At 38.1% G+C, this 72,089-nt stretch overlaps 1 pseudogene; it reads left to right on the forward strand.

Moving 5' to 3' along the window:
• The first annotated feature begins 5,381 nt into the window (after positions 1-5,381).
• On the forward strand, positions 5,382-57,939 carry LOC128059167 (metalloendopeptidase OMA1, mitochondrial-like; annotated as a pseudogene).
• The last annotated feature ends 14,150 nt before the right edge of the window (positions 57,940-72,089 follow it).

Below are 72,089 nucleotides of genomic sequence, written 5' to 3' on the forward strand. Positions count from 1 at the left end.
AGCCTTGGGGTAGGGTCCTGGTTCCTCCTCAGGGGATATGTTGTTGTTCGAGAAGTAACTAAGTCATGTCCGACTCTTTGCTACCCCATGGACTGCAGCACGCTCGGCTTCCCTGTCCTTCACCATCTCCTGGAGTTGGCTCAAATTCATGTCCATAGAGTCAGTGATGCCTTCCAACCACATCATCCTCTGTCATCCCCTTGTCTCCTGTCTTCACTCTTTCCCAGCATCAGGGTCTTTTCCAACGAGTTGGTTCTTTGCATCAGGTGGCCAAAGTATACATAACAATCTTCTCTGAGCAGTTTTGCACATACTGAAGCCTCCATCAGATAGGAGATGTTAACTGAATGTTTCCTATAAGCATGTAGACACTAGTCATGTTGGAACCAGAAGGTTGATGACACTGACTCCCACTTAACCTCACCACCAACCAATCAGAAGAATGTCCACAAGCTGATCATGCCCTCCTTGAACCATTACTATAAAACTCCTAACCCCTCCAGGTTGGAACACATAATTTTGAGGGCTTTAGCCCACTGTGGCCCCTTTTGCCTGGCAAATTGGATAAAGTTATTCCTTTCTACTTCATCCAAAACTCTTGTCTCCAAGATTTAATTCAATGTCAGGGAACAGAGGCTGGATTCAGCTTCAGAACCCAATCAAACACTACAAGCCAAAGAAGGAGTGATTGATTTCCCAATTGCACGCTTTGTCAGATGGGAAAGGAAGAATTTGAATAAGTAGTGTTCTCTTTATTGGAGATATTTCCTGTTTTTGTGGAGTTAAGCTAAAAATCCATAACCAAAAGATAACTAGAAAATCCCCAACCCCAAATATTTGAAAATCAAAGAATATATAGACAGATGTTGAGTGAACTCATCAAATATAACTTATGATATTTTATGATCTCATTTATAAAAAGTTCAATTGGCAAAAATGAAATATAGTATTAGAATTCAGTATAGCAGTTATATGTGTGTGATAGATATTAGGGAGACAGTGAGAAGGAGGGAGCATGGGCTATTGGTCGTGGTATGTTTCTTATTCTAGGAATGTACACAGTGTGAAAATTCAACATTTATTTCTTACACGCTTTTTTATACCTGTGTTGAATTCTAATATACAATCTTATAAAAAAAATAATAGCAATGTGAAAAGGGATGGGTCACTGCACAATTGTAATGGAAGCTGGTTTTGAAAACTACTCAAGTAAACCGTTATCTTTCTTTCTGAGGCTCCCTGTTGGATGAGCCCAACCAGAAGTCAAGGGACAAGGGCATTCTTTGATGTAATCTATGAAAGTCAGATTCCTGGAACAGAGATCAGAGTGGGAAGAGGTAGAAAGTAGATTTGCAAGGGCAAAGAGAAGAGATCCAACACATCTGTTAAATCAATTATCACCCTTCTACCTTGATTCTTTAATAAGGAAGTAAATATTTCCCACCTGATATTAGCCTATCCCTCCAAATAATTTTATTTATAGGAGAAAAAAATAAAAGTCCTTAATCAACCCTCAATAACTTAACCCATTTTCACTTTGCCTATATCCTTTACATTTTAATGAATCATTACATAAAATAAAATCCCATTCTTTGTTATCTATTCTGTTCCATTTTTTTTTTAAACCACTGAATAAGTGTTCTGGTAGCCCATTCGCTTAGCATTTAACATTGTTTAGTTGCTAAGTCATGTCTGACTCTTTGCAACTCCATGGACCCCAGCCTGCCAGGCTTCCCTGCCCTTCCTCTATGTCCTGGAGTTTGCTCAAACTCATGTCCATCGAGTTGGTGATGCCATCCAACAGTCTCATCCTTTGTCGTCCCCTTCTCCTCCCACTTTGATCTTTCCCAGCATCAGGGTCTTTACAAATGAGTCAGTTCTTTGCGTCAGGTGGCCAAAGTATTGGAGTTTCAGCTTCAGCATCAGTCCTTCCAATGAATATTCGGGACTGGTTTCCTTTAGGATTGACTGGTTGGATCTCCTTGCAGGACTCTCAAGAGTATTCTCCAGCACCACAATTTGAAAGGGTGAAATACATTAATTGCATTGGTATAATATTAAATTCTAGTCCATTTTTTAGTATTTAATATTATACCAATGCAGTTAATACATTTGATTTTATAAATAATCTTCTTTCTAAAATCTTTATAATTATTTAGGCCTTGTGGAAGGCATTTTAATAGTCCCCCAAAGATGTCTATGTGATAATCTTGGACCTGTGAATGTTACCTTACATGGTAAAAGAGATTTTGCAGATGTGATTATGTTAAGGATCTTTGGATGAAGGGATTGTTCTGGATTAGCTTAGTGAAACAAATGCAATCACATGGGCCCTCATAAAAGGAGGCTCCAGTCAGAGAAGAAGATGACATGCCAGTGAAATCTTAGGTCAGAATGATGTCATTGTTGGCAGCAGGCCATGGATCAAGGCAAGCAGGCAGACCCTAGAGGCAGGCAAAGGCAAAGAATGGATTCTTTACTAGAGCCTCCAAAAGGAATGCAGTCCTGTTGGCTTTAATTCCATACAGACATAATTTTGGGCTTCTGACCTCAAAAAGTGGAAGATAAATTTGTGTTGTTAAAGCCACTAAATTTGTTAGAATTCATCACAATAGCAATAAGAAACTAATATAGCTTTCCTTCGTTTTCTTCTTCTAGTTTTTTGTTTGTTAGCTTTATGGTGAACTTAGAATCAGATACCAAGGTAACCATAAAACTATCCCTGTTCTCAAGGCTGGGCAGCATCTCTGCTGCCTTATTCTTCTGGCTCACTTTGTGGCCTGCTCACCTTTGTGCTTGATAGTATAACTCTAGTCTTCATTTGGTTCATTGAGCATTTCACTTATGTGTCATCTAAGGGTTTTCACACACAGTATCCTCTTAACCTGAAGCTTTTCTTTCAACTTTCCATTTGGCTGCTGCTTCAGTGCTTTAAAACTCAACTATTTCTCAGGGATTTTCTCCCTCTCCTTCAAGGTCAGGTGCCCCACTGTATCCTATTTCACGTATATTTTTAATTTTATGATTTTGCATAATTAAGATCATTGTATCTGTATACATTTGCTGAGAATTTTGGCATTCCTTAACAAAATGAATTTTAATTTTTATCGGTAAAATCATAAGTGCTTGTATCATGGGCCTGTTGAAAGAAATAATTGAAGGAATATATTTAGAATATACATTTTATATATATTAATTCTCCAAACATAATCAGGCCATGCTGCATCTGCTCAGTCAATCTCTGAATGACTTGATCCTTTTCTTCCTTTAATTTTAAATGTGATCACTTTAGAGAAGAGATGTCTTGGCTGGAAAAAGGAACTGAGAAAAATATATCCAAGACTAGAAAGAAATAGCAGCCACTGGACCTACCACCCTGGCCCTTTGTGGGGCAAGTGAGTAGCAAGATGAAGAGATATCAGAGCACCATTTCCTGGCAACCATTTTCCTGGTGCCATTTCCTGGCACCATTTCCCCAGCCAGGGGAACAAAAAAGACTTAGTGAGCAAAATGTTTGTACAGAGTAACCAGGCAAATGGGAAATCTACCAAAATGTTCCTTTGCACCAGAAGCAACAAGAAAAAACTACAAGATTTCAGACATTAGTAAGCTTAAGGCTACCAGACCAAGGCCGATAGTGGTGTTATAGTGGTGTCCTCACAGTAACCCAAGATCAGTGGCATAACGCTAGAGTTATACTTGGGAAGAACTGATGCCATTTTCTTCCAGCAGAATGGGACTTAGAAACAAATAGTAAGCTCTAAAAATGGTTCTATTTCTTAGATACTTCTAGACTTAACAATAATGCTTACTGAAGCTATTATGTTGTCTTTCCTCTCATTAGAAGTTTTATGATAGCTGGGACAAAAGTGTGTGTGTGATTGGTCGTATCTGACTCTCTGTGACCCCATGGACTGTAGCTCCTCTGTCCATGGAAGTTTCCAGGCAAGAGTGCTGGAGTGGGTTGCCTTTTCCTACTCCAGAGGTTCTTCCTGACCCACGAGTGGAATCAGAGTCTTTTATCTCCTGCCCTGGCAGGCAGATTCTTTACCACTAGAGCCACCTGGGAAGATCCTGGGACAAGAGTTAGCCTGATACAATCTTCATAGATTAATTTTCAATAAAAATTTTTAGATGAATGACTAGAGAACCTAAGTTCTTATCTCATTGTAAGCATTTGTATGTTAATTCACCTTATACTTTCTATGTATAAAAATGAATTTTAGAATTATTTTTGTCTTATACTTGAAAATTTGTTTTATATATTTGTGTGGAGGAGATGAAAAAAAGAAAAGTAAAAGATTTAGTAAAAAGTAAATTCAAGCATGTTTTAATTGTAATGCTTTCTTCCTTGGAAGTGAATCAGAAATTAGGTACACCAATGTATTGTCAAGGCCAACTTATATTGAAAGTAATATTGTAAGTTTTGTCTGAGCTCATTGACAATGAAAATATGGCTGGAAAAAACAGCTGGACAGAATTAAGTTTGTTTTCTTCCACAGCAGTAAATGAGGTCAGGGTCTGGAGTAAGATACTATGCCTGGTTGTATTTAGTCAACCTGGTGAAATGCCTCCAACCGTATCCCAAAACACCAGGAGTTTGAAGGGCTTTAACAGCCCCTCCTCCACTAATAAAACTGCTTGCCTAATAAGAAGGACATATACTGACTGACCATTTGAAAATGTGGGGGTCTTCCAGAAACAGAGTTAAAACAATAAATGCATATTGAAACAATAACATGAAAGACTTTAAAAATGTTGGTTCAGTACTCTCCTTTGATAGAGGAGGAATCTGAGGCACAGAGAGTGATTCTAACATGAGAACTAAAGGTAGAAGACAGTTGACCTTCAGCATCCATGGGTCTCATGTCCAGATTTAACCACTCCACATAGTAACCAGTTTTCATATAAGAAACCTGAACATCTGTGAATTTTGGTATCCAGAGGAGTCCTGGAACTAATCCTCTATGGATACTGAAGGTCAACTGACTATATCTTCTAAATTGCAACCCAAAGTTTTCTCCAGAATACTGCTTCTTCACTTCATTACAAGTAAAAACTATGGGGAAGATTATCTGTATCTTTTATTAGGATTGCAGACATTTCTGTGCATCTATTATTTGGTGGAAAATTTTGTGGTTAGGAGCAAGCCTGGACTGAGAGCCACATTACATGGCTGAACAGAAACCTGAAAATATCTTTAATTGTACCATTTTTAGGGTAAATAATTCATTCAAGTGTGATTAAAAATCAGAGCAAATGATTGCATCTTGATGTACATCTGGCTACAAAAGGAAATGTTTCTCTATATGGGATTAGAAAGAAAACCTTCTTTCACTCTCTCTTTTTAAAAAAAAATAAAATATTTCTCCACAGAGGAGATGAAGAAACGCACAGAGCCTGTGATTGCTATGATTTCAGAAGAAAGGAAAACCCTGAAGTTCCTGACCTTTCAGGAAGTAGACCGGATGTGAGGGAAACTTGGTGGAAAGAAGCTGATATTTAAACCCATATGAAGTAATTCTTAATTCAGACTCTAGGGGTATTAGAAATAATTTTCAATTAGTTATGGTAATATCTCACAGAGAAGGTTCAGACAAGAATGTGGGAAAGAGAAGGTCAGAAAAAGTTTTGAGAAGGATTAAACTGAAAGGAAAATTTGAAGACTGAGTTAAGTAGGCTTCAGTGATTATAAATATTACCTGCACAACAGAGGAACATGTTTTTATAAACCAGACACAACCTTCCAAACAGGCTATTTAGAAAAATTATAATGGACATAAAAATATAAAACATAAGGGGAAAACTTGATAAATTTAACCACATTAAAATTAAAAGTGCAAACTCTTAATTATCAAAAGATACCACAAAGAGAGTGATAAAGCCATATCCAGGAAGAGGATATGTTAATACACAGAGTTGACAAAAAGCTCCTGTCCAGAATACACAATGAATTCCTATTAATGAGAAAGAAAGAAATGAAAATAAAATGAGAAAAGACACAAATGGACAGTCCTTAGAAGTAGAAACACAAATGACCATAAATATATAGAGTACTGTTTAACTGTACTATCAGAGAAATAAAAATTTAAGCCACTAAGCCAGTATTTCACATAAACCAATTTTGGTGGCTCAGATGGTAAAGAATCTGCCTGCTGGAGACCCAGGTTTGATCCTTGAGTTGGAAAGATCCTCTGGAGAAGGAAATGGCGCCCATTCCAGTATTCTTGTCTGGGAAATCTCATGGATAGAGGAGCCTGGCAGGCTACAGTCCACAGGGTTGCATAGAGTTGGACATGACTGAGCAACGAACACTCACTTTTTTTCCCACAGTTTGGTAAAACTATGTATGCAACTGGATTATAGAAAATATTGATGAGGATTTGAACAATGGAGGACTATTACCCATTGCTAGTGGGGCATAAATTGATAGAACTATTTTGGGAGAAAAGTGGAATTACCTAGTAAATTTGAACAGTGGGCTCTTCCCTGGTGGCTCAGATGGTAAAGCGTCTGCCTACAATGTGGGAGACCTGGGTTCGATCCCTGGGTTGGGAAGATCTCCTGGAGAAGGAAATGGCAACCCACTCCAGTACTCTTGCCTGGAAAATCCTATGAACAGAGAAGCCTGGTAGGCTACTGTCTATAGGGTCACAAAGAGTCGGACACGACTGAGTGACTTCATTCATTCAATGCCATGCTCCACAGCATCTCTTCTCTTTGGGACATTTCCTGGGTAAACTTGCATCTGTGCTCTGGATCACATGAGCCAGACACCAGAATATTCACAGTAACAACACCAGTATTAGTAAAATACTGGGGAAAACCCTAAATGTTCAGCTCAGCTAAATGAGTAAATAAACTGAGGCATTTATGAAATAAAATACTATAATCACCAGGAAACAAAAGTTCATCCATATTAATGACTCCCAAACTTACGATGGCTAAAATAAGAGTATGTATGTGTGTATGTGTGTCGGTCGCTTAGTCACGTCCAACTCTTTGTGAACCCATGGACTGTAGCCCGCCAGGTTCCTCTTTCCATGGAATTCTCCAAGCAAGATTACTGAAGTGGGTTGTCATTTCCTTCTCCAGGATCATTTTCCTTCTCTTCTCTACCCAGGGATCGAACCCAGGTCTCCTACATTGCAGGTGGATTTTTTACCATCTGAGCCACCTGGGAAGCCTAAAATAAGAGTATATGATCATCATACTTATATAAAGGGTCAAAACCAACCAAAACTAAGCAATTTATTAATTACAGACACATAAGTAGGTGGTAAAACTACAGAAAAAAAGCCAGGAAATGGTAGAGATAAAATTCATGATTAAGGTTACCCCTTGTAGGGAGGAAAAGAAATGAGTAAAGATAGCTTAACGATGACAAAACTTTTGGTTTGGTATTAGCTGCACTGGTGTTTATTTTATTATTATTATTTAACCATTTAAATGAGTCCCATATGTTTTTTAATTTTTGATATGTTTCAATATAAAAATTCTCCCCAAATCAGTAAGCTGCAGAAGAGAAAAGCCAACACAAGTTATAGATTGGGAAGATAAGACATATATATATCCTGTTGGATGATGCAAACATCTCTCTGCTAACTCAATCCTGCTGTCTCTCAAGGAAGAGCTATCTCTCAAAGGAGTTGCTATCTCTCATGAAAATTCCTTTTTTGGCCCAACCATTCCATCATCCCACTCAGCCCCACTCCATGCATTCCAGGTTAAAGACCTTAGTGTTTCATGAAAAACTATAGCAAACAATCAGACTCCCCCCTCTTCTGTTTCCAACCAGCTCACCATGATCAGTTTCACTGGTGAGAAATATATGTATCATTCAGTCTACCACCCAGATACAATTCTGGCTAATGCAGATAAGAGATAAGGGGATCAAAATTAATTTTGCCTACTCTGGTCATCAGAATTTTGAAAGTACTTGTTAGGAAGATAGGTTTGAATCTGGATCCAGTACTAATTTGCTACCTAACATCTAGTAGTTTTAGAGAAGGAAATGGTGACCCACTCCAATATTCTTTCCTGGGAAATCTCATGGACAGAGAAGCCTGGCAGGCTACAGCCCATGCAGTCTCAAAAGAGTTATTCGCGACTTAGTAACTAAACAGCAGTGACATTTGGTAGTTTAATTTACTTTTGTGAGCTAGAATCCTCATTTGTAAATGAAGATTCCTAATCCCAAACTCTTAGCGCTATGATGAGAATGCATACAAAACCACAGAGCGTGTTATCTGTGCTGTGTGCTGCTGTGCTTAGTCGCTCAGTCATGTCAGACCCTTTGTGACCCCATGGACTGTAGCCCACCAGGCTCCTCTGTCCATGGGAACTCTCCAGGCAAGAATACTACAGTGGGTTGCCATGCTTTCCTCCAGGGAATCTTCCCAACCCAGGGATTGAACCCAGGTCTTCCACATTACACGCAGATTCTTTACCATCTGAGCCACTAGGCAAGCCCATGTTATCTGGATAAAACTTAAATGACAGCTTTAAAAGAAACTGTCAGATTTCAACTAGCCTGTATATATACAGTATGTTTCATGTGGAGTTTTTTTTCTTAAACTTTAGATTAACTGAACTTTGCACTATGAATGGAGATTTTTATAGAGTCTGCCATAGGGTTAATCTGTGTGTGTGTGTTCACAAAATATAAATGATATGTAGTAGTAACAATTTCAAATTGCTCAGCACTAAGAACTGTAACCCCTTTATCTTCTACTTTGCCCATTCTGCACCATTTCTTCCTGCCTCAGTTATTTTTGCATTGCCAGAGCTGTTTTTCTGTATTAGAGCACACATCAGGGGATTGCAGAGACTACTTAATCCCTTAGTTTGCAACCACTTGAAGTTCAGTCCTCATTCTCTGTCTTTAACTACTCTGGGGCCTTTGTTTAAAATTCACTAAATTTAAGAAGTTTCGTTCTGTCTTCAATACATTCAGCGGCATGTCTGTTGCCAATTACTTATCACCAGGGAATTGCTTTGACTTGTGTCTGCTGCACTGTTCTGCTCTCTTGGTTTCTGCATTACATCTTCATCTCTTAACAATGACCTCTCTGTTCTACTTTTGAGCGGGATGGCCAATTGACATTTATATCCATTCCTTCTGGCAGAAAGAAAATCTAAGAGCTAGTCCTGTTACAGAGAGTCCTGAACTCAATTCGTATGTCCTTTAAAAACTGAGGATTTTCCTCTCTAAATATTTTATAGTGATAGTGGAAGAAAAAAAAATACAATTCAAAATGACCTAAGGATTATTTTTTTTCCCAAGTAATGAGAAAAGATATAATTTGGTAAAACCCTATAATCAGGTCATCAATGTATCTCCTCTGCCTGGCACAATATTTGGTATGTGGTCTGTTGTAAGACAGCTGTTTAATAATATTTATTAATTTGAACAAATTAATACATTTGCATGAATTAATAAGGGCTTCCCTGGTGGCTCAGTGGTAAGCAATCCACCTGCAATACAGGAGTCACAGGAAACACTTCAATCCCTGGATCAGGAAGATCCCCTGGAGGAGGAAATGGCAACCCCTCTCCAGCATTCTTGCTTGGAAACTCCCCATGGACAGAAGAGCCTGGTGGGCTACAGTCTGTAGAGTTGCAAACAGTTGGACACAACTGAAGCGACTTAGCACTCACTCATGCATGAATTAATAAAGTGAATGACAAAGGAAATATTTTATTCTCAACCTTGACATGACCCTGAAAACCCTGATTAATGAGAAAATGTGTGAGTCCCTAGGAATTCTTGTCAAGATAATCTTTTCAAAACACTTTTTATTTGAGAATAGCTTTATATTTGCAGGAAAGTTGAAAAAATAGGACAGAGGTTACATAAAGCCTACACCTTGTTTTCCCCGATCATATGTGAGTGCCATCCACTTGCCACAACTAATGAACCAATATTTATACATTATGACTAGCTAAAGTTAACACTAATTTGGACTTTCTTTGTTTTGAGTTAATAGGTTCCAAGATCCTACCAAATGACTTTTCCTTCGAAGTGATACTGATGATTTGACTCCTATTTCATTGGCAAAAACAAGCTCTGCCACCGTATCTTGCTCTGGGAAGACAGGGAACTGCGATTTTATAAAGCCTGTGAAAGTCTAAAGAAAGAAAAATATATTGGTCAACAAGATTAAGTGATCACTATAAATAACAGTAATTCACATATGTACTACATTTTAACAGTTCAGAAAGTTGATCCAGGATGTTTATCCATGTTCATTTTAGGGTTAGAGATAAGGTAGTAGAGGCTTTGGGAACAGGAGAATCCAAGGTTAAATAGCTTGTCTCCAGTACCCTTGCCTGGAAAATCCCATGGATGGAGGAGCCTGGTGGGCTGCAGTCCATGGAGTCACTAAGAGTCGGACATGACTGAGTGACTTCACTTTCACTTTTCACTTTCATACATTGGAGAAGGAAATGGCAACCCACTCCAGGGTTCTTGCCTGGAGAATCCCAGGGACGGGGGAGCCCAGTGGGCTGCCGTCTATGGGGTCGCACAGAGTCAGACATGACTGAAGCGACTTAGCAGCAACAGCAGCAGCAGAGTTGCTCAGCTAACAGCCAGCCAAAATTCCAACCCCAAACTTCTAACAATGATCTGATAGAAATACTCTTCCCTGTAAACCAAAAATGTCTCCTGATTTTGTTTGCAGATTTTGATTCTTATTCACCTAGCCAGGAGAAATCCAATGCCCTATAGTAGAGATCATTGAACGTTTCCATGCAGAGAAGATGGTATATTGTTGAGATTGTGCTGGCTACATGATCTCTGTCAGGACTACTCAATTTTGCTATTGTACATCAAAAGCAGCAAAGTTCATTTGAAAGTGTTAATCACTCAGCTGTGTGACTCTTTGCGATCAATCCCCTGGACTGTTGCCCACCAGGCTCCTTTGTCCATGGAATTCTCCAGGCAAGAATATTGGAGTGAGTAGCCATTCTCTTCTCTATGGGGTCTTCCCCATCCAGGTCCAGAATCCTGGTATGGAGCCCAGGTCTCCTGCATTCAGGCAGATTCTCCACTGTCTGAGCCACCAGGAAACCCTTAAAGTTAGAGATAAAATAGCAGCAACTTTGGACAGAAGAAAATATGAACAAATGAATGTGTTCCAATCAAACTTTACAGAAGCAGAGGGCAAGCTGGACTTGGGGGGCAGGCCATAATTTGCTAATGGCTGTCCTAAAAACTGGAGAAATTTACATAGCCATCTGTGATAGAGTGATATATAAAGTCTATGATATCTACAACTCAAGACTTGTTGATTTGTTCATCCCATTATTCTTCAAGACTCTTTCTTTATGAGTTTTTTTCCTTTTAAATTATGGTTTGCATCCTAAAGAATGGTTTCTGTTCTTTGTTAATCTTCTGTTAACACCATTTTATATCTCATGGTAACTTATGATTATCTCTGGTCTAACAGGGTTGCTTACTTGTCTCTTAAAGAGAGTATATGCAGATCAAAATATTTTGAGACCACACTTAGGGATACAAGGAGTTGAAATAAGATAGATATAGGATCAGGGTCAATTAAAACTACAAAGAATTAGCAATGCACATGCTGAAGTTTCAAAAAAAAATGAATCATAAATCTTAAGACCTTTCCATGCAGATCTGTGCTACTTTTACCCAAAGACACTCTAAGTTTTTACTGCTCTACCCTCTACTGAAATATGTAATGGGACACTTCGAAGAAGTTTCCAACCTTTCCTTTTGTTATTTTCTGTGATTTTAAAAAATGTATAGATAAAAATTCTGTGTGGTCTTTATCATATACATCATATTAACAAATGATGGGAGAAGTAAAAAAAAAAATACTATAGGGGATTTTTGAAAGGCTTTCAGGCTGTATTTATATAAATTACTTTCTCCTTTTATGTAATCACAATAAAGGAGTTGGATTGAAACTTTAGAATATTTTTAACTATGGAAATACATTTATATACCGTTTGTGAATAACAGCATGCTTATATGTAAATAATACATATGTTTATATATTTCTATGCATATGAGCACATGCATATCTATAGATAAAGTTAGAAGTTTAAAAGAAACTCAGGTTGGTGGGATGTAAAAGCTAAGATTTCCAAGTGTTCCCCATATGTGTAGGGTATACTTAACACAACTAAATATTTTATAATGATTAATGAGCAGGAGAGTATTCTCTTCTTAAAGCATTCCCTGGGCTTGCTAAGGGCTGTACTTCAGCTCCTCTTATATTCTGATACTTGTTCAAATGACTGAATAGAACCCCTTTGGGACTTGGTCTCAAATCCAGCTATAACAATTTGATAGATTAAAACTGACCTCAAGTTCTTTGTAGCATCTTGCAAGAAGCAGTCTCTTTTCCCAGCCCTTGACTTTGGTTTGGCCTTGTGATACACTTTGACCAGTGGAAGTGATTTTGCACAGCTTCTGAGGTGAGCATCAAGAGGCCTTATGGCTTTTGCACTTGTCTTCTTGGAACACTGAGACTGTGTGGAGAGAAGGGTCAGACATCAGTTATTCCCAATCACCAGACATACGAATGAAGCATTCTTGAAATGTTCAGCTCCTGGTAATCAACCAACTGAATGAAGGCGCATATGTCAGCCCAGGTGACCCCAGCAGAGGAATCATGCAAAAGATCCATCCCACTGAATGGTGAGACATGATTAATTTCTTTTGTTTTAAGCCATATATGTTGTAAAACAAAATATGATAATTTGAGAAAACCCCTAAACACAATCAGTTTCTGAATTAAGAATATACGAAAGGGTGAGTTTGTTTGTATATTTGTATGTGTTGAGTAAAAATAATAGTGGGACACGATTAATATTTATTTAGCACCTCATGTGTGAAAGGCATTGTGAGATATCCTTATTTAAACCACTACATTTTATGTGTCTATTCTGATTTTGGTATCAGGGTTAACCAAAGAATGAATTAATTTCCCTCTTCCACTTTGGCACATAAACATTTAATTTTCTGAATCAGCAGAGAAGATAACCCCATGGAAATAATTAAAAGAAAATATATACCTTCATAAAATGTTCAGTTTAGTTCAGTCACTCAGTCTTGTCCGACTCTTTGCAACCCATGAACCACAGCACGCCAGGCCTCCCTGTCCATCACCAACTCCCGGAGTTCACTCAAACTCATGTTCATCGAGTCAGTGATGCCATCCAGTCATCTCATCCTCTGTTGTCCACTTCTCCTCCTGCCCCCAATCCCTCCCAGCATCAGAGTCTTTTCCAATGAGTCAACTCTTCGTATGAGGCGGCCAAAGTATTGGAGTTTCAGCTTTAGCGTCAGTCCAGTGAACACCCAGGACTGATCTCCTTTAGGATGGACTGGTTGGATCTCCTTGTAGTCATAGGGACTCTCAAGAGTCTTCTCCACACCACAGTTCAAAAGCATCAATTCTTCGGCACTCAGCTTTCTTCACAGTCCAGCTCTCACATCCATACATGACCACTGGAAAAACCATAGCCTTGACTAGACGGACCTTTGTTGGCAAAGCAATGTCTCTGCTTTTGAATATGCTATCTAGGTTGATCACAACTTTTCTTCCAAGGAGTAAGTATCTTTTAATTTCATGGCTGCAGTCACCATCTGCAGTGATTTTGGAGCCCAAGTCTGACACTGTTTCCACTGTTTCCCCATCTATTTCCCATGAAGTGATGGGACCAGATGCCATGATCTTTGTTTTCTGAATGTTGAGCTTTAAGCCAACTTTTTCATTCTCCTCTTTCACTTTCATCAAGAGGCTTTTTAGTTCCTCTTCACTTTCTGCCATAAGTGTGGTGTCATCTGCATATCTGAGGTTATTGATACTTCTGCTGGCAATCTTGATTCCAGCTTGTGCTTCTTCCAGTCCAGCGTTTCTCGTGATGTACTCTGCATATAAGTTAAATAAGCAGGGTGACAATATACAGCCTTGACGTACTACTTTTCCTATTTGGAACCAGTCTGTTGTTCCATGTCCAGTTCTAACTGTTGCTTCCTGACCTGCATACAGGTTTCTCAAGAGGCAGGTCAGATGGTCTGGTATTCCCATCTTTTTCAGAATCTTCTTGTTAACTTAAAAACTATTCCCAGACATAATAGGCAAAATCAAATGACAGAAAAATTAAGGGGAAATATTTGCAACTTATATCTCAAAAATCTAAGGTTTGTAAGCTTAAAAAATTTTTTTCTAAAACAATAGGTGAAAAAAAAATAAAAAAATAAAACAATAGGTGAAGTTCAAACACCCAATAAGTGGAAAAATATAACTACTAAAATTACAAATACTCATATCTAAAGGATGTGTGTTCAAGAAAAAATGAAATCTTGAAGCCAAAATTGACATCATATATTTATTAACAAGGACTATTTTGTTAATTTATCCATTCTCTCAAATGACACTGTGTAATGCTAATACCAGGAAGCTGTATGCAGGTCAAGAAGCAACAGAATCAGACAGGGAAAAATGGACTGGTTCAAAACTGGGAATGGAGTACATCAAGGCTACATATTGTCACCCTGCTTATTTAACTTAATGCAGAGTACATCACGCAAAATGCTGGGCTGGATGAGGCACACCCTGGAATCCAGATTGCCAGGAGAAATATCAATAACCTCAGATATGCAGATGACACCACCCTTATAGCAGAAAGCAAAGAAGAACTAAAGAGCCTCTTGATGAAAGTGAAAGAAGAGAGTGAAAAACCTGGCTTAAAATTCAACATTCAAAAAAGTAAGATCATGGCACTCAGTCCCATCACTTCACGGCAAATTGATGGAGAAACAATGGAGGTAGTGACAGACTTTATTTTCTTGGGCTCCAAAATCACTGCAGGTGGTGGCTGCAGCCATGAAATTAAAAATTGCTTGCTCCTTAGATAAAAACCTATGACAAACCTGGACAGCATGTTAGAAAGCAGAGACATTATTTTGCTGACCAAGGTCTGTCTAGTCAAATCTATGGTTTTCCCAGTAGTCATGTATGGATGTGACAGTTGGACTATAAAGAAGACTGAGCACCAAAGAATTGATGCTTTTGAACTGTGGTGTTGGAGAAGATTCTTGAGAGTCCCTTGGACTACAAGGAGATCACATCAGTCAGTCCTAAAGGAAATCAACCCTGAATATTCAATTGGAAGGACTGATGCTGAAGCTGATGCTCTGATACTTGGGCCACCTGATGTGAAGAGCCAGCTCATTTGCAAAGACCCTGATGCTAGGAAAGATTGAAGGCAGGAGGAGAAGGGGATGACAAAGGATGAGATGGTTGGATGGCATCACTGACTTGATGGACATAAGTTTGAGCAAGCTCTGGGAGCTGGTAATGAACAGGGAAGCCTGGCGTGCTGCAGTCCATGGGTTTGCAGGGTCGAACATGACTGAGCAACTGTAATGAGGAACTTTAAAATGAGCAAAACGTAATTCTTCCCTTAATTTTTCCCGAGCCAAATTGGAGCAGACAGAAAAACAAAATGATCAACACAATATAAGGGGTTAGTACTAAATTGTTCAGATTAATCAGCTGGTTCTGGAGTTTCTCTTTGCTCCCTTGACACATTAAGAGGCCATGTTGGGGAAAAAACTCATATAACAAGAAACTATGAGCAGTCTCTAGGAGCTGAGGACAGCCTCCAACTGACAGCCAGCAAATAAAACTAGGGCCATCAACCCTGCCAAAAGGAAATATGTTCTGCCAAAAACCTGTGTGAGCTTCTTCAGAGAGGGGAAGAAGTGGATTTTCCCCCAGTCATTCCTCCAGATGAGAAAGCAGCGTAGCTAATACCTTGATTACAGACTTGCAGAAAATCCAGATAAGTTGTGTCCAGACTCCTGATCCATAGCAACTTTGGGATAATAGATGTATATTGTTTTAATCCTCTAAGTTTGTGGTAACTGTCTAGCAAAAATAGATAACTAATATGTGTGTATTATAAAATTAAGTGTGTTTCTCTGTGTGGATAAATTAGGCCCTCAGATTAAAAAAAAAAAAAAAAAAAAAAAGCATTTCTATAAGCAATTTAAAATCTATATTTGCCTACTTAATTTTCAATATTCTGCATAACTTGCCTACTTTATGGCCCTCCATCATGGTTTGGCAACTCAAACCAACTTATGGAAATGGCCCTGAGCAATATATTCATGTACTATTATTTTAAGCGCCAAAAATCCTGGGTTCTTAAGTGCTATCTCTAGAACTATGGCTTAGTTGTCAACCAAAATGCCTTTTCTCTATTGCATTGATCTCATGCCAGGAAGGTAAAATTTCCAAATTCCCCTGAATGCTTTGATCAATGTTAATTACAGAGAAATCTATTAACATAAAGGTAAATGCTATTTCCAAAAGCAGTGTTGCCAAGCATTATCAGAAATCTCTGAGAATCCAGGAGAAGTGGCTTCCAAAACCAAAGCCAAATGAATGGACTTCATTGTCAATCAACACCTTCTCAGGCAGCCTCTTTTGGTATCAGCTTTATTCAGTCTCCTGAGTGGCATTTGTTTAGCCTTCTGATATTTTGTGAGAGTTGTGAAGCTCTTCTAAGCTTCAGAGAAGATTATGAAAATCCCGAACTAAGACCATTATCATTCAATATTCACCTGTATCAAAAAAGCAACAAAGGCAGAAATCTGTAGAAGGGAATAAAAAAGAGACACATAAAGAACTCATGGGCTTCCCCAGTGGCTCAGACGGTAAAGAATCAGCCTGTAATGTGGGAGGCCTGGGTTCAACCCCTGGGTTGGGAAGATCCCCTGAAGAAGAGAAGGGCTACCCACTCCAATATTCTTACCTGGAGAATCCCCATGGGTAGAGGAGCCTGGTGGGCCACAGTCCCTAGGGTGGCAAAGAATCAGACAAGTCTGTGTGACTAAGCACAAAGAACTCATTTCTCAGAAGGTTACCATCCCACTGCCCCTGGACTATTACCATGACCTTCTCTTAGAAGTGACCATATGCTAAATATCTCTGTAGTCCTGTTCCAAGGCGCAATAGCTGATGCTAGTAGGCAATCTAGTGTTTCTTTAACTGTGGTCAGAGAATGGAAAATTTTATAAAATCAAGGATATAGTCTTCTTCAAACTATATGAGAATTCATACATAGAGTATATGTATTTCTCAGGCATAGCTGTAAGAGTTGCTTCTCATTTAATGAAAGATATAAACCTTGAACTGGGTTTCATGTGATGTGTAGGATTTAGAGAGAGAGAGAGAGCGAGGTTTGGAAAGATTATATTAAGTGGGATAAATACTCATAAAGCAACTGATTGTATACAAATGAAGGAGGGATGGTATGGTCAAGGTGTTTAGCATGAGGGCAGTGTTGATAGCCAAAGACATGGAGGGGTTCTGCCTTATTTGACGGTAATATTGTGATTTCAAAGAATCAGAGATGAAGTGAGATTCTAATTGATCAGCAGGAACTTTAAACACCCCAATGAGAATTATGAGCCTGCTATGAGGTATCTCTCCTTAAGTTTTATCATATCCAGGAAGCTTTTCATAGTATTCCCATTTGATTTAAGAGCTACTCCTTCATTCTCCCATAGTTGGATTTCTCACAAGATAATGTAAATGCCAATTTACCTACCTTTCTCCCCCAGTGAATTATAAGTAACTCAAGGACAAAGATAATGTCTTCTTTAGTCAAACAAAACAAAACAAAAAACGCTGAACAGATAAGCAGACAGGTAGAAAGATAAAAAGAAAAGAAAGATATAAGAGACTGCAATTCAGAGTAAAACAAAAACCTCAAACAATGTACCACAAATTAGCTTAGTTGTTAGGAAAGCCAATCAAACTGTAATTTTTAGTTTTTCCACCTAAAAATTAGAGTTGATAGCAGCTACCTGATCATCTTCAAAAGGTCATTTTGAAGGTCAAAAGAGACATTGAATATAAAAACACTTTGGAAAGTATAAACCTATACAAAAATAACTTGTTCTTTCTAGGCTTCTCAGTTTTGAGAAAACCCATATGCTATGGGAAAGAAAGACAACTTTAGTTTCATGGATGGTCATAAAGATGCTGTTTATAACACAGAATGTTGGAAATAAGCTTAATGATCAACAGTAGGGAGTTGCTTAAATAAACATCCACTTAGTCCTAAGTTAGAGTATTGGGCAGCCAAAATAATGGTGTAGAAGAATTTAAAACTGTATGGGAAATTGGTAATACCACACAAAAAAGGTTTCAAAATACTACTTATAAGTGACCATGTATATATATATGTTTTATGTGTTGAGTCACATAGATGAGTATATATACAAAGATATATAAACAAATGTAATAAAATAGAAATATTATAAATTGGTTTTACTATTTTTGTATATTATTTTTAATGAAGAGTTTAAAAGTGTAAGTAACAGAACACAAGCCCTCATGTACTATCAGCTGGTGTTAATTTTATACCCATGTCCTAGTTTTTGGAGCGGCTGGGAAACGAAGCAACTATCCTTTTTGGTTTCTATGTCAAATGAATGCTATTTCAGAAAAGAAGAGGATGAGAATGACTTCGCTATGAGCAGCTGATGTTCTCTACCCCCAAAATGTTATCATTTTATTACAAATATATTTTAAAATGAAAATGAATCTAGTAGCAGATATATGCTGAGAGAGAGATTAGAAAGTCTCCTGTGCCACTTTGGGCAAGTTGTCATTATTCTCAAACTGACTTTCTGAAGCAATGAGTTGAAGGATTACTGGGAGAAAAGTCATAAGATTTGAGTTTCAGCCAGTGCTCAACCCTCAGTTAGTTGTATGACTCGAAGCATATTGGTTAAAGTTGTTTGTTTTTCTTGTCTATATAGAGTAAAAGTCCCTTCTGACTCTGAAATGTGTTTCTATGAATATGGGAATGTATTCTTTTGGCCACAGACAGTCATATGTTCTTTTTTTTCTTTAACATTCCTCCCCTCTTTTCTTTAGAAAACAGGAATTGTCTAACACTTTTCAAAGAATAAAGGGACTTGTTCTGAGAAAAGTAGAAAGAAGAAAATCTATAATATTTTGCATTATGTACTATGGTTTGCTAGTTAGTTTATACTTCACAACAACCTTATGAGTTTAAAAAAAAATAATGCTTGCCATTTCATATGTGAGGAAAGGAGACAGAGGGAAGTGAAATAATTAGGAAACAATTGAGAAGCATTTATACCAAGGTGCATCTGATTTCAAAGCCAGTGCTTTTCCTACTAATCACGATTCTAATGGCACTCCACTCCAGCACTCTTGCCTGGAAAATCCCATGGACAGAGGAGCCTGGTAGGCTGCAGTCCGTGGGGTCGCGAAGAGTCAGATATGACTGAGCGACTTCACTTTCACTTTTTACTTTCATGCATTGAAGAAGGAAATGGCAACCCACTCCAGTGTTCTTGCCTGGAGAATCCCGGGGACGGGGGGAGCCTGGTGGGCTGCCGTCTATGGGGTCGCCCAGAGTTGGACACGACTGAAGCGACTTAGCAGCAGCAGCAGCATGATGAATTTGTTTTAAATAATTTTAAATTTATAAGGGCAGATGTCTATCTTGCATGGGTACTGGAATGTACTTAATAAATATTTAAGAAAAGGATGAAAGAAAGAGAGAGAGAAAGCCAGAGAGAGAAACCTAAGAATTTCTGAACCATGTAAGCCCCCTTCCCCTTACAAAAAGGAAAGAAACAAAGGGAAAGAGAGAGAAGGGGAAGGAGGAAAAAAGAAAGGAATAAAGGAAAAAGAGCACAAAATCTTTCAGGACAATAATGTTTCAAATGCTTCTTCAGCAGAAATGGATGGGTATTTTGAAGTTGAATTAGTTTCATTGTTCAGCATTTTCCACATAGGTTTGATGTCAGTTTCTTCTCCTTTTCTAATGGGGTCTATGGTGGGAGGCCAAGGGGAAGGCTGGTGATTGTATTTAATTATGTTCAAAGAAAGTTACAGAATACTCAGCAGATGTTAGGCTTGCAGTTGGAATCCAATAACAAATGCTGCTCTGCTATCTTGCCTTCCACATTATTGCACCAAAGCAGGGCCTAAAAATGCCCAGCAGACACATTGGCTGGGGCTGAGTGAGAAAAGATAACAAATCTTAAGGAAACATGTTGCCTATTATTCCTCATAAGGAGAGCTGCCAGGGTGTACAATGAGCAGGCCTCCGGCTGATACCAAGACACAAAGGATTTTAATGCATCCCACACAAGGATGTCATTTGCAATCTGGGGCTACAAAAGAGATGGAAGCCTTGGAAGGTGGGCCTTGTTTCTCGATACTGTATATCCCAGGGAGGACAAATAACAACCACACAGTTTGCTTTCCCAAGCCCCACAGGCATTCAAAGGAAGCCTGCTGACTGCAATTAGGATACCCCAGATTTTAAAAACGAACCCTCTCAACAGGCAGTGGGTTTCTATCATGGATGATACAGTTTGGGCATGGTTCAGATTTACCATGGGGGCAGACTAATTGAAGGAGATGACAAGGAAGAAACTCCTAGTGATTTAAAATTCACAGCCTCCTCAAAGGGGTCTCTGCTGATGCCTCCAGATAGAATAGGGAGTTTCACACTTTGCAAAATAAAGAAAGAAATAAATAAATACCGTTCTCTTTGCAGTCCTGTACAACTAGGCCCACCTAAGAGATCATCTACACATGTCTCCTCTATGAGCTAATATTTTCTCTATCTCTCTGCCTATAGGCTTTATTTCATGAGAGTCCTCTTAGTTTAGGTCAAGCCAGAAGTTCTGGGGAGGTAATGGCCCTGGGAAATACCCACAGTGAAAGGAGTATAGTGTGTGAATGAATGCTCCAGTTTCCACACACTTGGTAGGGCACCAGTCTGTCTCCTATGAATTCTAAGCCAAATTGAATGCTAAATGTTAGTGACAACCAACTCATTTAGACATCCACTAATGGCTATCCTTCTTTTGCTTTCTACCACTCTATTCCCTCACCTTGATTACTGATATTGTATCCCCAGTAAACTTGTTACAAAATTCTTGTCTCAGGCTATGCTTTTGGGGGAAACCAAATGCATGGCCTTGGCTAGGAGACCTCAGGATCTCCTTCAACAGCCCCATGTACAAACCTATGGAATGAGTAGAAAAATCTCAGAAGGACATTTGTGATTCTTCTCGTCCTAGGCTAACTTATAGACTCATGTATAACCCTTTTTCCACCCACAGCACACCAATTTGAAAATATTCTTTGTAATTGCATTATACTAAGCCTTAATATGGGCTTCTCAGGTGTTGCTAGTCATAAAGAACCTGCCTGCCAATGCAGGAGACACGAGACACAGGTTCAGTACCTGGGTTGGGTCTTCCCCTTCCCCTGGGGCAGGGCATCACAACCCACTGCAGTATTATTGCCTGGGAAATCCCATGGACAAAGGAGCCTTGTGGGCTACAGTCCATAGGGCTACAAAGAGTCAGATATGACTGAAGCAATTTAGCAAACACACCAGCCTTAATATATGGACTTCAATCTGAGTTCTTTATTCAGCAGATGTATATTTTTTTCTTCTTTGCCTTCTTTAAGTGACATTTTATTCAACTCAGCTTTTTATGCTTCCAAAAATAGAGTGGGATTCTCCCCCTTGAAATTTTCAGAATATTTTGTGGATCCCTCTATTAAAAACTACAACCTTCACTACTAAACTATGAATAACTGCAGAAGAGATACTGTCTTTTTCTTATCTTTATATTCTGAATTTCTATCATCTTGCCTAATACTTCATAGATGCCCAATCAAATTGTGCTGCTTGAAAACCTAAAAGAGGAATGAAATGTCAATATTTCATTTTCAAGAATGGATGTTTGATGATTCTTCTACTTTCTTATTCTTGGTAAAGGAAAAAAGTAAAAATTTCCATCCTAGATTATCTAGGAATTTAAGAATTTTCCTCAGGGATATTTGAAATAAAAAATATTACAATTTACTGGACTGGATGGTTTGTTGAAATTTTGGTTTCAGTCTTCTTTTATAGCATATATTTCAAAATGTTGTATACTCTGTACTGGAGACCCTCATAGTGAGAGGTGATGACTAAGGCAGTGAGTTTGGTAAATGAAAAATGAGGAAACAGTTGGAAATTTGAAACTATGGTACCTAGATTCAGCTCCTGGTTTTGCTAGAAATTTTAATCAACTCACTTAAGATTTCTGCTTCTGTATCTATACAATAGAGATATTTAATTTACAGTGTATTTTGAGACTTTTAGTGATATATTGTATTAAAATTCACTTTGTAAATATTATGTGACTGCAGACAAATATATGTATATAAATTTATAAACATCTATATATACAAATATCTGCTGATTTATTATTCTTATGATTTTAATGGTAAATTCTATACATAAAATAGATCTTAAGGAGCCAAAATGAACACCACAAAATGGAATCTACAGATATAGGGCTTGATATGGAAACAGAAATTTGGGTAGAATTTTAGCCTTTGTGCTGAATCCCAAATAAGTGAGAATTTATTCTAATTTGGGGCTTCCAAAGTTGGTGCTGTGGTAAAGAATCCACCTGCCAATGAAGGAGATGCAAGAGACATGGGTTCAATCCCTGGTCAAGAAGATCCCCTGGAGTAAGAAATGGCAGCACACCCCACTCTTACCTGGAGATTACCATGGACAGAGGAGACTGGAGGGTTATAGTTCGTCGGGTCACAGAGTCAGACGTGACTGAGTACACACAGCACACACTTATGCTAATTTTAAAGATTTGTGGAGAAACAAATACCTCCATTGTTTAAATATCCTCACAATTTGAACTGGGAAGTTTAGCCCCTATATACCTAAATAGATAAAATAATATAAGCATATGTGTTTTCTCAAAATATTCAGGGGAAAATTGCTGTGATCAAAATAGCACAAACACAGTTTTCTTGTTCTAATAAAATTTGATTCCAGGACTGATACTTGATATCTTCCTCACGCTCACAGAATAATTTAAGTGGTTTCCCAGGGTGTTGCAAAATTTAATGCTTCTGGTTGTGATTATTTCCAGGAAGAGGAATTGTTCCTGTAAGAACTGTGCCAGCAGTGCTATATGGCATGTGGGATTATGCAATCCCACACACTGACCAGAATGAAATATTTGTCTGCATGTTCAGCAGTTAGGATTTATGGGACCCTGTGTGTCATATGTCTATCCAAAGTTGAGTGATGCAATTAAACTGGGCAAACGCAGGTGCTCTGAGAGAAATGGACACAGGAAAGAGAGTAGCCACAGGTACCAGTCCATTAACATAACCACAGATGCAAAAAGTAATTTAAAAAGTGATATTCAGGAAGCATTTAGTATGAGGTAGGGACTGGAAGAAGTATATAGAGAGGCCTAGTGAGATTATAGGAATTCAGAGGAAATAATAGTGAGGAATCTAGGTAGCTCGGTAAGTATCAGGAAAATCTGCAGTTGGGTAAAAATGCCTCAGGCATATGAGCAAAAAATCAGAGCCAGAACTTTAGTTCCTGTAAACTGGCTTGAAAAGAATTAATTCAGATCCCAGTTTTAGAAGTATGAAAGAAGTGAAAGTGTTACTAGCTCAGTTGTGTCCAACTCTGTGACCCCATTAACTATAGCCTGTCAGGTTCCTTTGTCCAGAGGACCCTCTAGACAAGAGTACTGGAGTGGGTTGTCATTCCCTTCTCCAGGGGATCTTTCTGACCCAGGGATCGAACCCAAGTCTCCAGCTTTGCAGACAGATTCTTTACCATCTGAGCCAGCAGGGAAGCCCTTAGAGGTATGGGACCCAGATTTGAAAAAAGACAAGAAACGAAACAGGGATCTGGTTACCGAATATGAAGTACAAGTATGGATGATATCTCAGAAATAGAATAGAACTGAGCTGAATGCTGAGTCCCAGGGTATTAGTTACATTTCTTCTATCTTGAGTTAGGAAAATCCCTGAGAACTAATACCAGAAAATTCCTAAGAACTAGTATCAGGTCAAGACTGCAGGTGAAACTGAAGTTGAGAAACCAGGGGTAAATAAGGACTAGCAACTAGTCAGAGACTTATATTGTGGATATTTGAATATGAAAATTAAAATTTTTGATTAATATTTAGAGAATCCTCATGGCATCAGGCATTATCTGTGTCTTATTGATCAATCCGTTAGAATCACATTCTTTGAGAAATCAAACCTCCAGTGAATACATTCTGCCTTTAGGAGAAAGAGTTTCTTTTTCTCCAAAGTTTTAGAATTAGATCTCTATCAGGGATCTTGCCTTGAAGGCTAAAGTAATGACTTATTCAAGTTTCATGATGAAAATTATCCTTTCCCAAATCCAATTACATTCCAGCTGGCAAATAGCAGTGGCTGTCTCAAAACCCAAACATCTGGAAGAAGGTTTGAATTGGCCATCTCTCTGCTTCTTACGTCTGAAACCTTTCTTAGATAGTAGGTTATAAAGCACATTTTTGGCTGGACAAGATAAATATATTTTTAACCATCAAACCTCGGAAGCAGTATAATGAAGACCAAATAAGATATAGAAAGCACAAAAGTCATGGTAGTTCTAACTTATTTAATAATGGTATATCACCTACAATGCTAAGACCATGAAACCATGGATATGTTGTTTGTAAACTATGTTTTGATAATTCATTTATTTTTAAGTCAGTCGTTCCATTGTCCAAAGTCTTGTCTGCATGGAGCTGTTGTTCCAACATTATCTAGACAAAGGAATTGGAAAGAAAAACTGAAATTAGCATGCTCACACTTAATCTTGACCTTCTTTCTCTAAGAATTTCTTTCTTAGGTTTTGTAGAAAACACTTCTATAAGAAAACTTCTACACTTCTACAAGAAACACTTTCTACAAGAAAACTCTCAGCTTGAGACTGTATTGAACTGTTTACTAACTCTGTGAACACAAGCAACTTCTGGTCCTTGATTTCATCATCTGTAAAATATAGATAGCAACAACAACTTCCATATTTGCTATTATTACAATAGGTAATATGAGCAAAGACATGCCAAACAGTAGGTGCTTATTACAGGGAAGTTTTTTTTCTTATTATTGTTATTATTAAGCTAAGAAGCAGAGATCAGAGAGGAACCATACCCCAAGAACATTGAGAGTTGTTCCCTGAAATGACATGAGTTTACAATTCCCGAATCTGTAATAATTAGTAAAAGAAGTTAGGAGACAGTTGACATCACTAGGAATAAAATGTGTTCCTTTAGATACATCTGGAATTTAGCTGTGGATAAAGTCCATTTCCTTCCTCCCTTATAAGGACACCCATGTAAATATCAGGCAATGATTAGCCCAATGTCCTCTTTTCCCAGATCTCATATGGCAGCAAATCTTTGCTAGAAGCTTCCTGCTGAAGTTTCCAAACCTGTTTGCCTGTTTCCTATAAGGAAAATATATCTGATAATATCCACCACTATCTGCAATTCTTTTTTTTTATTCCAGCCACCATAAGAGTCAGTGTTATAGAGACTAGAAGATTAAAGGCAGTTTATTTACTCTGATTCTTTGCCTATAATTAAATTTAATGATCTAGCATAATAATTTTATGAGAAATCAAAATTATTCATAATGTAAATTTATAACCCTAACTATGGAAGCATTCTAACATGAATATTAACTAATAATATAAAAATTTACTACATCTTTTGTTTTACTCTTTCCAAATCAATTTTTAAATGGATAAAATATTCCTTATTAAAACTTTTCTGAAACTCTAAATGTATTGATTCATTTAACAACAATTTTAAGGTTACTAGTATGCCTCAGGCACTGTGGTATTTTTTTTTTTTTGGGAAACAATAACAGACAAGCCACACATTGTCATCCTGTCCTCATGAAACTCAAAATCCAACTCTATATATATATATATATATATATATATATATGATAAATCAGCTTAATATGATGGAAAGAATGTTTTTTATTAAAGCTAAGGAGTAAGGGAAAGGAAGTGCTTCTCTTGTGGAGAAATGGCATTGACATACAGGAACACATTTTTTTGTTTGTTTTAGAAATATATATTTTTAAATGAACTTACTATCCCAGGCAATCTATAGATTCAGTGCCATTCACATCAAAATACCAATGACACTTTTTCACAGAACTAGAACAAATAATTTGAAATTTTATGTCGAAATACTGAAGACCCCAAGTAGCCAAAACAATCTGGAGAAAGAAGAACAAAACTGGGGATTTTACACTCTCTGATTTCTGACTATACTGCAAAGTGACAGTAATCAAAAGAATATCGTACTTGCACATAAACAGACACATAGATCAATGGGACAGAATAGAGAGCTAAGAAATGAACCTACATTTATAAGGTCAATTAATCTATGACAAGCAGGCAAGAATATACAATAGGGAAAAGACAGTCTCTCAAACAAAGGATGTCATGAAAACTGGACAGCTACATGTAAAAGAATCAAACCGTACTACTTGTGGTTGTGGAAAAAAATGAAACCCTAATGCCCTGTTGGTTGGAATATAAATTAGGTGCAGCCCCTGTAGAAAATAGTATGGAGTTTCTCAAAAAAACTAAAAGTAAAATTGCCATTTCATCCACTTCTGGTTACTTTTCCAAAGAAAATGAAAACACTGATAAGAAAAGATATATGCATACCTGTATTCACTGCAGCATTTTTTTTTTACAATAGCAAAGATATAAAAGCAACCTAAGTGCCCATCTATAGATGAATGGGTAAAGGAGATGTGCTGTACCACATCTAATATTTATATATATGGCTGAATAATATTCATAATAAACATATATATAAATATGAAGGCATGATTATATTCATATATTATGGCTGGATACTATGCATATATACATTATACATACACATATATATGAATATTATTCAGACATAAAAAAATATGCCTTGTCTTTTGCAATAGTTTGGATAGTCCCGGTGTGTACAAAGCTAAGTGAAGAAAGTCAAAGACAAATGGTGTATAATTTCACTTATATGTGAAATCTAAAAACAAAACAAATGAACAAACAACAAAACAGAAACAGACTCATAGATACACAGAACAAACAGATGGTTGTCAGAAGGAAGGTGGATAGTGGGGATGAGTGAAATAGGTGAGGGAGATAAAGAGAAACAAACTTCTAGTTACCCAAAAGAAAAATGAGTCATGGGGATGAAATGTACAGAATAGAGAAGACAATCAATAATACTGTAAAAACTTTGTATGGTGACAAGTGGTATCTAGATTTATTATGGTATTCCTTTTGTAATGTATAGAAGCATTGAATCACTATGCTGTGCCCTTGCAATCAGCATAGTGTTGGGGGTCAGTTGTATATCAATTAAAAAAAGAGCAAAAAACAGCAGGTTAGGGGACTTTGTATGACTTCTTTCTATGCTTTGGTTTCTATATTTGAAAAGGGGGATAATAATACTATATTTAAAACATTTATGTAAAATTACTGAGCGAATGCATATTTCAGGTACTTATTTTAGTCCATTATAATGCTGGTAATATTAATATGTGATGGGCAATACATAATCATATGAATTTTTATTATCTTCTGAGCAATTTGGTGTGTTTATATAAAGTGATGTTTACTGGATAAGAAATATTGTCACCCTGTTAGCAGAGCTCCTCTAGTTATGCGATATGAACAAAAAGAACTTAGCACATTTTTCATCTCAATTGTTTTCATTACCTTTTTAACTGAATTAATTATTCAAATGTTAATTGAACCTATCTTTTTAAAGACATTGTCTTTGTAGGAGCGACTGCAGTGTTAAATCACCAACGGCTATATCCCTTAAGCTACTTAAGGAGAACTATAAAGACATAATATTTCCAAATTATAAAGCAATACATGGTCAAATGTCACAAGAAAGCTAAAAGAAAGTAAAGACAAATCGCAGAATAGGGTCAAGAAGGAGTGATAAAATTCTGGTAATTCACAATACCTGACCTTAACATTTTCCTTTGAAAAATTAACTTCTAAAAAAGTTTCTTTAATTGTGAATACCTGGGTGTTCTATTACTGGGCCCTCAAAATGCAGAAATGATTGAAAGAAGACTACCCTTTGATAACTAAGCAGTAAATCAGCTCATTTGACTGTAGCAAAAGTATGGAACATTAGTTCAGAGTAAGGTAGCAAGAGGTAAAAATAGAATAAGTAGACCAGAAGAGGAATCAAAGGGAAAGGAGGCAAAAACATGAAATAGAAGCAAATAGTAGACAGAAGTGAAGGGAAACTGTTAGCCTTTGTTTTCACTTTGAGTTTTTGTATCCTCAAGATTAGGCCACTCCAAATCTGGAAATGCAGATAGCTTACATTGTGACTATGATTTTAGCTAAAGATGAACAATAGCATAGCTGCTTCTATCGGCTAGGGAATCACATTGTGAGATGTACCATGTGAGGTCTGAATCATCAAACTCCTTACATCTGATTTCATGGTCATGAAGCAACTTCTGATTAAAATTGGCTTCCCACATGTATGCCTACAGGGACTCAAGGGGCTGATTATATAGACAGAGTATATCCAGTTCTCATAAAGCTGCAGTAGCTTCTGATTATAACTTGGCATTCTGTTTATCTTGAATGTATGAAGAAAATAAAGGGGTTACATGAACTTGAGTCTCTCTGATTGTGTGACAATGATTTTTCATTGTAAACTCAAAAACTGACATTGTTTTTATGCATCAGTCTCATGATCTTAGTCCATTTTAATCTATCTCAACAGATGTATCTGTTCATTATGTAATGATGACAAAAGTAGATATATGAGATATTGAGATTCTGAGAGATGATACACTCAATGGAGTATATAACTTTTCCTTATAGAAATGATAAGCCATGATTTTTGCCCTTGTAACAAGACCATGATGTTGCTCACAAGGATTTTCCTTTAAATGAAACTTCAGTTCTATCACGTTTAGGAACTTTTTAGCCTTCCCTAAGTATATTTGGTAGAAACCATATTTTTTTGATTGTTGTTATTGTTAGAGCACAAGGTAATGTTCTGTAAATATAATGCATTAAATACGATTTAAAAATTCTCTTTCCTTGGAGGTAACAGCCCCCAATTAGGTGGGTGCTCCAATGTGAGTAAATGTTTCCATGCCACAAGGTTATCCTAGGATCCAGGCTTGCACCGTCTCTGTTCTACAGAGGCTCATTCATTCTTGCCATTCTACATTTCCCACAGGAGGTGGGAAGGAGGCAGAAAGAGTATTTAAAGTAAGCAACTATGTAGTTTTGTGACACTAAACTAAATTTACCTAAGATTCAGTCCTACTTCAGGATAATGAAAAGAAATACCTATACTATAAAGATTTTCATGAAGATTAAATAAGTTTAAGCATGTATACATATGTGCATGCTGTGCTGTGCAGTTTTGTCCAATTCTTTGTGACCCTTTGGACTGTAGCCAGCCAGACTCCTCCATCCATGGGATTCTCCAGGCAAGAATACCTGGAGTAGGTTGCCATGCCCTCCATGTTCATGTATGGGGCTAAAGTTAATGACTGCTCTCCACCTGTTCCCCATATATTAAGTTGAAATGTCCTTAATATTAACGTTTACTGTAGGGGTGTGGCAGTAGTGGTTTAGTCGCCAAGTCATGTCTCCTTTTTGCAACCCCACCAGCTGCAGCCTGCCAGACTTCTCTGTCCGTGGGATTCTCCAGGCCAGAATAATGCCATTTCCTTCTTCAGGGAGTCTTCCCGACCCAGGGATCCAATCTGCATTTCCTGCATTGTAGGCGGATTCTTTAACACTGAGCCACCAGGAAAGATCCTGTTTTACCATAAGTGATTTTTATATTCTTTTTTTACTGAATTTGTTTCCCTTTTTTTATGCAAAAATTTAATTGCTGCTTCCTAATGCTTTCTTCTCCCTCCTTCACTCTCCTTCCTTTTCTCTCTCAGTGCATACACACATGCAGTTGCTCAGTAAAAAAGAAAAGGTATCTCATATTTCTTTCAGAAATATTTATGATTAGGACTAAACTGGGGATTGACAGGATTCTGGAGACCACCAGAATGACAATGGTAGTCAGAAAAATTGTTCTGGAAACTCTAGAATTCTTAGGATATTTTCAAAATGATATGTGATTGCATTTTGATTATTTTGTATTGTTAATGCAATCAATATTGATTGAGCACCTACAATGAGCCAATATTTATGTTCAAGACTGGAAATTCAATGGTGAGAAACATCTGGCCGTGTCCTTACTCTGTTGGAGCATATGGTATAGTAGGGACAGAGATATTAATGAGAGAATAATACATGAGAAGATAAAATTATAATTCATGTGCATAAAGTTTCAATCAAGCAAAAATAAATAAGCTCTAGAGATAGGCTGTTCAATGTTATGCCTCTGGTAAACAATAATATATTGTACACCTAGATATTTGCTAAGAAGGTAGGTGTCAAATTAAGTGTTCTACCCACAATTATTCTTCAAATGGTTATGTAAAACCTGACATTAGAGAGGTTCTCTTTGCATTCCATTCCATAGACCACATAAAGGGGTGGGTATTAAATGTAGACTGAAGGTTCACGGACCTCTCTAAAGAAAGGCAATTGAGTAGAAATCTTAACTAAGAAGAGGTTTTTATTTAAAGAATGGAAAGGAGGAGTGAAGGAAAATGTTCCTGATTATAGTTTTGAGGTCAACTAACACATTGCATTATTATCTTCCAGACGATTATTATTTATGGTTATTTATACATAAGATATAGCATACTCTATAGTCTATCTTATAGCTGGAATAATAGACAGTGTCTACAAATATAAAGCCCAGGTTTCTTCACCTATAAATTTCGGGATTACATAATCTGTTTCCTTAAGTGTCTTTCAGGTTTAAAATCTAAAATTTCATGAATTTGTATATTTTCACAGATCATGCCAAAAAACGTCATATTGGAAAAAATATATATATTAGATTCAGTTCAGTTCAGTCACTCAGTTAGGTCCGACTCTTTGCAACCCCATGAATCGCAACACGCCAGGCCTCCCTGTCCATCACCAACTCCCGGAGTTTACCCAGACTCATGTCCATCGAGTCAGTGTTGCCACAACAGTCAGTGTTGCCATCTTCTGTCGTCCCCTTCTTCTCCTGCCCCCAATCCCTCCCAGCATCAGGGTCTTTTCCAATGAGTCAACTCTTCGCATCAGGTGGCCAAAGTATTGGAGCTTCAGCATCAGTCTTTCCAATGAACACCCAGGACTGATCTCCTTTAGGATGGACTGGTTGGATCTCCTTGCAGTTCAAGGGACTCGGATTATTCTTTAATTAAATATCAAATGTAAGCCATAAGAGGACTCTTCAGTCCTTATCTGACCATCAAACTAAAACACATTTTCCTGAAACACCTCCTGCTTTATGTCCTATTCTCCCATTCTAAACTCACATGCAACTGCAATAATTCCTATTAATGAAACCAATAAATGCTTAGTAATTAAATGATAGCAATAAAAATAAAATGTATTAACAGAGAAAAATATGATCAATAAAATATATTTATAGTAAGTATAAATATAAAAATTACTGACCTGATTAAGATCATGTGCTAAAACAATGTTAGATTCACAAAGATAACTTCTGACACTTTGGCAGAATTGAGGGAAAATAAGTTAACTTGGATAAAGTAGTATAAACATTTTGCAGAAGGTAATTCTCATATACTATTTCATTTGATCTCCACAAATTCTATGAAGTATGTATCAAATGTGGGTTCGATCCCTGAATTGGGAAGATCCCCTGGAGTAGGAAATGGCAACCAATTCTAGTATTCTTGCCTGGAAAATTTCTATGGACAGAGGATCCTGGCAAGCTACACTCCGTGGGGTCACAAACAGTTAGACACAACTGAGGAACTGAGCACACACGCACATTACTGAGCAACTCAGCACACATGCACATTTTAAAAGGATGGAAGTGTTTATTCTGATGGATTATCTCATCTAAAGAAATCCTAAAATTTAGGGATGTACATCCTATTGAATCTTTGAATTCAATCCAATTGCTCTCAGATTCAAGTATCTACTTTCCACTTTGTAGGAATAATACCTACATTCTGAAAGTGCTAACTCCCTTCTTCTTCTTCTCTCTCCTCTATGAAATATTTTCATTTTCTGTTCTCATTAAAAATTATGTCTTGGAAAGGAACAATTAAATCTCTATGTTTGTAACCAGAAGAATAATCAAGCAGATCTGTCTTTATTGAGGTTCCATTAATATAGCCTCTAAACCACCATGTTAGAAGACCAGAAGGTTGTCTGCAGGACATGGGTTCATCTTGGGATATTTAAAGCCATACATGTTGGGCATATGCCAAATCTGCAGAAGATGCAAAAACTCACAAGTTCTATCAAGAAAAAGTACCCAACTCATATCATTCAAATTTAAACTTCATAGGTATCCTTTCAGGGGTGATTGCTTGCCCTCTATGGATAAAGTTTGACTAAAGTTTAACTAAATATTTACTGGACAGAGTCAGTCCCAATCAAAGATTGTATGAATCTTTGACATTCCTATTAGACTTGCTAGCCCCCCAGATAATGATAGTCACAAATAGATAAACACATTTGCAGATCAATAAACTTATTTTATCAGGTCATGCTAATTTGAATTGTTATTTATCACTACCATCAGCAGCAGCAACATCACCTCCACTATGATCATCAACATTGTCAACTCTTCATAAATTTGCAGATCACTGGGTTATTTATAAAATATCTTCATATAAATCATCTTGGGTTTTTTCCCCCTGTCAATAATTACATAAATTAGTCAAGATAATATTTCCATTTTACAGGGAAAATGTATTTAAGGTAGGTGAGTGGATTGTCTAAGTTCACAAAGATGAGTAAAATAGCTATAATCTAGCATCACTAACATAATGGGGCTTCCCAGTTGGAGCTAGTGGTAAAGAACCCACCTGCCAATGCAGGAGATGCAACATGTGGGTTTGATGCCTGGGTCAGAAAGATCCCCTGGAGTCGGAAATGGCACCCTGATCCAGTATTCTTGCCTGGAAATTCCATGAGCAAAGGAGCCTGGCAGGCTACAGTCTGTGGGGCTACAAAGAGTGGGACATGACTGAGCAACTGAGCACAAGCTAGCGTAACATCTAGATCTTATGTGACTCTAGATCTTATGCCATATGACATGTTTTAAAAACCATCTTCCATATACTCTTTATCCCCTTAATGTAACTACTCTATTCAGTTCAGTCACTCAGTCATCTCCAACTGTTTGCAACCCCATGGACTGCAGCATGCCAGGCCTCCCTGCCCATCACCCACTCCCAGAGTTTACTCAAACTCATGTCCATCGAGTCGGTGATGCCGTCCAACCGTCTGATCCTCTGTCGTCCCCTTCTCTTCCTGCCTTCAGTCTTTCCCAGCATCAGGGTCTTTTCCAATGAGTCAGTTCTTCACATCAGGAGGCCAAAGTATTGAAGTCTCAGCTTTAGCATCAGTCCTTCCAATGAACACTCCTGATCTCCTTTAGGATTGACTGGTTTGATCTCCTTGCAAACCAAGGGACTCTCAAGAGTCTTCTCCAACACCACAGTAAAAAAGTATCAGTTCTTCAACGCTCAGCTTTGTTTATAGTTCAACTCTCACATCCATACGTGACTACTGGAAAAACTATAGCTTTGACTAGATGGACCTTTCTTGGCAAAGTCTCAGCTTTTTAATATGTTGTCTAGGTTGGTCATAGATTTTCTTCCAAGGAGTAAGCGTCTTTTAAATTCATGGCTGCAGTCACCATCTGCAGTGACTTTGGAGCCCCCCAAAATAAAGTCTCTCATTGTTTCCATTGTTTCCCCATCTATTTCCCATGAAGTGATGGGACCAGATGCCATGGTCTTAGTTTTCTGAAGGTTGAGCTTTAAGCCAACTTTTTCACTCTCCTCTTTCACTTTCTTCAAGAGGCTCTTTAGTTCCTCTTTGCTTTCTGCCATAAGGGTGGTATCATCTGCATATCTGAGGTTATTGATATTTCTCCTGGCAATCTTGATTCCAGCTTGTGCTTCACTCAGCCCAACGTTTTGCATGAGGTGCTCTTCATATAAGTTAAATAAGCAGGGTGACAATATACAGCCTTGACATACTCTTTTCCTTACTTGGACCCAGTCTCTTGTTCCATGTCCAGTTCTAACTGTTGCTTCTTGACCTGCATACTTTCTCGGGAGGCAGTTAAGGTGGTCTGGTATTTCCATCTCTTTAAGAATTTTCAGTTTCACAACAGTTTGTTGTGATCCACACTGTCAAAGACTTTGGAGTAGTCAATAAAGCAGAAGTAGATGTTTTTCTGGAGCCCTCTTGCAAATGGTGACTGCAGGCATGAAATTAAAAGATGCTTATTCCTTGGAAGGAAAGTTATGACCAACCTAGACAGCATATTAAAATCGACATTACTTTGCCAACAAAAGTCCATCTAGTCAAGGCTATGGTTTTTCCAGTAGTCATGTATGGATGTGAGACTTGGGCTCTAAAGAAAGTTGAGCACCGAAAAATTGATGCTTTTTGAACTGTGGTGTTGGAGAAGACTCTTGAGAGTCTCTTGAACATCAAGGAGATCCAATCAGTCCATCCTAAATGAGATCAGTCCTGAGAGTTCATTGGAAGGACTGATGTTGAAGCTGAAACTCTAATACTTTGGCCACCTGATGCAAAGAACTGCCTTACTGGGAAAGATCCTGATGTTGGGAAAGATCGAAGGCTGGAGCAGAAGGGGACAACAGAGGCTAAGATGGTTGGATGGCATCACGGACTCAATGGACATGAGTTTGAGTAAACTCTGGGCAGTTGGTGATGGACAGGGAGGTCTGGTGTGCTGCAGTCCAGGGAGTCACAAAGAGTCAGACACGGCTGAGCAACTGAACTGAACTGAACTTGCTTTTTTGATGATCCAGCGGATGTTGGCAATTTGATCTCTGGTTCCTCTGCCTTTTCTAAATCCAGCTTGAACATCTGGAAGTTCACAGTTCACATACTGTTGAAGCCTGGCTTGGAGAATTTTGAGCATTACTTTGCTAGTGTGTGAGATGAGTGCAATTGTGCGGTAGTTTGAACATTCTTTACTACTATTCTATTAGAGACATTATACTTTTATTTATCATTATATATTAGAGACATTATAATTTTTATAATGTTATTCACATTTTCCAAATCATTTTAAAACTAATCTCATGGGATGTTTAAATGTTATTAAATATGTATTTATAGCAAGTTTTGCAGTCTGTGGTCATCTTCTGATCCATAGCTATATCTTTTCTTATTGTCTTCAATCATTTTTGAAAATTCTTTAGGTGTTCTAAGGCTCATTTCCAATATGGTGTAGTGGTGGGTTTCCTTCACACCTCCAATAAGCAATTCTGGGACACCAGCAGGGTGCCCAAGACAACCCAATTCTGACACTATAAACCAGGCAGCATCAGCTTCCACAGGTTAAGGGCTTAGTCCTACAAGAATACCCTTCCTCCCACAGCCACACACTTTAGACACCAGTTCCCATGCCCAGATTGTTACCTGTACTTCTGATCAACTGGCTGTAAAGTAGAGACTACTAAACTCCTTTCTTGGATTTAATTACTTGCTAGAGCAGTTCCCTAGACAATAGGTTTATTATGAAAGGATGTAACTGAGGAATAGCCAGATGAAGGAGATGGCTAGGGCATGCTATAGCAAAAGGGTATGGAGCTTTCATGATCTCTCTGAATGTACCACTCTCCCCAACTCCACATATTCAGAAGCCAGGAAGCTCTTTAAAGTCCATCCTTTTGGGTTTTCATAAAGGCTTCATTACATAGGTTCATTACATAGGCATGATGGATTATATCATCGGCCACTGCGGTTTGATTCAGTCTCTAGCCTCACTCTCTTCCTAAAGGTCAGGGATAGGACTGAAAGCTCCAACCCTATAATCATATGATTGGATCCACTGGTGACCAGCTGTCCTCTTTAAGTGCTTTCCAAAAGCCACCTCATTAACATATCAGAAACCACCTTTATTGCTCTTATCATTTAGGAAATTCCAAGATTTTTTAGGAACTCTGTGCCAGAAAAGCAAACACCAAATAAACCACAATAGCACAAAATACTCTCAAATTTTAGCGCTGTGTGATTAGTATGACATCCTCAAAATTCTCAAATGTCCATCTGAAATAAATGTCATGGTATCAGGTACACCTTTATAACACTGAATCTAGATTCCATACCTTAATAAATCTTTAGCAACTTGTGAGGTTCCTAAGGAGAGGAACAGACAACAATACTAAAGTGAGGTTATACAAAGTTTAATTGACAGTTACCTTGTACATCCAAGTTAGCTGTCCTAAAGATCTCATTGTTTCCCTTTAGAAAAAAAATAATAAAAAGAAACCCAATTAAACAGAGTTGGGGTGCTCTCACATCCTGTGAACATAGCAAAGCCCACAAGAAGAAGGACTTAGCTCAGCCAATGAAAAGCCATAGGCTATCTGTTTAATATAGCTCTCCTAATCTCCTTTTCCTCTCTATAAAAACATTCTCCTTTCCTTCTTTTGGACTTGCACATGTCTCACCATGGTTGACAGGGGCTTCCCTGGTGGCGCAGATGGTAAAGAATCTGCCTGCAATGCGGGAGACATGGGTTAGATCCCTGGGTTGGGAAGATCCCCTGGGGGAGGGCATGGCAACCCTCTCCAATATTCTTGCCTGGGGAATCCCATGAACAGAGGAGCCTGGTGGGCTACAGTCCATGGGGTCACAAAGAGTCTGACATGACTGAGTGATTAAGTACACCATGGTTGTAGACCCCAAATTGCAATTCTCTGAATAAAACTGCCTTTGCTGGAGAAATATCTGGGTTTTCTGGTCGACAACTTCCCATAATTTGACATATCTGAGATCAGATCATAGTTCCAAAGCTCTTTGTGAGCTTTGTATGATTCTCCATAAAATGGTAATAACTGGGTTGTGAAGATTTAATAGGATAGTGCCGCTGTGTTGCTTCAGCCATGTCTGACTCTTTGTGACCCTATGGACTGTAGCCCACCAGGCTCCTCTGTCCATGGGGATTCTCCAGGTAAGAATACTGGAGTGAGTTGCCATTCCCTTCTCCAGAGGATCTTCCTGACCCAGAGAAGATAACCTTCTGCATTGGCAGGTGGGTTCTTTACCACTAGCGCCACCTGGGAAGCCCAATAGGATAATACATGTAAGCAATTAGCACAATAACTTTCCCAGAGAAAGTAGTCAGTCAATAAATAATAACAAAAATACTAAAATTATTAATAGTTTATTTTTTCTTTTCTTTAGAAGTAAGTAAACTTTGTTTCTTCCTATGGTTTTCTTTGATTCTTATTTTGTCCTGGAAGTCACATAAAATAAGCCCATTCCATCTCCATGTATCTATAGTGAACTGTCTAAGCTGCTGCTGCTGCTGCTAAGTTGCGTCAGTCGTGTCCGACTCTGTGCGACCTCATAGACGGCAGCCCACCAGGCTCCTCCATCCCTGGGATTCTCCAGGCAAGAATACTAGAGCGGGTTGCCGTTTCCTTCTCCAATGCATGAAAATGAAAAGTGAAAGTGAAGTCGCTCAGTCGTGTCCGACCCTTCGAGACCCCATGGACTATAGCCCACCAGGCTCCTCCGTCAATGGGATTCCCCAGGCAAGAGTACTGGAGTGGGGTGCCATTGCCTTCTCCATAGAGAACTGTCTATTGAGAACATAATAAATACTTTTAACAGGTCACCTTCCTTGGTGGCTCAGATGGTAAAGAATCTGACTACAGTTCAGGAGACCCAGGTTCAAGACGATCCCCTAAAGAAGGAAATGGCAACCCATGTAAGTATTCTTGCCTGGGAAATCCCATAGATAGAGGAGCCTGGTGGGCTACAGTCCATGGGGTCATAAAGAGTAGGACATGGCTGGACAACTAGCACTAAAATAAAAACAATAATAACTACTGATAATCATGCTTTGTGTTGGTCTTTTTCTTACATTATATAATATATTAATGACAGTCTTGTAAGGCAAGTGTTATTTTATTAAGTTTTAACATGTGAGGATACTCTGGTCCAAAAGTTGTCATTTCCATAAGAAATAAATACAGGATTTAAACCTGGATTACCTGGCTGTTCTCTTCCCAATATACTTTTCTACTTACCAGGTTAGGCTAGATTTATGTTGCAGGAAACAAAGTTACAAACATATGAGGGATTTGGTATATTATATTCATCATTTTGTACGCAGTAAATCTTGGGCACAATTTTTTTTTAATTTAATGATAAAATTGTAGGTACAGTGAAGATCAATGGGAAATATATTTATTTTGAATAGGGTAATGTCTAGAATCCTTTAACTCATACAAGAAAGATGTTAGTACTTCCAGACATATGCTTGAAGATGTTTGCCATGTTTAAAATCTTGGAATGGATTCTGATGTTGTTACTGAAACTGGTTTAAATGGAGAGTTGGGATTTGGGGCTTACACCCAGCAGCTTGACTGGTTGAAAGCAAAAGATGTTTATCTAACGTAATCTTGTGACATTCTGCAGACCTGGAATTTGAAGGTGACATATCATATGTCACAAGTTTACAGCTGCTAACAGCCACAAAATTAGAGACTGAAGAAGAGTAAAGACTGGATGTGGCAAAGTGGTGATAGCCAATGTGACATTTCTTTGTTTAGTTGTAATATTTTGAAGATAAATATAATGAGCCATAAAGTTCTGGACTTGAAGAATTTTTGCCTGAAGGGAATATATTACCTGAAAATATGATGATTTACAAACAATTAATCAGTGTATTTTTGCTTGCAAGTTCAGTAAAGGAGTTAAATTCTTCCTGTAGCAGGACAAAAGACAATCTTGTAGCTCTCTGTTCCTCCTTTTGGCTCAGCCAGTTGCTGATTACCTTTTCAGGATAACAATAGTGAGAATTCACAAAATAGACAGATCTGCTGGAAACTCTGAGTATGAAGATCACTTTGGGCATGAAACACAGAAGGGAGGAATGTTCTGGCACCATTACCACATGTGGTCACAATAACAAAAAAGGGGAAAATACAAAAAAAAATTATATATATATATATTCATTATGCAAAATAAAATTCTGTACTGAAATGTTGCTTAGCTTATTTGAAAAATAACAGAGCAGGATGCCTCTGATTTATGGGAAATTGTGGCTTGGCGTTTCTCTCATTTTGAAGAATTTTTAGACTTTCCCTCATATTTAATTATTTAGAAAATTGAAGAATACCAAAGAAAGATTTTGTCCCACTGAGAAAAATCTCAGTATTATACAGTACGTATTACTCTCTTTTTTCACAGAAAAATAGAAACAGATTTATAACTCTTTCCAATCTACCTCTCAAACAGCCAGAATGGCAAGGATCAACCTGGCAGAGTGACAACCAAAATTGTTCTTCTAATAGAATGTATATTCTGGGGGTAAATACTGAAACAAACAATGAAATAATCAAGAAAATGAGTAAGATAACGTCAAAGTTTTAAGCTATGAAGGAAATAAAATAATGCAGTGTAATAGAGACTGTAATAGAGAATTGAGAGCATTCATTTTCTATTTCTGCATAACAAATTCCAAGAAATCTTGCAATGTAACATGATTTATCAACTCATAATTTTCCTAGATCTGGAATCTGGGCATGAGTTAGCCAGGCAATCTGTTCAAGGCCTCATCAAGTTGAAATCAGGATGCAAACTGGAGTTACAGTTTCATGTGGAGCTCAGGATCTTCTTCCAAACACATTAGTGTTGGTGGCAGAGTTCAGTTCCTTGCAATTGTAGGACTAAGGTCCTAATTTCTTACTGGCTGTTGGCCAGAGGTAATCTCAGCATCGTTGAGGCCACCCTGAGGCTTATGTCATTTGACAATTTTTGTAGACTCTCTTACAAAATGATTTTTTGTTTCTTCCATATAAACAGATGGATATTTCTGCTTTCACAGGACTTGCTTGATTATGTTAAGGCCACCCAGAATAACTGACCTTTGGATTAACTTATAGTCAACTTTTTAGGAACTTGAATTATATCTGCATACTGTGTGTGCTAAGTTGCTCCAGTCCTGTCTGACTGCAATGCTATGGACTGTAGCCCACCAGGCTTCTCTGTCCAAGGGTTTCTCCATGCAAGAATACTGGAGTGGGTTGCCATGCCCTCCTCCAGGGGCTCTTCCCAACCCAGGGACCAAATCCACATCTCATATCTTCTGAATTGGCACAGGGGGTTTTTACCACTAGTGCCACCTGGGAAGCCTACATCTGCATACTCCCTCATGCCAAATAACATGGCATTAATCCTGACAGTTATATTCTAATATATTCACAGATCTTATCCACCCTCAAAGAGAGTGGATTATACATGGATATGAGTAATTGATAGTCATCTTAAATTTCTGACTACAACAGAGGTAAGCCCATAACTTTTAAATAGCATAGCCAATTTGTTTATTTTTGCTTTTATTTCCAGAATTCTGGGAGGTGGATCATAGAGGATCCTGCTGTGATTTATGTCTGAGAGTGTTTTGCCTATGTTCTCCTCTAGGAGTTTTATAGTTTCTGGTCTTACATTTAGAAAGCTTCTGCACAACAAAGGAAAATATAAGCAAGGTGAAAAGACAGCCTTCTGAATGGGAGAAAATAATAGCAAATGAAGCAACTGACAACTAATCTCAAAAATATACAAGCAACTTATGCAGCTCAATTCCAGAAAAATAAACGACCCAATCAAAAAATGGGCCAAAGAACTAAATAGACATTTCTCCAAAGAAGACATATGGATGGCTAACAAACACATGAAAAGATGCTCAACATCACTCATTATTAGAGAAATGCAAATCAAGACCACAATGAGGTACCACTTCACACCAGTCAGAATGGCTGCGATCCAAAAATCTGCAAGCAATAAATGCTGGAGAGGGTGTGGAGAAAAGGGAACCCTCCTACACTGTTGGTGGGAATGCAAACTAGTACAGCCACTATGGAGAACAGTGTGGAGATTCCTTAAAAAATTACAAATAGAACTACCGTATGACCCAGCAATCCCACTGCTGGGCATACACACCGAGGAAACCAGAATTGAAAGAGACACATGTACCCCAATGTTCATCGCAGCACTGTTTATAATAGCCAGGACATGGAAACAACCTAGATGTCCATCAGCAGATGAATGGATAAGAAAGCTGTGGTACATATACACAATGGAGTATTACTCAGCCGTTAAAAAGAATTCATTTGAATCAGTTCTGATGAGATGGATGAAACTGGAGCCGATTATACAGAGTGAAGTAAGCCAGAAAGAAAAACACCAATACAGTATTCTAACACATATATATGGAATTTAGAAAGATGGCAATGACAACCCTGTATGCAAGACAGGAAAAAAGACGCAGCTGTCTATAATGGACTTTTGGACTCAGAGGGAGAGGGAGAGGGTGGGATGATTTGGGAGAATGGCATTCTAACATGTATACTATCATGTAAGAATTGAATCGCCAGTCTATGTCTGACGCAGGATACAGCATGCTTGGGGCTGGTGCATGGGGATGACCCACAGAGATGTTATGGGGAGGGAGGTGGGAGGGGGGTTCATGTTTGGGAACACATGTAAGAATTAAAGATTTTAAAATTAAAAAAATTAAAAACTAAAAAAAAAAAAAATCAATCCCCCCCCCCAAAAAAAGTTAAAAATCAATCAATCAATAAATAGCATAGCCAAGAAAGACTTCCTAAGGAAGGCATATTTGAGTTGAAACTTGAATTTTGGGAAACAGTCATATAATAATCATAGAAAAAATATTCCAGCAGAAGAAATGACTTGTGTGAAAGCTCTGTCTCTGTTTTTTTTTTTTTTTCACTCAAGCAAAACTTTTATTATTTTTATGTTTTGACTTGCTCTGTAGATTCTTTTGATTTTTTTTCCTCCCCCCACCCAACTCGCTGCATTGTAGTTGATTTTATTGGCACTATGAAATCTTTTTTTTTTTTTTTTAGTTTTTTATTTTTTTAATTTAAAAATCTTTAATTCTTACATGTGTTCCCAAACATGAACCTTGGAGATAACTTTGTAGGTACAGGAAACATAAAGCCCAAGTGCCAAGGGAAGAAAGATAACGTCATGGAGGAGCTTCAATTTTTAAGATATTTAATGGGCACATTATATGATTCTCATGAAATTTGAATTCAATAGGAAGTTCAGTAGGAAATATTAGGATGACTTAAGCAGTAAAGTACCATGATCTATTTCCTTATAAATTTCAAAATCTTTCAGGTTGTTTTTCATGAGTACATTTTATATTTGGTAATTTAAAGTGCTCACAAAGTTCAATTACTTAGATGCAATGAAAACATCCTTTGAAAGACAATAAATACCAACACTCATGAAAGAAGATATAAGTAACAAGTATAGTACTATACTTATTTTAAAAATTGACATGTAGTAAAAAAAAAAAAAAAAAAAACTTTGCACAAGAGAACTCTAGGCCAAGCTGATTTAATAGTGAATTATACCAAGTATTTAAGAAAGAAAAAGCATAATTCTTCAAAAATTCACCCAGAAATTTTAAGAAAGAATACATCCAAATCATTCTGTAAGATAGTGTACTTTGCATGCCAAACCCAGACAAAGAAATTACAGGCTTGCGTTTCTTATGAATATATATCCAAAGATTCTTAATGCAGTTTTGTTAAGTCAAATCACATATAAAAAGGATAATACATCATGATCAAAATTGTTCTATCACACTAATGCCAGATTGGTTTAATATTTTAATAATTGACTTCATCAATTTAATTAACCACATTAACAGGCTAAAAAATATGACTCTCTCAGTAGGTGTAGGGAAAAATGTATCATAATCCAGTAATGATTCCTGGAAAAAGAGTGTCATAAACCTAGAAACAGAAGTCATATTCCTTAGTCTAATAAAGGGCATTTGTGAAAATCATAGAATTCATACCACACTTAATGATAAAATATTCAAATGATTTTCCTTGAAAGTTAGGAATGGACAAAGATATTCAGTCTTATCATTTCTATTCAATATTGTAATAGATGTTTTAGCCAGTGTGGTAAGAAAAAGATAATGACTTGAGTGACTATATATATATAATTTAAAAAAAATGCTTGAATTCTTCTCTTCCCTGAAGATCACCAGCTTGTTTAGATGTGCATGTATGACATTCAGTCCTCTTTAGAATAAGGTTGGCCTTGGCCTAACCCTTATTGGGTGAAATGAAATGAAACATTATTATGTTTTTCCTTAAATAGCTGAGGTAAAGGTAGAGGAGAAGGAAAGAAAATGGTGCATGGTGGATGACAGTGGAACTTGCTGGTAACAAAAGCGCATTTATTTTCTTATTTCCAGCAGCTATGCTGCTGGACATCATTTAGTATTTCAAAGATACTTTATCTTTTGTCTCCTGTTTTTTTAAAAAAAAGCAAACAGTATTTATTAAATTTAGACTGAAAGTTCAGTTCAGTTCAGTTAGTTGCTCAGTTGTATCTGACTCTCTGCAACCCCATGGACTGCAGCACTCCAGGCCTCCCTATCCATCACCAACTCCCTGAGTTTACTCAAACTCATGTCCATTGAGTCAGTGATGTCAGCCAACCATCTCATCCTCTGTCATCCCCTTCTCTTCCCACCTTCAATTTTTCCCAGCATCAGGACCTTTTCCAATGAGTCAGTTCTTCACATCAGGTGGCCAAAGTACTGGAGTTTCAGCTTCAACATCAGTCCTTCCAATGAATGTGCAGGAATGATTTCCTTTAGGATGGACTGGTTGGATCTTCTTTCAGTCCAAGGGACTCTTAAGAGTCTTCTCCAAACCACAGTTCAAAAGCATCAATTCTTAGGCACTCAGCTTTCTTCACAGTCCAACTCTCACATCCATACATGACTACTGGAAAAACCATAGCCTTGACTATATGGACCTTTGCTGGCAAAGTAATGTCTCTGCTTTTTAATATGTTGTCTAGGTTGGTCATGACTTTTCTTCCAAGACTAAAAGTATTAGTGTATAAAAGTTATTCATATTATTTTTAATCTTATTAATCATATCTATCCTATAATGTAGTCATTACTAACTTATATTTCATTTTCTAACTTTAATGTGGCAGAGATCATAAGTGGCATAGCTATAACTTGATCCCAGTTCCTTTGATTTCAATTCCCTTTCATGTTCTCATACACAAACATCTTGCTACCTATGTCAGTGTTTTGGGATTTCTCCAGCCAAAATTTTAAATATGGATAATTGCTGCTTCAAATATAGCTGTATTAAAGCAGTTTTTAAATTAAATGAACTAGAAAATATATATTAAGTCATATATGTGTGGATTTTGCAATATCCTTTCATTTTCAGCCTGAAATAGAATCTTTAAAGTAGAATGTTTTTATATCCCCTTGCTTTTTCTATCCTACAATTTTTATAAATATCCTTGGTCTGTGTTCTACCTCTAATAGCCTAGGAATATAATACAGAAGATATAAATTATACATTGGATATCATAATATTATAGAGCACTCCAGGTGGCCTGGTGGATCAAACACAAGATAAAGTGTCAAGAAATTTGAGTGAAGTAACTCTTGCTATTACAATGCTTAATTTTTCTTTCTTCTCTTTTTTTCTCTATATTCCTTTTCTTTCCATTTTTTCCTTATTTTTAAAACTGCATAAGCCTTCTCTCCAGGCAACTGCTTTAACTAGTATCATTTCCTCAGCTCCATACGTTAGGAAATCGGCCAGTAAAAACACTCTGACTTCATTCTCTGATTTTACCATGAGAAATTTTTCATTTTCTCCAAAATATCTCCCTCATGAGCCTGTCTTTCAAACAATCCTTGTTAATGTAAATAACTGACAAAGCAACAAGCATACCAGGCATTTAGGAAGATGATAAATAAACTAAATATATATATTAGCTTTGCTTCCATTTCTATTGCCTTGAAAATTTTATGTCATAACCTTCTCTGTCACTACATTATGAGCTAAATGCAAAAGGAAGAAGGGAAACAGTTGCTTTTAGCACTTATTATTTGCCCTTTGCTTCAGATTTTTGCCTTGTAAGAAGAGATATTAATGATTTTGAATAATATAAAAATAGTTTCATAGACTAGAATCAGTGGTCCAACTAGTAGACTTAAAAGACATGAATGGATTTGTTAAGACTATATTCAAAGTACACAGACACTATATGCAATTTATTTCTTATAGAACTTACAATTCTCTTAATTTCTATTATATGAATTTAACAGATAACAGAGAACCAGAGACTCAAAGAAAATCATCCAAATGAGTAAATGCCAATGCTAAAATTGGAAATTTTAGGTCTCTCTGACATCAAAAACTCTTACTAGCAACATGATCTTTGACATGTGCTTTGAGCTTCAAATTTCTCAGCTGGAAAGGAAGGTGGATAGTGGTCACTCATTTCATTCTCAAGTATTTACCGAGTTATAATCACAGAAATGACATGTAACCTAGTAAGGTGGCAAATATTCACATAATCATACTGAAAAATGAATAGCTAGAAACTGATTTCAGATATTCTGGAAGAGAGAAACGTGATTCTACATTTTATCCCCATGTACACAAGAAATATTTGAAGTAGGGATGGTCAGGGAAGACTTTCCTGAAAAATTTGGTTTTTAGTTCACATCTGGAGCATAAGAGGAAATTAACTAGATAGAGGGGGAGAGGGTGGGCAAGTTTCCCTTGGGAAGTCCTGAAAGAGAAAACAACGGAGAAGGTGCTGGTGGTGAGAGGAGCACGGTTTTTTCAAGGACCTGAGCTTTGTCAATAGAACTGGATGAGGTATAAGAAAGCTTCCCACAACAAACTGCCCCCAATATGGTTGTTCTGTGGCTTAAAGTCAAACAGAGGCAAAGCTAACCAGCGGAAAGTGCTTTGTAAATGAGAAATCACTATGTTGACGTGAAGATTTTTTGCTGATTTCTTATTTTAAAAGACTATAACATTTCCCCTAAACTATTCTTAGTCTTAGCACTGAGTGGAATCTTTTCATGGCATGAAATTGGGGTTTACCAAGGAGCTTCTGTTTCCACAGTGACAGAGCTGGAGACAATTCTTAACAGACGTTAGCTTAACACTTGTGGTGAAAATATGCTTCAAAGTATGAAATACGCAGCCTCTGGCTGTTTCTAAAGAAGCTACCCTCCGACTGACGATTGTGCATTTGTAGGTTGATTGTAAATGTGGGCTTCTTTAGCTGAAGTGGGGAGAGCTAGGGAAATCCAGTTGTTTCATAAGCCAGAGGACAGAAAAGAATTCTCCCCACTGCTAAGTGAAGGAAGAACAGGAGAAAAATGTGTAAGCTGGTGACTGATGGGTTGGTAGGTGAGTTTTCCTGCGGCAAAAGACAACAAATGTCCGTCTAGTCAAAGCTATGGATTTTCCAGCAGAGACATTACTTTGCCGACTAAGGTCCGTCTAGTCAAGGCTATGGTTTTTCCTGTGGTCATATATGGATGTGAGAGTTGGACTGTGAAGAAGGCTGAGCTCCGAAGAATTGATGCTTTTGAACTGTGGTGTTGAAGAAAACTCTTGAGAGTCCCTTGGACTGCAAGGAGATCCAACCAGTCCATCCTGAAGGAGATCAGCCCTGGGATTTCTTTGGAAAGAATGATGCTAAAGCTAAAACTCCAGTACTTTGGCCACCTCATGCGAAGAGTTGACTCATTGGAAAAGACTCTGATGCTGGGAGGGATTGGGGGCAGGAGGAGAAGGGGACGACTGAGGATGAGATGGCTGGGTGGCATCACTGACTCAATGGACGTGAGTCTGAGTGAACTCTGGGAGTTGGTGATGGATAGGGAGGCCTGGCAAGCTGCGATTCATGGGGTTGCAAAGAGTTGGACACGACTGAGCGACTGAACTGTATTGAATGTATGGAGGTGACTGTTGGACAATAAAGAAGGCTTAATGCTGAAGAATTGATGCTTTTGAACTGTGGAGCTGGAAAAAACTCTTGAGAGTCCTTGCACAACAAACAGATCGAATCAGTCAATCCTAAAAGAAATCAACCCTGAATATTCATTGAAAGGACTAATGCCAAAGCTGATGCTCTGATACTTTAGCCACCTGATGCGAAGAGCCATTGGAAAATACCCTGATGCTGGGAAAGATTGAGAGCAGAAGAGGGTGACAGAGGATGAGATGGTTGGATGGCATCGCTGACTCTTTGGGCATGAATTTGAGCAAACTCCAATAGATAGTGAAGGGCAAAGAAGCCCAGCATTCTGTAGTTCATGGGGTTGCAAAGAGTGGGACACAACTTAGCAACTGAACAGCAATAAGTAGGGAACAAATTTCCACCTGAAAGTCTTGCCCACCTTCCTCCCAGGTTTGCTGTCTAGTGAGGACTGCACCACACCCTGTCTTCAGTGTCAGAGATGGGGGTAGAGACTTGTCTCCTTCCTTAAAAAAAAATTTTTTTTTAATTGGAGGATAATCGCTTTAGAATGGTGTTGGTTTCTGCCTTGCAGCAACTCAAATTAGCCATAAGTATATAATACTATCCAGGGCTTCCTAGTTGACAGCTAGTTGTAAAGTAATCCACCTGCTGATGCAGAAGGCATTAGAGACGTGGATTCAATCCCTGCACTGGGGAGATTCGCTGGAGGAGGGCATGGCAACCCACTCCAGTATTCATCCCTGGAAATTTCCGTGGACTGAGAAACCTGGCAAGCTATAGTCCATAGTGTAGCACAGAGAGACACGACTGAATTAACATAATACACATGCAACCATGAAGCTGGTGACCATGCTGTTCCTGTTATATGTTAGATTAGACAATCTTCATTCCTTCAAAAGCTCTTCTTAGATCATATACAATGTATTAAATAATGTGCTGAGGGTTTTAAGAAAAAAGATACAGGCTCTGTTTTAGGGAAGTACAGACATATTTGGGCTTCCCTGATATCTCAGTTGGTAAAGAATCTGCCTGTAATGCAGGAGACCCTGATTGGATTTCTGGGTCAGGAAGATCTGCTGGAGAAGGGATAGGAAACCCACTCAAGTATTCTTGGGCTTCCCTTGTGGCTCAGATGGTAAAGAATCCACCTGCAATATGGGAGACCTGGATTCAATCCCTGGGTTGGGAAAATCCCCTGGAAAAGGGAAAGGCTACCCACTCCAGTATTCTTGCCTGGAGAATTTCATGGACTGTATAATCCATGGGGTCGCAAAGAGTTGGACACGACTGAGTGACTTTCACTTTCACAGACATATTCAGTATACGTATGTGCTCAGTCACTTCAGTCATGTCCGATTCTTTGCAACCCCTTGGGTCCTCCTGCAGGGGATCTTCCTGACCCAGGGATTGAACCCATGCCTCCTGCATCTGCTACACTGCAGGTGGATTTTTGTCCACTGAGCCACCTGGAAGCCCATATTAAGTACACGTGACATATATGCCACTACTTCTACTTTCATTCTTGTAGCAGACTTCATGAGTCATTTACAGAACAGAGTTCCCAAAAACTGTCTCAGCATAGTGTAACTGAGTACACAATTGGTTTGAATGGCAAAACTTTTTCTTCCAGTGTCACTGCAGAAATATTCATGAATATATTACTATGTTCCTACATTGTTTTTGAAGTCCACTGGATTGCCCAGTTTCTGCTACATGAATATACACACCAAGAAAGGATAAGTTCTCTAACAATATTTTATTTTATTTTTCTCCTATCAGTCTTATATTCAGCATCCTAAGTGGTTTCCTGCCACAAATGCCCAATTTCTGACATTTCTAGTGCCTTTCACATTGTGAAATCTGCAAATGACTTTAAGAAAGAGTTGCATGGGTATTAAAGACAAGCTTTTTGTTTCTGGTATGAGGATTACAATCTCTTTCATTCAAGTGTATATTCAGCGAGAATTTATGGAGTGCTTTGAATATTCATTGGAAGGACTGATGCTGAAGCTGAAGCTCCAATACTTTGGCCACCTGATGTGAAGAACTGACTCATTGGAAAAGACCCTGATGCCGGGAAAGATTGAAGTCAGGAGGAGAAGAGGATGACAGAGGACTGAGATGGTTGGATGGCATCACCAACTCGATGGACATGAGTTTGAGCAAGCTTCAGGAGCTGGTGAAGGACAGGGAAGCCCGGCGCGCTGCAGTCCATGGGGACGTAAAGAGTTGCACAGAGTCGTACATGACTGAGTGACTGAACTGAATTTGTGTATATTGGACACTGCAGATTTGGGGACAATGAGAAACCATTTTTGACATCAGTTTAATGAAGGAGATGTGTATGAAAATAAAGACCAATCATAACAAAGCAAGGCTGGAAGAACATACAAAGTTCTAGCGAATCCAGGGAAGAAAAAGATTAATTCTGCCAGCAATCATCATAAAATGTGTCAAAAGGAAGGAATATTTGAGTTGGATCTTGAAGGGTAAGTGGAGTGCTGTAGACTGAGAGGATGTACACTAGCTTTTTAAGGAAAAGAATGATAGGAGAGCTGAATACACTGAGGTTTGAAAATGCATTATACAAAACAAGGCTGATAAAATTTTTTGGGCTAGATTATGAACAGACTTAAATTCCAGGTTCATAATACTATAAATGAAAAAGCAAATAATATCCCTGACTTGTTTATTAACATTATTTCCATTTTGTGTATTTTCTAGGCTGATTAAATGTCCACAAGCCAAGGAACTATTGTCTCTTGACACTAAATGCCCTAGTTCATCAACATGGGAAATCTTTTGTGACCTCCCAGAAAGAAAAGGAAAAGCAGGAAAGGAGGAAGGAAGGGAAAAAGGAAAGCAGGGAGAGAGGAATGGAGAGAAAGTGAGAGTGATGAAGATAGAGAGAAATCATAACTAAAGGAAAAAGACAAAGAGGAGAAAGTAGAGCGGGAAAGAAAAAGTAAGAAATCATTTGGGTTCACTGCCAATAAGAGTTAGGAAAGCTGATTTCTTAAGATAAACTGAAGTAAAACAAAATATGCTCCATATGTTGAAACTGTATACTTAGTCTGAGATAAACAAAAACATGTTTGGAGAATAGCTGCCATAATTAAAAAGAAATTAAAAGAAAGAAAGAAAAACCATCTGGGTATAAATATATATATTTAAACACACACACAGACAAAAACACACAGTGATTTCAAAACTTGAAGTTTTTCTTGATTTAAGTAAACTCTCCTGTTGCAAAAAGGCATTGCATCAGTTTTTGCCCAAACGCTGAGCACCCCATGTTCCACACTGGAACTCTACAGAGCTACTCACCATTACCCAAACACGAGAGGACCTTTTCAAAGCCTGTTCTTTGCTCCTGCTTTCTTCCCTGCTATGAATGCACTTTTCCTTTTGGCTGACTCCAACTTACTCCCGAGTGCCCAACTCAGATGTCTCCTACTCCCAACAGTGTGCCAGACACCCAGCAAGGTTGATGATGTCTTATTCATCTGAGAACTTTAGCATGTCTATCAGTTTCCTGTGGCTGCTGTAATAAAATACTGCAAACTGGGTGTCTTAACAAAATAGTTTGTTGTTTCACAATTCTGGAGGCTAGAAGTCTGATACCAGGTTCAAAATCAGGTTTGGGTACATCTAACGCATACTCTTTGGAAGAAAAGTTATGACCAACCTAGATAGCATATTCAAAAGCAGAGACATTATTTTGCCAACTAAGGTCTGTCTAGTCAAGGCTATTGTTTTTCCAGTAGTCATATATGGATGTGAGAGTTGGACTGTGAAGAAGGCTGAGCGCTGAAGAATTAATGCTTTTGAACTGTGGTGTTGGAGAAGACTCTTGCGAGTCCCTTGGACTGCAAGGAGATCCAACCAGTAGGAGATCAACCCTGGGATTTCTTTGGAAGGATTGATGCTAAAGCTGAAACTCCAGTACTTTGGCCACCTCATGCGAAGAGTTGACTCATTGGAGAAGACTCTGATGCTAGGAGGGATTGGGGGCAGAAGGAGAAGGGGACAACAGAGGATGAGATGGCTGGATGGCATCACTGACTCAACGGACGTGAATCTGAGTGAACTCCGGGAGTTGGTGATGGACAGGGAGGCCTGGCGTGCTGCGATTCATGGGGTCCCAAAGAGTTGGACACGACTGAGCGACTGAACTGAACTGAAGGACTTTGAGGGAGAGTGTAGTCTACATGTCCTTCTAGCTTCCAATGATGGCTGGCAATCTTTTGTATTCTTTGGACTATAGTTACATCACTCCTGTCTCCGGCTTCATCTTCACATGGTGTTCTCCTTGTGTCTCTTGTGTCTTCACGTGGCCACCTTCTTGTAAGGACACCAATTGTGTTGGGTTAGGGCCCCCCTCTATTCCAGTATGATGTGGTTTTAATTTATAAGTCACATCTAAGACCAGCTTATTTCCAAAAAACTTGAATTCACTTTCTGAGGTAATGGGGAGTAGAACTTCAACTTATCCTTTGAGGGACATAATTCAACTCATAGCAACAAGACTACTCCACATCTGGTTTCACTGAAAAACTCAAATGCTTGCCTGTTTGTTTCCCCAATCCCCAAAGAAGTTGATAAGAAACTCCTTTTCAAGAAATATATAGATATATATGTGTATGCTGCTGCTGCTGCTAAGTCGCTTCACTCGTGTCCGATTCTGTGTAACCCCATAGATGGCAGCCCACCAGGCTCCCCCTTCCCTGGAATTCTCCAGGCAAGAACACTTCAGTGGGTTGCCATTTCCTTCTCCAATGCATGAAAGTGAAAAGTGAAAGTGAAGTCGCTCAGTCGTGTCCGACCTTCAGTAACCCCATGGACTGCAGCCTTCCAGGCTCCTCCATGCATGGGATTTTCCAGGCAAGAGTACTGGAGTAGGGTGCATTGCCTTCTCTGATATATGTATATACATACATATATATATATATAGTTTCCATGACTCAGCATAGTTAATTTAATAAATTTATAGTTCATATCTTGTAAATTGAGTTAGAGTATTTCTTATTAAAGCTACAAGGAAGGGACTTCCCTGGTGGTCCAGTGGTTAAGAATCCACCTTCCAACGCCTTCCAAGGCAGATGATGTAGGTTTGATCCCTGGTTGGGGAACTAATATCCCCCAGGCTGAGGGAAAACTAAGCCTGTTCTTCACAACTACTGAGCCCAGACACCCTAGAACCCACATGCCTCAGCTGAGACTAGATGCAGTCAAATAATATTTTTAAATAAATAAATAAAGCTCAAAGGAGGTTAGGAGGCAGTTAAATCTACACTTAAGGGAAAACATATAGCACATGGTGACATCCTTTTCATTACACTCCTCAAAGAGATATTGTCTGTTAAAGTGGGCAATGTGGCACAGGAAAATCCTCACCTGGAGTCATCTAAAGGGATGAGATCCCTGAGAAAAAAAGACCCATGTTTAAGTGTAGTTCTCTCTAGGTCACTATACAGTATTGATACTATCACTTCTCCTCTGTTTGCCTCAGCTTATCCTCAGAAGATGAGAGTTAGACAAGAAAGAGTGATTTTAAAATTTAAAGAAGCATAAGAACTCTTTTCACATGAAATCTTTCTCAAAGCCCCAGCTTAAATAGCAGATTTATGTGAGGCTGCCTAAGACCAGGTGAAGAAACTGAGCCTGAATGCCACTGGATTAGTCATCCCCAGGATGATTTCTCCACAAGAAGTTCCAAAGAATTCTGGAAACACAGATTTAAAACTACTCAATCAGATGAAAGTCTTTGGTATATAGTAGAGATGCTATATATAGTATATAGCTTTGGTATATAGTCACAGACATAGATGGTCATCCATTTGAAAAAAAGGAAAGAAGAAATAGGAAGAGAGAACAAAAGGGAGGGAGAGGAGAGGAAGGAGAAGAGGGAAGAAGAAGAAAGATGGAAATCGTATTAGAAAATAAGATACTAGGGGGGGAAATTGTAAAGAGGGCCAAAGATCTTGAACAAAACTTTTCACAGCCATAAAAATATCCTCTCCAATTTTGTCTTGGTACTCATATAGTAAGTTCTAAGTTAAGTTAGCCTTATTTTGCACACGCACATTGTTGCTTTTAGCCACATTGTAACTGTATGATCACAGAGGCAATACAGTCTGAAGGGGAAACAGAGAATGAGGACAACTACATGCAAACTTCAACCAGTGGGTCCAAAGAAGACGGGTTTGCTGCACTCAAGTTAGCGATATCTAAAATAACTTTACCATAACTACTTTGCATTTTTGGCCCCAGCAGTCATAAACTGTGTTCCCAGGGAGCAGTTTGTTGTAGGCTTCTTTTCCTTGGTGAATGCTAAACCTTCATTTTGATGTAACCATCTCTCATCTTCAACCTGTATTCTTTCCAAATGTAACTTAACCTTCTTTAGAAGCCTTCTCTGAACGCCCATGTCCAATTAACTTCACTCTCCTCTGTGTGCGTCTGTGTATCATCTGTTTCTTGATAGAACTGATATCTCTGTACTATCACTCTGAATTGTAGTCTATTCAATTGCTGCTTATGTACAAATAATGAGTTCTTTCTTTTGTTTCTCAGTGCCCCTGTCCCAGCACTTATTCACTGTGCCAGGCACATGATGGGTGTTGTAAATGGTTGCTGAATGCATGAGTTAACGTAAAGGAGAGTCTGTTTCAAACTGTTCTAAAGTTTTCAGGTAATCTTGGAAAAGCATCAAGATGAGAGTGGGCATAATGCGAATGTCAGTATTCTATTTAATTTGTACAAGAGAAATGAAATATTGCAGTCAAATGTCTAGTGGCTTTCTATTCCCAATTCAACAGTCATGAAGAGGGAACACAGAAAATGACCTTTTTTTTTTTTCAAACTTATCTTGGAAATTAGCCCAAGAGCCAAATGTTTTATTTTAATGGTATGTTTCTTCTCTCAGACCACAACTAGTAAACATTTCAGATCACACATACACACAATGTTTGTTTGTATTTACTGTAATTCCCTATGCAACTCCAGATGCTTGGACCATTTAGGCATTTAATACATGTTTGATGAATTAAATAAATGAAGGGACCATTGAATAAAATTAGCTTAGATTCTGACATCCATTAGCAAGCTGTTACCAGTTTTCATCTGTCTAGTTTAAATGTAGGCCATCCATTTGGAGAGAGGGAATGAAAAAACACAGTACAAAGGACTGATCTGTTCAATGTTTTTGAATCAATAATTAAAATATAATCACTTATAAAACATTTGCTACAACATGATGGAGAATACTGGATTCTGACTTTAGCTTTGTCCCCATAATGCTATGTGAGATTAACATTTTTACCTAACAAGATTGAGCTTGGTTCCACCTACATTAATATATTCAAACTTTATGGGACAAAGATCATATTTTCTTTAAGTCTGATACAGTCTAGTATGATTCTGATATGATTATATATGTGATTGGTCCATGACAATATGTGTACATCCCAGGGATCCTTTTAATTTGGTATCTTTGGTAGACAGGCATCATCTTAAAGTTTTACTTTAAAGAAATAAAATATTGTTTCTTGGATTAATTTCTAGGGAAAGTTGTTGGAAAAAGTTCATCCTCTGTGCCTCAGGCAACATACCTCTGGCTCCATACTTCTATTGCACTCTATATTCAAAAGATCTGTCATTAAGTGTAGACCTTCTTAGAGGAAAGTTTTATTGAATATGATTTGAAAGTAGAATATGGCTCTTGGAATGGGAATGGCAAAAGATCTTACTTCCTACCTTATCAGATGTTTCTTCCAATTATGTATCATATTGCCCTGAGAATTCTGGCAAATAAAGCATTCTTCACCTCCTTACACTCCCCACTCACTTTTTAAATTATTTCCTTGATTGATGTCAGGGTGACATGCCATGTCTGATCATGTATTTATAAACCAGCTTAAAGCTCAGAGTGCTTCCATATGCATTATCTTGATGGAGCCTCACAAGTCTTAGGAGATGTAGCTCATGAAATGGATAGCTGCTTGTTTCTCAAATAGGAAATTGAGGCTCAGAGCTTTCAAGCTTTATGAAAGGATCGATAATGAAAACAGATGGAATTGTGCCTTGAATCTGAGCATTTGATTTCTGGTTCAAGGGTTATTGACTATGCCTTAGTGCTTTAATGGGCATTCAAGAAACGGCTTTCCTCATTCATACATTCTTTCTTCCAATATATTTACTGAACATCTATTATTTGCAGGTATTATGTCTGGTGTTGGTGTTATAATGGGAATCAAGGCAAACCCCTTTATTTCGTTGAGTTTTTAATAAGGGAGAAAAAGAGACAATTATAAAGCTTACTATCTCACTCAGAAAAGCACATAAACAAACACAGCCACTAACTGGAGGGACTCACCACTTTTGTCACTGTTTGGATAAATCAAGCAAAAGAAGGTATGCTTCAGATTGGTCCAGTGATTAAGACGTCGCCTTCTAATACAGAGGACATGGGTTTGATCCCTGGTCAGGGAATTAAGGGCTTCCCTAGTGGCTCAGAAGTAAAGAATCTGCCTGCAGTGCAGGAGGCATGGGTTCATCCCTGGGTTAGGAAGATCCCTTGGAGGAGGAAATGGCCACCCATTCCAATATTCTTGCCTGGAGAATCCCAAGGATAGAGGAGACTGGTGGGCCATAGTGTTGCAAAGACTCGGACACGACTGAAGTGACTGAACACAGATGCCTGCAGGAACTCAGATCACGTGTGCTCTGGGGCAACTAAGCCTGCAACTGAGCCTGACTCTCTGTAGTAACACAGCTAGGCAGAAGCCTACATGCCACAGCAAGGGCCCATGTGCTGCAACTAGGACCTGATGAAGCCAGATCAATCTTTTTAAATCAAAAAAGAAAGATAAGCTTCACCTGTGAACTGCAGTCTGATTAACTGTGCATTCTTCTGATTTAATTCACTGACCAACTGGAGAAAATGTAATACATTAGCTGTAATCAATGCTTCTGAATTGTGGTGCTGGAGAAGATTCTTCAGGGTCCCTTGGAGACTGCAAGGAGATCAAATCAGTCAATCCTAAAGGAAATCAACCCTGGATATTCATTGAAAGGACTGATGCTAAAGCTGAAGCTTCAATACTTCATCCACCTGGTGGGAAGAACTGACTCAGAAAAGACTCTGATGCTGGGAAAGATTGATGGCAGGAGGAGAACAGGACGACAGAGGATAAGATGGTTGGATGGCATCACTGGCTCAATGGACATGAGTTTCAGCAAACTCCAGGAGATAGTGAAGGACAGGTAGGCCTGGTGTTGCAAAGAATCGGACATTACTTAGCGACTGAACACCAACCAACCATACAGCAAGTACTCAGGCCTGGGAATAAATCAGTGTGATCAGTTTCCTTTTCTGCTTGGAAATTTTTATTTCTATAGGACTTTCAGTAACAAAAGAACAGTATGCCTCTTGAGTACCAAAAGTAAGGAAATTTGGAGGACTACCCAAAAATTACTGCATTGAACGACTCTTTTTCAAGGCAGCCACAGATAAAAGAAGTTGTGTTCATCCCTGCTCTTTCAAAATTGTGTCCTCCAAATTGTTCTCCCATAAGAGACATCAGGAGTTTCCTCATTTCACGGTTTCAACTTGTCCAATTCCTCTCTTCATAATTCTTAAATCAGTGTAGAAACTACTTGTAATCATTGTAAGTATTCTTGGGTATAAGAAAATGGTGGCAAACATTTCCTCCTAACAAGAAGGAACTATTTAAAGAATATGTAAGGAAGACAAAAATGGAAGTTATTATTTGGATTACTACTTGTAGTGGCTTTATTTCACTCAACTGAAAGTAAGTCCAATCATGGGAAAGAGCAAGCTACTATAATTGGGGGAAGAACATCTCAGAATTATATCAGAACTGGAACATTTTGATGGAAGAATTTTAAAATGATATGCTGAGAAAGAGGACCAAACTCTCAATCCTTCTTTCCCCCTCCTTCTCCCCTTTGGCCTTTGGGGAGATGCAGGTGCCAGCTAGTATATATAGAATGAATAACTAGCAAGGTCCTACTGTAGAGCACAGGGAATTATATTCAGTATCCTGTCATAAATCATAATGGACAAGAAATGAAAAATAACCTATTTGTATAACTGAATTACTTTGCTGTATAGCAGAAATTAATACAACATGGTAAATCATCTATATTCAATAAAATAGAAAAGAAAAAAAAAGAAAGACACACAATACTTCACCGTTAAGGACAAGACACAGTTTATCATGTAACTGAATGCAATAAAGATATTCTAGGGATCTCTGAGATCAACTGGATTATTCATGTGGTTGATTCCCCAGATAAAAGCTTTTGTGATTCCAATTTTAGTATATGTGCTGCCAAAGTCAGCACTTCTTTTGTGATTCCAAATGGACAGATATTGATCTTCACTAGGTTTTTACATAGTGTAGCTGGTATTCGTCAAGTTTTCTTCCTTCCAGGCTATGAAACAGAACATGCAGTACTTGGGCAGCCTGCAGTAAAAGACTAGCTTGGCTGATTTATTGAATTTCTTAGGTTTGATTTTTCACACAGTGAGCTGGGCCATTTGTCCTTGAGATAGTTTGGCACTTTGGGGAAAATCTGTATTGCAGGAGCATATGTTTGATTGACCATACGGTAGTACATTGGAGGCTGAAATTGACAAAATTGGACCACAGCTTGCTGCAAAGGCTTGTGTGGATGTCAGGGCCAGGCCAGTGTTTTGACAGCAGATGGAATTTGCAGGTAGCCTCCACGGTCATCTCAAGTTGCCAGAAAGGGTATGGAATACCCTTTTCATGGAAATTGAGCTGACATATGTGTACCGCTGGTTCTCTGTAATTACCTACCGCTTTCTGGACCAGACCCTCAGTTGCTATTCAAACTCAGCATGAAATATTTTTTTATTTTTTGAAGAATCAGGCAGAGAAGATCTAAATATCACTGTTTTAAAAAGTGTATACACTTCCCGTTTATTAACAGAAGCAAATATCATTAACATTTAGAGTTGAGGGAAAAGCTTGAAGTTAATTTAAAATGTTTGAGACACAGGACACTTCCCAGGTGGTACAATGGTAAAAGAATACTCCTGCCAATACAAGAGACACTCGTTCAATCCCTGGGTTGGGGTAATCCCCTGGAGGAGGGCGTGGCAACCCACTCTGTTATTCTTGCCTGGAAAATTCCATGGACAGAGGAGCCTGGCAGGCTGTGGTGCATGGTGTTGCAAAGAGTTGGACATGACTGAGCCCACATGAGACACAGGACGTGTAGAATGCAGCAATCTATCATTTTTATGTAACTTTTTAAAAAGGGATGTTTTCAGTGAAAACAACAGTGAATGTTCAGAGTAAAGCCATCTATATTACAGGTATTATCTAAATTCTTCTAATGTATTTACTTTTTATGAAACACTGATTATTTCATTTAAAAATATCTGCAGTGAGGAAAATGTCACAGAATAAATTCATATTACACTTTTAAAAAATTACTAATTGCATCTCTACTGTGTACAAGTGGTTACTCTAAGCCTGTGGGGAAAAGTGATCCAGAAATCAATCCATCCTCCCAGAAACCCTGTTACTGCAAAAAATCAAGCAGCCCAGACTTCACCTTCATTTGGAAGATGCCATGTACCTGGCTCAAGAATGGAGGAGAAGCTAAAGATACCTTGGGATATTGGCTTGATATTTAAGAAAGTATTCAACTTTAAATCTTTTGATCAATTAGCAGACCACCTCCAGCTAAGGAGTGAAAACACACTGCTTCAAGGGCCATGTTTAGCAATTAATTGTAGATCTTACCAGAACCTGTTTTTCCTTATATCTTTCCTTATGTTTATGCCAAATTCCTTTTGCATTACTTTTCAATGGATGGTAGTTATTCTAATCCAAATGCTGTGCCCAGAATGGGAACCAACATTCCTACACCTTTTCTTTATCTTTTTGTAACAGAACTTATTTTTAGAGCAGTTTTATGTTCAGGCAAAACTGAGTAGAAAGTACAGAGTTTCTATTATTTCCCCTACTCCTCCACCCCAGCCCCCCTAAACAGCCTTCCCTACCATCAACATTTCACACTGGAGTGGTACGTTTGTTACAATCATTGAGCCTATGCAACACTATAACAGAAATCCACGATTTCTATTAGGATACACTCATGGTGTTTACAGTCTATGCATTTTGACAAGTACATTATGTTGTATTTACCCTCATAGCATCATACAGAATAACTTCGCTGCCCTAAAAATCCTGTGTTCTGTTTAGTCATTTCTCCAGCCCCCCTAACACTTGGCAAACACTGATTTTTTTTTTTTTTTTTTTGACTGCATCAAGTCTTAGTCATGGCACATAAGCTCTTAGTTGTGGCCCATGGAATCTAGTTTCCTGACCTGGAATCAACCCAGGTCCCCTGCATTAGGAGCGTGGGGTCTTAACCCCCGGACCACAGGGAAGTCCCAATCACTGATTTTTTGTTTTTTTTTTGTTTTTTGTTTTTTTTTAGTCTTCAAACTTTTGCTTTTTCCAGGATGTCATAAATTTGGAATCATATAGGATGTGGCTTTTTCACTTAGTAATATGCATTTAAGTTTCTTTCATGTCTTTTCATGGCTTGATAGCTCATTTCTTTTTACTGCTGATTAATATCCTACTGTATGGATGTACCACAGTTTATTTATCCAATCACCAGCTGAAGGACATCTTGATTGCTTGCACATTTTGGCAATTATGAATAAAGTTGCTGTAAACATTTGTGTGCAGGTTTTTGTATGGACATAACTTTTCAACTGATTAGAATAAATACATACTAAGTATGGTGATCGCTGGATAGAATGATGTAAGATTATGTTTAATTAGGTAAGAAACTGACAACCAATTTTCTAATATGGCTGTACCATCTGACTTTCCCACTAGCAATAAATGAGTGTGCCTGTTGTTCCATCTCCTCTCCAACACTTGGTATTGTTAATGCTCCAGGTATTGGCCAATCTAAGAAGTATGTGCATGTGCTAAACTGCTTCAGTAGTGTCTGCGCTGTGTGATCCTATGGAATATGTGGTGGTATCCTACTGCTATTTTAAATGGGCTTGTTTGCCATCTGTATATCTTCTTCAATGAGATATCATTTTATAGATTTTGCCCATTTTTTGGTCAGGTTTGTTCATTTTCTTATCACTGAATTGTAAGAGTTCTTTGCATATTTTAGGTAACAGTATTTATTGGATATGTCTTTTGTAAACATTTTCTCCCAGTATGTGACTTGTCTTCTCATTCTCATGATCTTTTTTCTAAATATATATATATATTATATATATATCATAAAAATGATCATTTTATATATATATATAAAATGATCATTTTTAGTGAATTTCTTACATTGTTGCTTCTGTTTTATGTTTTGGTATTTTGGCCCTGCAAGGCATGTGGGATCTTAGCTCTTTGACCGGGGATCAAACCTTCATCCCCTGTGTTGGAAGGTGAAGTCTTAACCACTGGATCACGAAAGAAGTCCCTATGTATGCTTGCTATGTGCAGAAGAAACCTGGGTTCATTTTAGAAATTTGGGGTAATATAGAAAATTTAGATGTCAAAATTGATACCAAAAAAATCCCCCGTGGTAATAGTCTTGTTATCTGGTCTATCACTAAAGAACTCTCAGCTTTACAGGAGGCTAAGTAATGTTCCCTTCCGGTAGGCCAGGAATAGGAGATCTCAGAATAAAAAGAATATTCCTGCAATGGTCAAGCTAAACCTGGAGAAGTAAACTGAGTAATGATTGTTTCTTGATATCTGTTGGCAAACTGATAGACAATTAGATATTTCTTACATATAAGTTGCAACCCCAGAGGATATATAAGATCTCCTGAAAATACAGTCTTTTTCTGAAGAAGTGAAGTTACTCAGTTGTGTCTGACTCTTTGTGATCCCATGGACTGTAGCCTACAAGGCTCCTCTGTCCATGGAATTTTCCAGGCTAGAGTAATGGAGTGGGTTGCCATTTCCTTCTCCAGGGGATCTTCCCGAGGCAGGGATCAAACCTGGGTCGCCCACTTTGCAGGCAGACGCTTTACAGTCTGAACCATCAGAGAAGCCCCTGAGTCTCAGTATAATTTAGGACCATTTTATTAATCACGCACTGAGAAGTTCTTTGTGTATTAATCAGCAACTCTTATTGTACGCATATAAGTAAACAGGCAGATAAAAGAAAACACCAAATGAATCACACTGATTCAGATGGTTATTAAATTAATAAATGCTGTGAAATCTTTGCCCTAGTGACAATAATTTGAACACAAGCAGATCTAATATCTGGCCTTGCTCTCATAGTAGGTGGTGGGATCCTAACATGCTATGTTAGAGAGGGGGCGGTTAGAGAAACACTTGCACGGTGAGACAAACCAAAACAAACAAAAAAAGCACACAAAATGTATTATTCTGTCAATCATTGCTGCTGCTAAGTCACTTCAGTCATGTCCGACTCTGTGCGACCCCATAGATGGCAGCCCACCAGGCTCCCCCATCCCTGGGATTCTCCAGGCAAGAACATTGGAGTGGGTTGCCATTTCCTTCTCCAGTGCATGAAAGTGAAAGGTGAAAGTGAAGTTGCTCATTAGTCCCCCAAATAAATACTACAAACTTGAACCTTTTCCTATAAACTTCTATCTCCCTAATTAAACTATCATTATCTTTGTAGTATGATAATTACGTGAAAAGCACTATTTCCTTTTACCTCTGTGAGAAGAAAATCAATAACCTTTGTAATCCTCAAACGATCTTTTCTCCTTTAATTGTTATTTGTGTTAAAAATGTCTGACATCTTCCATGTTACAATTACAAAATTAAAACCAGTATTTAAAAGTAGAAAAGAATTCAAAGAACATAGACCAAAAAAAAAAAAAGTGTCTGACATAAGACCCCAAGTTTTCCACTTGACACGTGTTTCTTGAGCATCTTTTCCATACTCAGCACTAGGAATGACTATGTGAATAAAAATAAAGCAGTCAAAACATAGGTGGATAGACTTGAAACATGGTAGCATTTCACATCAGAAGGTCAGATACAGTGAGATCTGAGCAGAGCTGTGAACTAAATAAGATGAAAAAGCAGAAATCGGAGGACAAGATTTCTAGTATAATGAACATTTAAATCCCTGAACAGTGGGCTATATTGAAGGTACAGCGTTAAGGTCAGAGTGTCTAGACCAGAGTGACTACTGATGAAAGTAGCTTGAGATGGGGCCACAGAAGCAGGCCAGGGCCAGATCACATAGAACTTTGTAGGTCATGGGCAAGATTTTAGATTTTCTTCAACAGTAATGAGAAGTCATTGTTACTCAACAATTATTTGTAATTGAAGCAATAACATCTTGGGAGGGGGTCAGGGGAAAGTCTTAGTGTTATACATTTTCAGTGGTCGTCTAAGCCAGGATTTCTCAGTCTTGGCACTGCTGACATTTTGACCCAGATAATTGTTGTGGGAGGCTTTCCTATACATTGGAAGATGTTCAGCAACATTTCTGGTCCTCTAGTCACTCCATGACAGTGGCACACTCCTTCCAACTGTGGCAAATAAAACTGTCTTCAGACAATGACAAATGACCACTTGCCCCAGTTGAGAACCACTAATATAATCCAATTCATTTTTATAGATGCAATAGCTATAAGGTTAAATTACTTACTTTAGGTAAACAAAGACAGTTCAAGAACTAAAGGAGCAACTAGTAAACTTTTATATATATATGTGAAAGTGAAGTCGCTCAGTCATGTCCGACTTTGCGACCCCATGGACAGTAGCCTGCGCTAGGCTCCTCCGTCCATGGATTTTCTAGGCAAGAGTACTGGAGTGGATTGCCATTTCTTTCTCCAGGGAATCTTCCCAACCCAGGGATTGAACCCAGGTCTCCCACACTGCAGACAGACGCTTTACCATCTGAGTCGTCAGGGAAGTCCATATATATATGTATGTGGATTTTCAGGCAAGAGTACTGGAGTGGGCTGCCATTGCCTTCTCCCATAAATATACATACATATATATATTCTAAGCACATATAAAACACATCATCTAGTGTTTTTAACTATCTTGTGAGAGTGTTACCTTCATCTGATTTATATATAAATAACTTGACTCTTAGAAAGGTGAAGTGATTTGAAGTCAAATTGTGGCTTGAACTCAGATCACCAAATTTTTGTCTGCTTTAATAATACACTGTCATCTTGGGATGCATTTGAAAAGACAACCACAGAATTTTCCTTGACCTTTTAGCAGAATGCCATTTAATGCCAATTCAGGAATAGAGAGACAGGGACCTCTGATCTTCCAATCCCACTTTACAAGAAGGAAGAAAAAGAATTGGAAAGTTAATGCAAATTCTCATCTCCATTTTTTAAAATCTAAAATTAATATGGAATACCTTACTCAGTGATTAAGCCACACACCTGGGCTGCTGTATTTTGACCAGAGGTTGTTTCAAAGGAGGCTGTCAAAACTGTATGGAAAGGAAGTTCTGTCTCTGGGGTCTTCAGTAAGGAAGATGCTTATTCTACTGGTTTCTAATTCACCAGATGTTCTATTGCTTCAACTCCCAACAGATTATTGGCTGGATCTGGTAGGAGGGTTACAAATCATAACAATTTTGGGGTGGGGATACAGAGTTTGTAGAAATCTTATTTTCTCCTTGTCCACCTGAGAGAGACTACTGTATTCAGGGAGCTGAAGGAAGTCCTCAGCATCTCTACATAGTATTGAGCCCTGATGGAGGCGTTCCTAAATTTCTAAGTAATCCAGAGATTACTGGCATGGGAGTTGGTGTGGCAGTGGACATGAGTGGAACAATAGCATTAAGATAGAAAGAAAGGTGCCTCACTCATATCATCTCAAATTTACTTCTACACACAGATACCTGCTTACTGCAAATCCCTATAACTCTGTAGCTATTCAGTCGTGTCCAGCTCTTAGTGACCACATGGACTGTAGCCCGCCAGGCTCCTCTGTCCACGGAATTCTCCAGGCAAGGATACTGGAGTGGATAGCCATTCCCTTCCTCAGGGGATCTTCCTGACCTAGGGACTGAATCCAGTTCTCCTGCATTGCAGGAAGATCCTTTACTGTCTGAGCCTCCAGGGAATCCCCTTATATAGTTAACCCTTGTATGTGAATGTTAATAGTTTATGCTTTACCATATTTACAGCCATCATTATAAAAAATTTTCAGAAAATTCACCAAATTCCATCTGGTTCATTTAGTATAATTTCAAGGTCCATCCATGTTGCTGCAAATGGCATTATTTCATTCTTTCTTATGGCTGAGTAATGCTCCATTGTATATATATACATATATATCACGTCTTCTTTATCCATTCATATGTTGATGGACATTTAGGTTGCTTCCTTGTCTTGGCTATTGTAAATAGTACTGTAATGAACATAGAAGTACACGTATCTTTTCAAATTATGGTTTTCTCTGGATATATGTCTGGAGTGGGGATAGCAGGATCATATAATAACTCTATTTTTAATTCTTTTAAGGCACCTTTCTACTGTTCTCCAGAGTGGCTGCATCAATCTACATTCCCACCAACAGTATAGGAGTCCTTTTTCTCCACAGCCTCTTTTTTCAGCATGCTTTTGCTTCTGCTATGTTGCACACACAACAGAGCTTCCTTCGATTGTAGCTTGCACAGGGAAAGTGAGTTTGGCTAAACTGGGGACAGGATCAAGTATTCATGCTTTGGAGGGAAAAACAACAATCCTGGGGACAGGTGGAAGAGAAATCCACAGTGAAGCAAAGAGCAAAAGCCACACACACCTGGATTCTTGTGTGACAGAGAGGTGAAACAGGCTTCCTCTGGGTTCCCAGGGTCATGGTTTAAACACGAGCTATTTAATGTAGGCTAGTTATCCACCTTCTCGGTTCACCAGGATGACTGGAAAGAGAACTGAAACAAAGCAAACAACAGGCCAATCCTTGCTCACTTCCCCAGTGATGGGTGCAATGCATTCTAACGGTGGTTTCAGCTATGCTCTTCCCTGGACCACACACAGGAACTAACCTGAGCAAGACAGAGTGAAGTAAAGAAATGAAGTACTAGTTTTATTTTTTTGTAGCACCGAGTTGTCCTTCTTGCTGAAGAAACAGATTTTCCCCATTCTGGAAAAATCTAATATATAAATATACAAGCATTCAGAGCACTTGATTTGCTTTACAAAGTGATTCATAGCAGGTTCCCATTCAATAACCAGTGGATAAATAACCAGAGAAGTTTATCAGATGCTTATAAGTAAGGCAGGGGGTATTTGATAAGCTTTTCCTACAAATTAAAAATGAAGATTATCCTGTAGGCTCTAACCAAATTTGATCACCGCAGATGGTGACTGCAGTCATGAAATTAAAAGACACTTACTCCTTGGAAGGAAAGTTATGACCAACCTAGATAGCATATTCAAAAGCAGGGACATTACTTTGCCAAGGTCCGTCTAGTCAAGGCTATGGTTTTTCCTGTGGTCATGTGTGGATGTGAGAGTTGGTCTGTGAAGAAGGCTGAGCTCTGAAGAATTGATGCTTTTGAACTGTGGTGTTGGAGAAGACTCTTGAGAGTCCCTTGGACTGCAAGGAGATCCAACCAGTCCATTCTGAAGGAGATCAACCCTGGGATTTGTTTGGAGGGAATGATGCAAAAGCTGAAACTCCAGTTCTTTGGCTACCTCATGCGAAGGGTTGACTCATTGGAGAAGACTCTGATGCTGGGAGGGATTGGGGGCAGTAGGAGAAAGGGACGACCAAGGATGAGATGGCTGGATGGCATCACGGACTCGATGGACATGAGTCTGAGTGACCTCTGGGAGATGGTGATGAACAGGGAGGCCTGGCGTGCTGCGATTCATGGGGTCGCAAAGAGTCGGACACAACTGAGTGACTGAACTGAACTGAACTGAATCAACATCAGCTGGATCATCAAAAAAGCAAGAGAGTTCCAGAAAAACATCTATTTCTGCTTTGTTGACTATGCCAAAGCCTTTGACTGTGTGGATCACAAGAAACTGTGGAAAATTCTAAAAGAGATGGGAATACCAGACCACCTGACCTGCCTCTTGAGAAATCTGTATGCAGGTCAGGAAGCAACAGTTGAACTGGACATGGAACAACAGACTGGTTCCAAATAGGAAAAGGAGTACATCAAGGCTGTATACTGTCACCCTGCTTATTTAACTTCTATGCAGAGTACATCATGAGAAACGCTGGGCTGGAAGAAGCACAAGCTGCAATCAAGATTTCCAGGAGAAATATCAATAACCTCAGATATGCAGATGACACCACCCTTATGGCAAGAGGAACTAAAAAGCCTCTTGATGAAAGTGAGAGAGGAGAGTGAAAAAGTTGGCTTAAAGCTCAACATTCAGAAAACGAAGATCATGGCATCTGGTCCCATCATTTCATGGCAAATAGATGGGGAAACAGTGAAAACAGTGTCAGACTTTATTTTAGGGGGCTCCAAAATCACTGCAGATGGTGACCTGCAGCCATGAAATTAAAAGACACTTACTCCTTGGAAGGAAAGTTTTGACCAACCTAGATAGCATATTCAAAAGCAGAGACATTACTTTGCCAACAAAGATCTGTCTAGTCAAGCCTATGGTTTTTCCAGTGGTCATGTATGGATGTGAGAGTTGGACTGTGAAGAAAGCTGAGTGCCGAAGAATTGATGCTTTTGAACTGTGGTGTTGGAGAAGACTCTTGAGAGTCCCTTGGACTGCAAGGAGATCCAACCAGTCCATTCTGAAGGAGATCAGCCCTGGGTGTTCATTGGAAGGATTGATGCTGAGGCTGAAACTCCAATACTTGGGCCACCTCATGCCAAGAGTTGACTCATTGGAAAAGACTCTGATGCTGGGAGGGATTGAGGGCAGGAGGAGAAGGGGACGACAGAGGATGAGATGGCTGGATGGCATCACTGACTCAATGAACATGAGTCTGGGTGAACTCCGGGAGTTGGTGATGGATAGGGAGGCCTGGCGTGCTGTGATTCATGGGGTCGCAAAGAGTCAGACACAACTGAGTGACTGAACTGAATCAAATAAATATTCAACTCAATAGTAGTGTAAGTTTAATAATATTTAATAAATCAACTTAATATTAACTTAATAGTGTTGATATTAAATTAGACTTTGCAGTATATGGCCTTTCTTAGCGTCATTTTTTCTAGAGAATCAAAAAAAGCAATATTTGTGAAGGAACACACCTGGAAAAGGAGTTTCCAGAGCCTAGTGTTTGTGATTCTGTTTAATTTTTAAACATGCATTCAGAACACCATTGACACTTTTCTTTTCTTCTTCTTTCCTGCTCTCATGATTGATTATAGATTAGGAGAATTACCAGTCTAAGAATTTAAAAATCCATTTCTCCATTCCTGAACTGTTTCTATCCTACAATACATATGATGGATCTTGGTCATAGTCCATATATTTTTCTACTAATTCCAACACCACTCCCTTGGAGAAACCTCTGATTCTATCCCTTATGGGAAGGATAACCTTTAATCCAGGTTCACTGAAGTCGACATCCAAGTTGATTCTAATGGGACATTGCAAACAAGAGCAAAGTGTTCTTATTTTGGAGAACAGCAGCTTAGTGGCCAAAAGAAACAGACCCACATTCTGTTTCCCTGAAGTGTCTTCACCCATTGTGATCTATTCATTCCCTCATCTTTAAAATAGTTTGCTCAATTGTTACTATTATAGATAGGGTGTTTTAACCACACTACTTAAAATAACTTCCCCTAGTACTTCCTATCTTACAGACTTATCTCTTTTTCATTATTCAGTACACTCTGTATTTATTAAATTGTTATGCTTATCTTTTTTCACCTTCATTAAAAGGTGCTTTCCACAACGAGATTTTCATCCATTTTCTTCACTGCTATTTCCTTAGCCCCAGGAGAGTATGTATTAATAGCTTGTAATAGGCGCTCAACACAAGGAGAATATAAATAAATGAAAATTGCCATTATTCCTCTTTTTATACCTGAAAGAAAAACAGCAGTGCTTGGAAAGGACAAATAATTTGCCAGTAGTATGGTTAGGGAAAGGTGAAGCGACTCTGAAGCCCCAGTCTATCTGCTTTCAAGCACATGCCTCACTGATTACACTACATTGTTTTACAAGTACTTCTCTGACTATAATCATTCTACTTGATAGATGAGCATTTTGTTTGTTTGTAAATAAGATCCATTCTCTGGGCTTTTGGTTCTCTATCATTTCCTTATTAGTGGCCTAGTTGACAAAACCAGCTGTGTTCTAGGTTCATATATTGTGGGGGGGGGGGGGGGGGGACTATTTTGTGGGTTTTTTTCATGTTAGGTTCAGAAAGTGCAAGCCAAATATATTTTGCATTATTTTGGAAACCCTTGCATAATCCATAGGGAAACAAAATACAAATGTTCTGGTTATTTTACATGGGGTTTCAATAATATCTGATGACTAGCAAGTCCGTAGGGCTTTCTAAAAAATAAGCAATGGGAAGTTGGGCTGAGTTAAGAGAAAAGAGTTGCAGCCCCTCCCCCACAATGCTCAATCACAATAAGCTGCCTAATAAAACTTCTATGAAAAATTTTTTAAAATGGTGACTCCTTTTTTAGAAATCTAATAAACATTAAAAATATTTTAAAATAAAAAGATCTAAATCTATAAAACAAACTACTATTCCACCTAACCATGGGTGGGGGAGGAGGGGTATTTTTCTTGGAGGACAGTCATTCATCAAAAATAGCCCCTCTTTATCCTGCTCATATCTTGAAAGTTCCTCAAGAGCCGGTCTTGATATGAAATGACAAAATGCCAAGTGCCCAGCATCTTCATTTCTAGAGTCAAGGAGCTCACTTCTAACATGTCTGTGAAACCACAAGATCCATCTCACGTCCTATAACAATAAAAAGACCCTGTGAAATATTTTCTAATTTTCTTTTCTACAGCTTCTTAGATATACCTATCATTTAAAAGTGGATATTTAATTTCCAAATACATGGAGTTTTTGAAGTATCTTTTATATGACTTTCTCATTTTGATATTAACTTCTCATTTAAATGCTTTCTCCTCTGCAATCACCCTCTGTGTTTTTTCAGTCTTCTAACTTTAATGACACTTTTAATGTCTAATTCAAAGATCTCTCTTGGTAAATGTCAGATTGCACTTGAAAATATGTGGGTTATTTTCAAATAGCTTTTGATATTGATTACTAACATAATTTCACAGTGATAAAAGAACAGACTCTGTATAATTTCCATGCCTTCAGACCATGAAATGTTTGCACCTTGTTTTACGGCCCTAGATATATTCCAGTGTTTCCTAGTTTATACTCTATAGGAACTTGAATAGAATTTGTATCCTACTGTTGTGTGAAAATTGCATAAATCTTAATTATGTTGAATTGGTTCACAATGCTTTCAAGTCTACTATATCCTTCTATTTTTCTGTATGTTCATTCTATTAATTTTTGGGAGTTTGATACTGAAACTACAACTAAAAAATCTTAATTTATTGACTTAAAAATAATTGCAATATATAGTGAAACTATATGTAACTTTGTTCTATATTTTCCAAGTGTTATCTTTTAAATGCATTATCATACTTTTGTAATTTAAAAAATAAAAAAGAACAAGAAAAAAAGGCCTTGTGAAGACTCAGAAATTTTGACAAGGATATCTTTTTTCTTGGTTCCATTTCAAAGGGTGATGTGCACTTTCAGACTTATATTCTTGTTCTTGTTAATGTAGCTCTAGAGGGTCAATGTACCTGCAAGGTTACTTACTAGATTGAAAATTAAAATTGAAATTAAAAACTTAAAAATTCAAACTGGAACAAATAAACATATTTCTAGTAATATATGACAATTTATCCAGTTCTAAGTTTTTAGTGGTTGGATGTTTAGTCAATCTAAACATGATATATCCATTTTGACAACTACTTCAAGAACCACTATCTCTAAGAAACTAACATAAAAATTGCTGTGTGTAGGTGTATGGTTTTAAATTTTGATATATCTGAGATGTCAGTTTATCAAAGTAGCTTAGTAACTTAGCCATGACCATGCCATAGGTGGTATAGGGGGAAAAGGAAGAGCATGAAATAAATAAAACAGCCATGTTGGAATCAGAGTTCTTTCAAACACAGGTTTTAAAATTGAGATTAATAATAGTGATTCTTAAGGACTGTTGCAACCATTTGTGAATAATTACTGTGATTTTTTTTCTGAAAAAAATTTCTGAAAATAAAGCTACGAGGTATTGTTTAAAAACAGAAAAGTTGAGAATTTTGAGTTTTATGATGAAGAGTGACACCCTGGTATTTTTTTCTATAGAGGATGATTATTTAAATATGTAATTGCAGCTAATGAGAAATTTATCAGGCAACTCAATCACTACATTTTATGGGTGAGGACATCTTCTGCCCATATATAATCTGTATTGAGAATCTGTGGTATTGCTAAATAAACACATCATAGGTAAATTACTTAGTATATTTTAATTGCTAAATTCATTGTCTTCATAAAATAGTTTATATTTTTACTACTTTGTATTTACCACTTAGGGAAAAAACTCTGCCTATAAAGAAGTGGCCATCATCCGTGAAGCTGAAAAGAAAAGGCAAGAAGCTATAAATGATACATTCAATCTCTGATAATAGAAAGTATCTATGCACACTATAGGGCTTCTCTGGTGGCTCAGAGGTTAAAGTATCTGCCTGGAATGCAGGAGACCCTGGTTCCACCCCTGGGTCGGGAAGATCCCTCGGAGAAGGAAACCCACTTCAGTATTCTTGCCAGGAGAATCCCATGGAGGGAGGACCCTGGTAGGCTACAGTCCATGGGGTCGCAGAGTCGGACGTGACTGAGTGACTTCACTTTCACTTTCTTATGCTCACTATAGATACTTTCCTCTACAAATTCAGCCTCAACTAAGATAACATATTTTCTAGAGTTTTATACTAAAATTAGCAATTTTAATGTTTTATTTTCTATTTTAGACCCAGAGATGTATCAATAAATTGGGCCCCCTAGAAAGAACAGGTACATACTGAAAGGTTGATTGACTCAAATACATGAATTTACTACTGAGAACTCTGACCATAATTTCATTTCAGTTCAATGCACATTTTCTACACAAGGCCCTGGACTATGTGCTTGTGGTAGAATTCTAAATATAAAGTTCATGGATCCTGGATGAGTTCATTGAATTACAGGAGAGATACTTCAACCAAGAAATAATTCAAAATAAGCTACAAAATATAATTGCTTTCAGAAAGAGTAGGGACATAGTTTAGCACAGACTAATTCTTTAAAAATCATGAAAGAAGTAGATATATTTAAAACCTCATTTTCTTTCATATCATATATATATACATATGTGTATATATATACACATACATATATATCCATATATATGGAAAGACAAAGGGTGGATTAACAGTCTTCCCCAGGTAATGAAAATGATGGAAACTCAGATCTTCTTCAACTGCTCTGTGTTAAATCCTTATTGATCATCTATTAAGTAGAATAAAAGAGATCAGTGGGATTATTGTGAAGGGCAGGGAGCTTTAAAAATCAAGAGTGAAACTCGTATGTCGTGTATCAGTTCAGTTCAGTTGCTCAGTCATGTCCGGCTCTTTGAGACCCCATGAATCGCAGCACACCAGACCTCCCTGTCCATCACCAACTCCTGGAGTTCACCCAAACTCATGTGCATCGAGTCGGTGATGCCATTCAGCCGTCTCATCCTCTGTCGTCCCCTTCTCCTCCTGCCCTCAATCCCTCCCAGAATCAGGGTCTTTTGCAATGACTCAACTCTTTGCATGAGGTGGCCAAAGTACTGGAGTTTCAGCTTTAGCATCAGTCCTTCCAATGAACACCCAAGACTGGTCTCCTTCAGAATGGACTGGTTGGATCTCCTTGCAGTCCAAGGGACTCTCAAGAGTCTTCTCCAACACCACAGTTCAAAAGCATCAGTTCTTTGACACTCAACTTTCTTCACAGTCCAACCCTCACATCCACACATGACCACTGGAAAAACCATAGGCTTGACTAGACAGACCTTTGTTGGCAAAGTAATGTCTCTGCTTTTGAATATGCTATCTAGGTTGGTCATAACTTTCCTTCCAAGGAATAAGTGTCTTTTAATTTCATGGCTGC

The sequence above is a fragment of the Budorcas taxicolor genome, chromosome 14 (genome assembly GCF_023091745.1).
Source record: "Budorcas taxicolor isolate Tak-1 chromosome 14, Takin1.1, whole genome shotgun sequence".
Lineage (NCBI taxonomy): Eukaryota > Metazoa > Chordata > Mammalia > Artiodactyla > Bovidae > Budorcas > Budorcas taxicolor.